General features: G+C 46.9%; 1 protein-coding gene across 1 annotated transcript; it reads left to right on the forward strand.

The window, feature by feature from the left end:
- Positions 1-46688: 46688 nt before the first annotated feature.
- On the forward strand, positions 46689-51959 carry LOC133903452 (uncharacterized). The gene has a single exon (XM_062344838.1). It carries the CDS (start codon positions 46895-46897, stop codon positions 51614-51616), a length of 4722 nt encoding a protein of 1573 aa, XP_062200822.1. The 5' UTR covers positions 46689-46894; the 3' UTR covers positions 51617-51959.
- Positions 51960-72089: the final 20130 nt, after the last annotated feature.

Consider the following 72089-nt stretch of genomic DNA (forward strand, 5'->3'; position numbering starts at 1 on the left):
CTCATGCTTCAGCGAATCATTCACCAAATCAGTTTCATTGACCATCTTGGTGATGATACTTGTAGTTGTTAATGGTACTTCTATTTGCAATTATGGTTGTAGATGATGGAGCACTTGGATTACTTGTGAACTTATTTGTGATATATTGTGAGACATGTGATGTTTGTGATATATATGTGGTGTTGGTGATATGTATGTGCTGTTGATGATATATATGTGATGTTGGTGATGTTTGTTATATATATATATATCTGTTTGTTTGGATGGGATGTCAAAAACAAATAAAAAAGGCTGTTTTCAGTCACTTTGCCGAGTGCAATGGCCATGACACTCGGCAAAGAGGCCTCCGCTTTGCCGAGAGCCATGGTCCAGGCACTCGGCAAAGATGGCCTGTTTGCCGAGTGTCCTCCAGGTGGCACTCGGCACAGACGCCACCTTTGCCGAGTGTTTGATTCATTGGCGCTCGGCAAAGAGGAAGCCTTTGCCGAGTGTCAGATTAGCACTCGGCAAACTCTTTGCCGAGTGCCCGATAAAGTGCACTCGGCAAAGAGGTCTTTGCCGACAAATTTTTTACCGAGCGCCCTTTGCCGAGTGTAGCACTCGGCAAAGCCGTTGCCGAGTGTATATCGTCCTTTGCCGAGTGCCAAGAAGCTGTCTCCGGTAGTGATTGTACCCTAAGATATTACACTCTACTTGCACGCTTCAGCAACGAACAACATCATCGCTACTCTGAAGTAGATTGGGCTGGATTCTCGGACACTCATACTCTACGTCGGGTACTGCATCTACTTCGACAGTTCATTAGTTTCTTGGTCTTCCAAACGGCAGACAATGATCTCATGTTCAAGCGCCAAGAGGAGTACAAGGCGGTCGCCGATGCAGCCGTCGAATGCTGTTGGCTACGGAAACATTTGCAAGAGCTTCATGTCGGCATTCGCAAGGCTACGACTGTCTATCCTGACAACGTATCGGCTGTGTACATGGCAGCAAATCCAGTGCATCCTCAATGGACGAAACAAATTGACTTTGACATATTCTAGTTCTGATTCGTCGAGGGATTCGAGCCCCCACCACGTTTGGAGCCACGTAGCCTGCGGCAGCTGGCGACGCGTGTACGGCACCCCGGCGGTGGGCGCGCTCCGCTCCCTCGGGTTCCTTTGGGCTGACTCGGCTCTTTGGCCTTGCGCTGTTCGTCCAGGCCAGCCTGCCTTGTGTGGCTTTCAGTCGTTGAATTTTTTTTATACTAGTTGAGTGCACGCGTTGCAACGGAAATACAAATATTTACGGCGGCGTGAGTGCTTGCTCTTCGCTCATCCATGCGGTACGTGGTCGTCGCCCTCATTGTGAAGCTCGATCAAAGGCCATGTATGCAAGTTTAGGTATACTTCATAATCCATTTGTTGTTTTAGTACACGAGTACAACAATGCATAGAAGAACAAGGAAGGTTATCAATGACCCCTACAACGATGGAAGAACCTTTGGAAGACTTTTTGAGCGGTGCTGACAATAAATAGCAATAAAATAGGGACATATCAACAAAGTTCCTCTTGTCCTGACGCATGTAATTGCTTTTTTGCTGCTCCACAACACTGGACCAAGAAGCACCAGCTTGAACAGAAAAAAATGACTAAAAACCTACTATAATCGACCACAACAAACCCACATAATCGCTATGCTATTCCTGCTGGTCAAAGTGTCAAACATAAAGTACCCACACCAATTAAAATATATTTATCTTCCAAAATCTCACACAAATTAGATAAAAACATGAAAAAAACAATAATGCATTGAATCAATAACGGATCAGAGCTAGGAAGGCACCAAGGCCCATGTATGGAAGTACCCAAGCTACTTCGGCCCATCAAACCTGGACGTCCGATGTGGGCTTTGGCGCCAAGACGCGTGAATATTATTCCTTCCTGCTTGAACAAAGACGGGTGTGTTTGGTTGTCCGCATGAGATTTTGTAGAGCTGTATCGTATATTCTGGATGAGAGGAAGCAGGCTGAGGGGATCCGTATTCTAGAAAAGAAGTGTGTTTGGTTGGTTGGATGAGCGGATGCAGGTTAAATTTGAGTTTGTGTTTGGTAGGCTGAATCTGAAGCTGCATGAAGGAGCTTGCTGTCGCTGACGAGTGGACCCAGCTGCATCCGGCGAGCCAGGACGGCAGCTACGGCCGAATCGGACGCACGCACGGATGCAGCATCCGACCGTATGCCTGCACCCGCGCGTGCATAGCTGCTCTGGTCATTCACCCATCCAAACGTCCGTCTCTATCATCCTATACGCTGAACGTTGCACCCGCGGATGCATGCACGCGCGGAAGCACGCATCCAAACACCCCCAAAGTGATGCACGGGCACTCAGGTAGGACAGTATGACATGTAGGACAGTATGCGCGGGCACTCAGTTATTCTTTTATAAAAGGTATGCGAAGAACAGTTTTTCATTTACCAGCTATTTGAAATGTGTTGCAAATTTTTCTTGAGTGAAATATACTAAGAAGCTTTCCATTGCTGTAAATATATTAAAAAAATAGAATACTCACAAGCTTTCTCTGCAGGATCTACAAGAACAACACATTATGACCGCTAAATGTTAACAATAGAAGTGTAGAAATCTAAGAAAAGCAGCTGTGATGAATAACAAAATATTATATTTCACCATGGGCCATGGCATGAAAAAATAGCAATATCACTGTACCATACACCATAGTACTATAACTGACATCAAATTCTGATAATCTGATATCAAATAATTAATGTTCCAGATATAACATTGGCATATCAGTATCAATGAACAACCGAGTACAAATGAACAGTAGCATATTTCCGATAATGTATGGTATTGCACATCTCAGCAGAGGATTCCTCAGAGTTTAATAGGCTACTCATTGAGACCATTTTTTTACGCACAAGGGGGGGGGGGTGTTGTTGTACTCATTTGAACCTTCACATTATTCAAGCATGTGCTGATATCACAATGATGAGGGGACTGAAAAATCATGTTTCTGACCAGGACTGAAAATCAGAAAAAAGAGCGGGAGAGAGAGAAAGAGCTTTTCTTTCCCTCTTCAGGCTTTTGAAATCTTCTTATGTCAAATGACATTTTCTATTCTTTCTTGTTTAAGATCAGAACACATGCCTTTACAACATATACATCACAACATAGCTTAAGAAAGAACGAGTAATTAAAGATCATATTACAAGTTCTTAAGTATGCAACCATTTGCAATAGTTTACACAAAGAGAAACTACGCAGCGTAAGATTAAAACCTTAACAACAACAAAAGGAGAGTGGAGATATATGCCCTTAGGCTCCACCTCAAAAGCTACGTCTCACCAGAGTAGGATAAACTACTCTTGCCCACCATCTGCATCGGTGGGCACAAAGTAGTCAAACACCACCTCACCCTCACCAGCATAACCTGAAAGTGCACGCATGAGTACGAAGGTACTCGCAAGACTTAATCCATATAGAGCACATATACATAGCTCGACTCCAAGGATTATGCATTGAGCTGTTAGCAAGAGTAGGCCACAGGGTTAAGTAAAGTATATGCGGTAAGCAACTAAGACACATATGTGTGAGCACCTACACTTAACCAACTTGAACATAGAGTAAATAGATCCAACATAAACATATGCGAAATGAACCGTCTCATAAAAAAACCCACCATCCATACCATCATCCACAATCGTGACTCTACGACCGATACAAATGAAACAATAGCATGCTCATCACCGAGAGTGCGGCATTTTGAAATGTTTTTACACCCTGCAGGAGGTACAACTTTACCCACACGACTTGAGGACCATTCGGTTTGTGCTACTCGCGAAAGTACACACAAGGGGTACTCGTGTCAACCTTTCTCATACACGGAACCACCCACTTGTAATGCCCTTATGGCATCAGGGTTACCGTGAGCGTGTCCCAGACACCTCTGGCTCCCCGCCACCTTGCTTCTCCTTTTCTTTTTATCTTACGCGTCATAGAGCCGCAAGGCAAGTGTCGGCACGGCATATGATAATCGGCTTACCTTACTATTAGATCAGCATGTGGTGAGTACGAAAAGTGCTAGAGTCAACTGCACCGACAGACGGCCTTAAACGATGCAAGCGGTCTATGGCATTCGAGCTCATCTCCCGAACTACCCAGAGGACTCCTCCTGGGCAGAAGATACCCCTAACACCGCCCACATCTCGCCTCAATCTCACATCTCAACCATCCATCTCAACCTCATCTTTGTATCTGTGAACAGTGATTAAGCCCTAGGCTCACGAACAACGGCAGCACCGTCGCTCGACTTCTACCGAGGACCTAAGCATTGCTAAGTGTTGGGGATGATCTCCCCCCCCCTCTTCGGAGGGTAGCTCGAAGTCTACTGGAAAGATCACATGCTTGTCATTGCAATTTCGTTTCAGGGACTTCATCTGAAGGTGGCGAAGATTACGAAGCCCCATCAGCCGAAGGGTGTAGGCGCGCCCGCATCCTCGATTTCCCGTGCCGGCGAAGACATAGGCGAGCCTTCGACCGAAGGATGAAGTCCGTGCCAGCGGTCCTGAGTGATCGCGGCGGGCGAAGGTAGAAGCCGACCTTCACTCAGGGGCCAAAGGCCATCTGATGAACGTCGGAGTGGAGAAGACTTCGGCAGATCTTCGAAGACGAAGATCACTGCGGGACAGTGGGGCCCGTTTTGGTCATTCGGGGCAGAGTTGTAATTATGTAATTATGCTCACTTGTACCATAATGCCCCCAGATAATCTGAGAATATAGCAGGTAAAGGGGTAGGACTAAACCATGCCTGGGGTGGTTCGGTTCTTGATGTTTTTGTGTTCGATGCTTGGATTGTTGCCCTCTTGTTTTTCGATTGTCTATTGACGGCTTGTTGGGTCCATGCTTTCTTCTGTGCCGCCGGCTCTTTTAAGCACTCGCCGGCCGTGACATGCCCCGAACGGGAAGGAGGGGGGCACAAGTTCCAAGACGTCATGACTGGGAAAGGCGTCATCATGTCTTCTGGGTGAAGTGACCGGGGGTGGAAAAAATGCCGCACGCCCGGTCACCTGTCACCATTAACGCCCTGGCAACGGGCGCTGTGGAGAGGGCCCACCGGGCAGCCGCAGAGCGACCCGGCGTGCCCGCCCTGTCTTGTTCCTCTGCCACAGTAGGGCGGCAGACGGAACGCCTTAATCCTTGCGATGTTATCCCGAGACAAGCCGGGTGATACGGGACGGGACCCGTGCAATTAATGGCCCCACACCTCTCTGCCAAAACATGGCAGGAACTGACACTGCGGCGGGAGCAGTAGAAGATGTCAGGCCACGCACGCTCATTAAATGCGGCCTCGGACCTCTGACTGATGGACACCTCATCGGCGGGCCCCTCGGGGGTCTTTCTGGGTCGTCGGGGCACCGAGTGCTCGGGGGTACTGTTCACCTCCCCGAGCACTCTCTCCCGAGAATGCCTACCCTTGTCCTCGGGGTCCGGGTGCTCGGGGGTACTGTTCACCTCCCCGGGCACTCTCTCCCGAGCACTCTCGCACGATCCTTCGGGGAACCGAGTGCTCGGGGGCTGCCACGTGCAGCCCCGAGCACTCTCTCTCGAGCACTCTTACGCGGACCCTCGGGAACCGAGCGCTCGGGAGCTGCCACATGCAGCCCCGAGCACTCTCTCCCGGAACTTAGCTCTTCTGATCGTCGGGGCACTAGGGCGCTCGGGGGTGACCGGGCACGTCCCCGAGCACTTTCTTCCCGGTACTTAGACTCCGTGGATCATCGGGGAACTGGGGTGCTCGGGGACCAGTGACTGTGGCCCCGAGCACCTTCTCCCGGGACTTGAACTTTTCTCACCCACAGGAGGGACCTCGCGGGATGGCACCGTGTGGCGGATGGCCGACCTGGCCTCGAGACTCAGGGACCCCCGGTTCTTGATACACCGACAGGCCCCGACGCCATTCAAGCGGTGCCTATTCGATAGGCGCCCCCGATGGACGCATCCAAAGTGTTCGCCCCTTGGCCAAAACGCGCAAAGACCACGGCCAGACTCGACTTTTCCCCCCTCCTTATTGAAAGTGAAGACGAGGGCGAAGCACGAGAGAGGGAGGTGGAGCTACGACATGACACACAGACTGAAAAGGCCATTCCTAAAGACTCTGACAGTGAGTCAAAAAGCTCATCTTCCTCCAGATTAGACTCTCACTCCTCCAAAGGCGGCCGGACTACGAAGACTGAAGAAAGGGGAAGAGCTTCGTCATCACCTTGCCACCATGGTGGCAAAGGCCTCATGAGTGGGGGCATATCGCGCAATGCTAGAGTTATCAAGGCCCAAGCGCTTCGGCCGACCTCATTTGAACCCAACACTGGGGAAGTGAAGGATGCCAAGAACATATTCAATAGCTTCGTCCTCCTTGAACTCGAGATCCAGTTGGTGCAAAAACCAACTTTTGAAGTTATGGATGCCTTCAACGTCATTGTGACGAAGGTACCTTCGATTTCTAATATCCTTTCTATCATACATTTGTACTTATAATCTTGTTACAGGGCATACTTCTTATGCGCGCTATGCGCAAACATGTGGAACAAGCAGAGGCTCATTTGATAGGGTCGGAGGAGATGAAAAAACTTCTGCTCCAAAGAGCAGAGAAGGCCGAAAGCATGCTCTAATTAGCAAACAAACCCGACAGGCAAAAGCGTCCACCTTGCGCGTGTAGGAACTAGAGAAGGAGGTGGACACCCTTCGCCAGCATGCAGAAGCATCCGAATCAAGCGCGTTGGAGCTGGGCAACCTTGAAATGGAAATTCAGGAACTCCGAACCGCCTTCACGGTAGAGAAAGCTGAAAAGGAATGCCTAGCTAAGGAGGTACTTGAGGCGAAGCAACTGACCCAAGTTACTATTCAAGAACGTGTCGAAGCTCTTGAGTCCAATGCACTAAGGGCCAGTAAAGCGATTGGCAAGAGTCTACAAGAGCTAGGCACTTCAGCCTCTTCTCCCAAACTTGATCATGGCAACCTCGATGGCCTACTTGAGTGGATTGCAGAATCGTTCGAAGGCCTACGTCAAGTAGTGCATTTGTATGACGACTTCTATGCCATGATTTCTGGGCAAAGCCTCATACAATCCTTGGAGATGACAGGCTGCGACCATCACAAGGAGCTACAGAGCCCTACGTTCTGCTACCCCCCGGACATATCGATGGGGTAGTGTCGAAGGTGTCAAAGGCCGCCGCCAAAGCCTTCATGCGCCACTACTGGTGTAAACATGGGTGCGACCTCACCCTTCGGGAGGCAGAGAACAACCACCAATGAGTAAGTACCTTTTCTCTTCGCTATGCCTTGGCATTGTTTCGGTATTCTCTCTTTCACTTATTTGTAACAACTTTTGTTGTAGGTTGCCGCGAATACCAGGGATGATTCGGCCGCTGCAGGAACCTTTGCCCTATCTTCTTCGCCACCTGTGCACTCCAAAGGTGCCAACACAGCACCAAAGATGCCTGAAGACCCAGAGCAGGTGTGAGCGACGGGCAATTTGCTATATTATTTTTTGTAAACAAGACACTTGATGTTTTTTGAGGGTTTTATAATATGATGTGTGATCAAAACACTCAACATTGTTCGAAGGATTTGTAACATGATGTGATTTCTCGTTAAGTATTCTTATGATATCTGCTTCCTATGCAGGTCCCTTCTCCAGACTCTGCGCAGGGAGCCGAAGGTGTTGCTAAAATAATTATGATGTGGGATAACTTTTTCATGTCACAAGCTTGCTGGGATTCCTTCCATCACCGTCGCCCTAATATAGCATTTCATAAATTTTGGTGAGCGAAGGCCAGGCTCTATGCCACTAGGAACGCTAAGACGAAAGCATTTTGGAACTCGTTCCACCCTTCGGACTTAGAGATCCGAAGGGTCGAGCGAGAGACCTGTAGGATAGAATGTGGAGACTTTGAGCCTCAGTTAGGATTATTCGAGCCGAAGCCTGAACCGATTTATGAAGAGGATAATTCTGCTTCGCCTGTGCAATTTTGCTATCAGCGGCAAACGCAGCCACCGGTTACAGCACCAAGTGCCGAAGGTCAGGGCGCTGCAACTGTGCCTTCGCTCGGTATATCTTTGGATAGTTATGCCGGGTCTCCGATGGACCCTGCAGAACCTTTTCCCGCTAATCCGTTGTATAAAAATTCTGTAAATCCTGATATTGACGAGTCAGATTAATAAAGTTTTCACTTTTGTTGCACTTTGTTTATGCCTTCAGCAGCAACGCGCCCAGAGCATTGACTAAAAACTCCGTTCCCTCTAACTTTTTAGCTGTAGGGACCTTCGGCAGCAACATGCATAAAGCGTAAATTAAAAATGTCACCCCCCCCCTCACAACTTTTTTGCCGTAAGGACCTTCGGCAGCAACGTGCATGAAGCGTAAATTAAAAACGCCCCCCCCCCCCTCAAACTTTTTAGCCGTAGGGACCTTCGGCAACAACGTGTAAATTAAAAACGCCATCCTCCACAACTTTTTAGCCATAAGAACCTTCGGCAGTAACGTGTGTGAAACATAAATTAAAAACACAGTTCCCTCAACTTTTTAGCCGTAACCACCTTCGGCAAGTGGAGTGTTGCTTCGACAGATTCAAAGGGCTTTTACTTATGTCTTTGTATTCGAAGACCAGGTGTGTACTGGACGAAGGGCTTGTTTGCTTCGTAATCATAGTTTTGACTTTTCCCGTCATGCACAGTTTCGTCTAAGTGACCGAGATATACTATGTATTGTTAAACTATTCATGTTCAGGGCTTCAATAATTTGGAAAAGATTCTAATATATGCTATCGGATGGATCGGGTCGGTTTTTTTTTTTTTGATAAAGCTGTAATTGTGATATAACAGGGGCCATCCAATAGGCAATGCAGAGCATGTGGACAAATTGTACCTCTTGAAAAGAGCAGAGCACGTCGACAAATTGGATCAAGGATTTGCAGTTTTGCTCACAAATAACACATACATGGAACAACTACTCTATTTGCGATATACCAAATCAATTGTAGGTTAGCTGCTTTCACTCTGAAAGTGCAAGTGGACAAGCAAGTCAATAATAGGCTACCCAGCATTTACAAAAACATGATCAGATCTGATGATATTTGTGATCATTTTTTCTCCTTTACTATTAAAATTTGTGTGTCCATAAATTATGGAAAACTGAGCTACCTGTATTGAAATTGTCCCTGATATTTCATCTTAGATGTAAGTTCGAATCTAAATAAATAAGTATAAAAATAAATATATCAGGCTGACGGATTCTTGAGACAAATATAGTGTTTTATTGATTCCTACACCGCGTTAGTTCGAGAAGCTTCTAGGTCACAAGATGCACCTTCCTGCCGTGCGGGCCCAGCTATCGATGTATTTTGATTTGAGTGAGACAAATATATGTATATGAGCACAGCTTGGTAGTTTTACGTCTATGCATGTGCATGCATGCCGCAGCCAAGCACCCAAGTAACTGTAGGATCAATTCACTCTAAATATAGCAATCAGAGATGTGAAGGATTGCGGAAGCTAAATTCAAATTTTATAATGAACAATTCACCCTTATCAAAAATCCTACTTAAGTTACTTATTTATTCCCCATAAAGCATATTTGAAGACACACATAAATTCTACGTCCAAAACATCCTCCAACAGCTGTGACCTAGCAAGCTAGATACTTAACTGTACACCTCACACTGACAAGCGCCTAACCCTACATAAGGCCTTATGCAAATTCATGAAACTCTAAACCTAAAAATACATACCGCAGACCATTCTACAATAGGGTCAGACTTCGTAGAGTAAAAAAAAATCAAAATCGGAGTCCGTGTGTAAAAGTTATACCCGTTTTACTGAGACTGAGAGTTTTGGCAAAAAAAAAACATGAATATGTCTATATATATCATACTTGAAATGATCATACATGAATACGTCTATGTAGAACCTTGAAATGATGAAAACCACTCTTTGGTTTGTATAAAATTAGAAAATATGATTTGTGCCTCTTTTGGTTTGAATCTTTAAATAGCCAATCATAAGTTTTCCATACAATATCTTCTCACTTAGGCTGAGTCATAAGTGACGGTTCATAACATCATCTGTCACTTATGACTTATCATTAGTGACAGATCGTAAAATCTCCTGTCACTTATTACTGGTCCAGGGAGACCCATCACTGATGACAAGTCATAAGTGATGGATTATAACATGACCCGTCACTGATGACTAGCCTAGGCTGACCGTCACTGATGAGTTGATCATTAGTGACAGGTCACAACCTGATTCATCACTAATGTCATCAGTGATAGATAACTTTATGACTCATCACTGATGACCTGTCATAAGTGATGGGTTATGATTCGATTCCGGCTCGATGTTACATAAGTGACGGGTAGTAACAGGACCTGTCACTTATGTAGTATCTCTTTTGAAAAATTAAGGTGCCTTTCAAGGAGATCATTGAAAAATTAAGTATTCGTAAAGAAAATCAAGGGTTCCGAAACAAAAAATTAATTTTAAATTACATTTAACAAGCTAAAGAAAAAAGGGCCGGCTACATGGTTACTTAATTTTTGCCCCCTAAAGTTTATTTGAAGGTACACAAATATTCTACGTCTAAGCCACGTCCTCCAACAGTTGTGACTCAGCAAGCTAGACACTTAACTGTACACCTCGCAATGAGAACTGCCTGACCCTATCAACCAGTCCATGCCCCGAACCAAACCCCATGGGCCAACCAAATTCCCCTGCCTCAATATAATAATCGGGCATGATCGAGACAACCTAGCGCACGGCCAAAGTAATAGGGACCTTTGAGCCAAGAATATTCCAGTTCATAATTATTATGTTTCACAATTATCCCATCGTGTAATACAACTATGATATTTCTTCATTTTTAAAAAGATTGACGCATGCATTGCAGCAGGTTTGTTACATCCGGACACTAGTATGGTTTGCTTTTTCCGAACCTTTCTGATTCCATCCAACGACGGTAGGTTTTTTACGAACTCATCGAAGTGAAGATGTAGTAGGGGATTGCCTCCAGCATATGGGGCCTTTTATTTGTCAAAAACTTCCATAGGCTTCAAAATTATATTGATGAAAATCGTGGAGAGGATTTTGTGCGTCAATAACTAGCCAACCAATGTTCATCTGTCGCACTCAATAGGTTATAATATCATTAGCTATGTTTAGTAGTTAGGACCGGCCACCTGCCAAGTTAAGCCATGGTATTCATATTATCGGTTAAAAATAGGAGACAGCCTTGGTGCCAAGCATTAATAGTTGATACTAACGAATACTGGTATTAATTATTTCCGCCCTATATATACTGGACATAGCAAGCACCAGACTCTAGTACACTCATCTGTCACAAATTCATACCAACAGAAAAACTTAACTACTCATAACGATACTCATGAAGCGCACCAGCAATGGCAGTCTGCTACTGTCCTTGGTTCTTCTTGTGTCTTCAGCAATTCTTGCATGCATAAGTGGTAACACATGAACCAAAGCTCTACTTCTTCAAAATTCATACATCAGGTACCATTTTCTTTATTATGTTGAAAGGACATGTGTCCCTTTTGATCTTGAGGTCAAGGAATAGACGGCATCAGCACCAGGACGGCTGGGGCAAACAACATTGTCATCAGCGGAGACACCAAAGCTTGTTTTCCAGACTCATCCCGCCGTAAGGGAGCATTCTGTTGTAACAAGGATCACATGTGCTGGCCATGTCTCCAAGACTGCTTGCCGAATTGCCCCTGTTGTGCAAAGGACATAGAGCCTAAGCGTTCTCCAGTTTATGGTTGATCGTCCGTTCAGATGGAGATAGAAATCATGGAGTTCTTTTGCAAAGCTGGTGTGGAGGTTTTTTGTTTGCATTTACTTTCGAGCCGATGGCTGACACTTCGTAATAACGAATGGTTGAATACGTGCCTATAGGGTGGAATAAAGATATCCCTTCACCTAAAAATGTTTTTTTCTCTCAAGCTCATAAATCTTGCATAATAAATTCTCTAATCATCTTTAGATTTTCCCCAATGTGTGCTAGCCCTTGCGCCAAACTGACATTGGTCCATGAGCTCCGTGAGGTTGAGGATTTTAGACACCAGAATGTGGTCGATGTTCTTACGCGAAGTGTGTGTCAGGAGACATTGTCTATTGTTCGGTTGTAGCATTCTCCTTCTTCTATACTCGCACATCTTGTTACCACACACTGTTCCATGTTTGTGGGCTAATAAATCTCACCTCAGGTCGCAAAAAAGAAAGAAACTAACAATGGTCCAATGCACCTAGCAGTCTATCCATGGGTCGTAGAAAGTTGTGGTGTCTCCAAGAAGATCATTTAAAAATGAAGTATACCTAGAGAAAATCCAGGGTTCAGCAAAAAAAATTATGGCTGTTATTATTTTTCGTTGCTCGTATTATACGATGAATATAACAATGAGAAGTAACCTTTTCTCAGGGGATAACGAGTAGGAATTAAGCGCGTATACGTTGTCCGCCGTACGCATGCTTTAAACACTACACTGAGTTATAGGCCTCGGTAAATTTTCGGGCCCCTACTCATGCTCAGGTACAGGCGTATAACAAATCCCAAAGATCATCACATGCACAGGCTAGTTCATGACCTTATCACGTGCATGTGTTGCTTATCTCATTTTCAAAACTTGAACGAGGTTTGTTACTTGGGGAGATACTTGGCTGCCGCTGCTTACCGGGTGGTTCACGATCTGGGTGTCTCCAAATCGACTGAACCCTGCATGGCTTGTGTCTCCGAATCGATCCGGCCGGTTCACTGGTAATTAGCCGGCCGTATGCAATTCGGACCTACCCAGCTGGAGCGTTAACTGCAGCCTTCTTGCTCAATGCTGTTCCGTCGAGGACCGCGTTAGTTCGAGAAGCTTCTAGGTCACAAGATGCACCTTCCTGCCGGGCAGGCCCAGCAGTCAATGTATTTTGATTTGAGTGAGGCAAATATATGTATATGAGCACAGTTTGGTAGTTTTACGTCTATGCATGTGCATGCATGCCGCAGCCAAGTACCCAAGTAACTGTAGAATCAATGTATTTTGATTTAAGACTAACGCAGGGCACCTCTCGACTTAAAACAAAAGACGGGGACTAAAAGTGTTTGCCCTCGCACCGAAGGCAAAAGAGATATTTGGGAATAAAAAACCGAAGTGCTGCTTGACCTTAAGACAAAGGCAGCGCACCTCTCGACTTAAAACGAAAGACGGGGGCTAAAAGTGCCCGCACCGAAGACAAACCATGTCTTCATGTTACATCAATGAATTTAAGTATTTATTCTTCATGTTCACACACTGAACATACATTGATTATAATGTGTTTTTTCGTTTCCAAATAGGATGCGAAGCAACTATTGTCCTACAGGACAGGAAGTAGAAGTGCCACTAGTCATTAGGTAAAGGCAGTGCACCAATCGATTAAAAGGCGGATGAAGGCCCACCAAAGAGGACCGAGGACCTTCATCGACATCAGCTACTCCTTCGGCTACGTCGGCACCTTCGACATTGACTCAAGACAGAGTCACCATCACCTTTGGATCGGCATCGACTCAGAGGGAGTTTGTCCTCGCTTTCAGCTTTGGCACCAACCCAGAGAGGGTCATTGTCACCCTCGCCTTCGGTGTCGGCTCAAATAGAGTCGTCCTAGCCTTCAACTTCGGCATGGACTCACAGAGAGTCATCCTCACCTTCGGTTTCGGCTACATCGACAAAGCTCTAGTCAGTCTTTCATCGCCTTCGACTTCAGCATCGACTTCAGCCACAACGGCTTCACCTTCGTCGACTTCAGCTTCGATAAAGGGGCTTCGGCTGCGACAATCTCGCCTTCATCGACTCCGACTACATCGACCAGCGGGACTCCAGCCACGACGGTTTCACCTTCATTGACTTCAGCTTCGATAGAAGGGGCTTTAGCCACAGTGGCTTCACCTTTGTCGGCTTCAGCTTTGACAGAGGGGCTTCGGCCGTGACAACCTCGTCTTCATTGACCTTGACGTCGACCAGAGGGCCTTTAGCCACGACGACTTCATCTTCGTCGACTCTGACATAGAGCGGATTTGCCTTCATCGACCTTGACGTCGACCAAAGGGGCTTCAGCCACGACGACTTCTCCCATGCCGACATCGACCACATCAACCACGCGTCATCATTCACCACTCATGAACACCGTTCAGGAGGGGCTACGGGGGGGACCCAGATTAAAATCTCGTCCTGGGTCCCAAGAGTTTGGCTAGCGCACGTGAGCGGAGACAGAGATATCATTTACTTTGGTGAGCCACGGCAGCAGCCTTCAACCTCTGCTACGTCGACTATGAATGTCGAAGCCAACCGAAGCCTTGGCAATAGCATTCCCCTAGCACTTCACCGAAGACCCCTACGCTAAGCATGACGATGATGTTCCTTCGACTTCGGCTATGGAGGAAGAAGTGCCCTCGCCAAGCACCAAAGTCTTCAGCCTTCGCCAAAGACCCCTTCATGCGGGCAGGATGAAGCGTAGTTATAAGAGTGTATCTAGCTACAACAAACATGTAAAGAAAGAATCTATGCCATGTACGTGCTCTTTTCTCCATGCCCTTTTTTCCCACTAGGTTTTTAGGATGGAGTTTTTAGCGAGGCATACATGTCAGCAATAAACCTGGGCCCTTTCCTAGTTGTAGTTGTTTGCCCCGCTGTCCCATCATAGCTTACAGCTGAGGGGCTACTGTTGGGGGAAAGGCCTAGGCAAAGCCCATGTTATAGAGCAGCCCATATAAAGGCCCAAGGGCCTCTATGTAGTATTTGTATCCCACCAAGAGTTGGAGAGAAAGTTTCACCGCTCCCCCTCACCTATATAAAGGACCCAATAGGTTAAGAGGGGGACTGATTCCTCCCACCTTCACTCCTCTCTCTTTACTGGGAATGAGCCCCTTCAGTACTGTTGCGGGAAATAGTTCCAACAGGGTGGCCCTCCGCTGGTTTTGGATGATGGAGCCGGGGTCCATCTACACTTAGACCCAGCTCTGGGACGCCTTTTGCAACAACTTCCAGGGCACCTTTGTCGAGGCTGTGACCTCCAGGAGCCTGTTCGCCATCAAGCAACAGCCGGGTGAGACCCTCTTGGATTACTTTCGAAGGTTCTCCCAAACCAAGGCCCAGATAAAGGGTATGTCAGAATCGTTGGTCATTGATGCAGTGACCCAAGGACTAGCCTCCGGGCCCCTCTTTGATTGACTGCACCAGCGCCCAGTGTGCATGGTGGACGCCCTCATGTCCAAGTTTGAGGAATATGCTCGTGTGGAGGAGGAGCTACTCTGCCGAGGGGCCGGTGATGCTATCGTGGCCCCCTCTGTCGGTCTCGCTAGGCTAACCCCGCAGGTGGGGGCCTCTCAGGCCTCGCCGTCTTCCACAGCAAAAAGGGGGTTTGAAGTGACCGGGGGCTCCGGAGGGCGCGGATCCTGATAGCAACAGCACCGAGACATCCACAACATTGTCCACACACGGGGGACTACGAACCCGCCCCAGTCCTGGGAGAAGTGACAGGGCATTCCGGAGCCCTTCCCAAGCAACAACGCACCCCCGGTCGACACCCTAAACATGGGAGTTAGTGCACTCTCCACGGGGCTGAATGTGACCACAACTCTGCGCGTGACAATTGGTAGGGCCGGAGGCGAGTAGCCTGGAGGCACCGAGCCAGCCGTGGGCCGTCAGGTGGACCACTTGGCATCGCCGAACCCTCTCCAGCTAGCTCTGCCCCCTCTGCCTCCACCACCTAGGGTGCAGCACATCATAGAGGTGGATCATGGCAAAAATGTGGTCCTCGACATTACCAGAGGGGGGGGGGGGACCTCCAGAGGCTCCTCGAAGTGGTAGCGATGACACCATGCACGTGGGGTCTACCATGTCGGGGTCACCAACATCCACTACCGTGTCACTGGTTGGGCCGAAGCTCCCATGACCTTCACCTTCGACAATGCCGTGGGGGAGAACTTCCCTCACACTGATGCCATGGTCTTCACAGTCGACATCGCCAATGTTGAGGTCTAGAGAGTGCTGGTCGATGGAGGGAGCTCTGCGGACCTCCTCTTCGTCCATGCTTTTGACCAACTCCGCATCTCGCGAAACCAACTCTCTCCAGCCTAGAGGCCTCTCCAAGGGTTCAACGGGGACCCCTCGATGCCCTGAGCCAAATAGAGTTTCCGGTCACGTTCAGCGTGGGCTCCATCATGCGAACCGGTGCAATCACCTTCGATGTTGTATCTGTGCCTCACGCGTACAACATCATCCTGGGCTGGGGCACTCTGAACAAATTTGGAGTGATCCTCCATCACAACTACCTCTGCATGAAGATGCTTGGACCCCAGGGGCTGATCTCCGTCCATGGCAATCAAGGCATGGCTAGGTGCATCGAGTATGAGCACTCTGGGTACCACCAAGTGTGGATGGTTGTGAAGGACAAGGACAAAACAAGCTTCATTACCCCCTTCGGGGCATACTGCTATGTCCAAATGCTTTTTGGCCTCCGGAATGCCAGAGCCACCTAATCGTGCTTGGTACGCAAAATCCTGGAGCAACAGATAGGTTGCAATGTGGAAGCCTATGTCGACAATATCGTCGTAAAAAGCAAGTGTGCAGCCGACCACGTCACCGACCTTCTAGAGACCTTCGATAGCCTTCGAGCCATAGGCGTGCGACTAAACCCAGAGAAGTGTCTTCAGTGCCGGGGCCGGGAAGCTACTGGGGTACCTTGTCTCCAAGAGAGGCATCAAGGCCAACCCCGACAAGATCTGTGCCATCACGAAAAAGGCACCCCCACCAATGCAAAGGGGATCCAGTGACTGGCCGGTCGCCTCGCAGCCCTCACCCGATTCCTCTTCAGGTCCGCTAATCACAACCTTCCATTCTTCAAAATGCTGAGGGGCTCCGAGCCCTTCCAGTGGACGGCAGAGTGCCAACATGCCTTCGAGGCCCTCAAGGCTCACCTATCCAACCTCAGGATGCTCACGATATCGTAGCCCGGCGACGGGCTCCTCCTGTACTTATCCACCTCTACCTCCACTGTGAGTGTCATGCTCATGCGGGAGGAGGAGATAGATGGCCACCACATTCAAAGGGTAGTCTACTACGTCTTAAAGGCTTTGTCTAGAGCCAAAACACGCTACACCGAGCTTGAGAAGATGGCGTATGCACTCCTGATGGCCTCAGACAAGCTCCGACACTAATTCCTCACCCACGGCATCACAGTACCAACTTTGTACCCACTAGGCGACATGTTTCAATATCGGGAGGCGACGGGACGAATAGGCAAATGGGCCATGGAACTGGCACCCTTCACGGTGAAGTTTGTGGCCCACTTGGTCATCAAGTCAGAGGTCCTGGCCGACTTTGTCACTGAGTTGACTCCCCCCTTCACAGGGCTCCCAACAACTCCTCCCGAAGGTGTGTGGACAATATACACCGATAGAGCCTATGGATCCACCAGCACGGGGGCCAGGGCCATCCTCATCTCCACGGCTGGGCAGTGGGCTGCATTCGCCATTCACCTCAAGTTCAAGACAACCAACAACATCGCCGAATACGAAGCTGTCCCCTTGGGGCTCCGAAAGGCTCGAGCCTTGGGAGCCGCTAGACTCGTCATGAAGACGAACTCTCAGGTAATCACTGGGCACATTGACAAGAGCTTCCAGGCTCAGAGTCTGGACCTGGTGAAGTACCTCGAGGCTATCTGGACGACCGAGGGGTCCTTCCGTGGCATTTCGGTGCGGAGCATACCACGCACAGAAAACCAAGAGGTCGATGCCTTAGCCAAAGCTGTCGTTGGGAGCAGGGACCTTCCACCGGGGGCCTTCTTCGAAGTCCTCCACAAGATGGCATCAGGAAACTCTGGTGGGGCTGCACCGCCATCCTCCCCATCATGCTCCTGGATTGGAGGACCCCCCTCGCCTCCTTCCTGGATGGAACGGAGGAGCCTAACGACCTTGTCGAGCTCCGTCGCATGGAGCAGCACGCTAGGAGCTACCTCTTGGTGGACGGAGCCCTCTACAAAGCTAGAGTCTGTGCCCCCTCCTCCACTATGTGTCCAAGGAGTAGGGAGCCGACCTCCTTTGGGAGATCCATGAGGGGCTCTGCAGTAGCCACCTCGCACCTCGCACCCTTGCAGGCAAAGCACTCCGCTAAGGGCTATATTGGCCCACAATTAAGTCTGATACAAAGGGGCTCGTCCGCACCTGCCAGGGATGTCAGTGGATGGGTCTGTGAAGCCACCAGCCTCTGACTCCACTACAACCAATAACTCCCATTTAGCCCCTGGCATGTTGGGGAATGGACTTGATCGAACCATTTCCCTGAGCCACGGGAAACCTCCGGTACATAGTGGTGGCCTTGGAGTACTTCTCCTAGTGGATTGAGGCCGAACCCCTCACGGTGATCATGTCCAAGAACGTCCAGAGATTCTTCTGGAAAAGTATCATATGTCACTTTGGCGTCCCCCGCCAACTCACCATTGACAACGGGAAGCAGTTCAATTCTAGCCCATTCTGGGAGTTCAGCACCGAGCTTGGCGTCGAGCTATGCTTTGTCGTAGTTCGTCACGCACATTCCAATTGAGCTGTCGACCATGCCAACAGCAGCATCCTCTCTGGCCTCAATCGACACTTCATTGGCCTAGCCAAAGGCATGTGAGTTGAAGAGCTTCCAAAAGTGTTGTGGTCCCTCCGCACAATAGTCACACGCCCCACTGGATTTACTCCCTTCCACTTCCTGTTCAGCGACGAGGCTATGACGCCAACAGAAGTCAAGGGACACTCCCTCCGGATCCAGCTCCTGAACCCCCCCCCCCCCCAAAAAAAAGAGAGCTCTCTCTCGACCTTGTTGATGGCACGAGACTCCATGCTGTCTAGAACCTTGACCGCTACATCGCCAAAACCAAGGCTTGGTATAATCCCAAGGTCGCACCGCGAATCTTCCGCCCCAGTGACTTCGTCCTCCGGTCCATCCTGGCTCCAGGAAAACTGCATAACAAATGGGAAGGCCCCTACCTGGTCCTCGAATCCAACAGGCATGTCTCCTACCGCTTGACAGACATGGAGGGTCTCCCCTCGAGCACACTTGGCATGAGGAGGAACTCCACAAATATTATGTGTAAAAGCTCCCCTCCTCACAGTGTAGACAGAAAGCTGCTATGTATAAGCACCAAACCCTTGGCCACCTTTTTCAATAAATGGCTGAAAAGTATCACCCAAGTGTATTCTATCCCTGCACCTCAAAGGCCATAGGCCTCAGTTGCATCGAGCACAAACCACTCCGCACCTCGAATGCCATAGGCCTCGGTTGCGTCGAGCACAAACCACTCCGCATCTTGAAGGCCATAGGCCTCGGTCGCGTCGAGCAACTAATACTCCGCACATCAAAGGCCATAGGCCTCGATCGCATCGAGCACAAACCACTCTGCACCTATGCCATAGGCCTCGGTAGCATCGAGCAACGAATACTCCGTACCTCGAAGGCCATAGGCCTCGGTCGCGTCGAGCACAAACCACTCCGCACCTAGAAGTCCATAAGCCTCGGTTGTGTCGAACATAAACCACCTCGCACCTCTAAGGCCGTAGGCCTCAGTAGCGTCAAGCAACTAATATTCCGCACCATGAAGGCCATAGGCCTCAGTCACGTCAAGCACAAACCACTTCACACCCCAAAGGCCATAGGCCTCAGTCGCATCGAGCATAAACCACTCCGAACCTCGAAGGCCATAGGCCTTGGTAGCTTCAAGCAACGAATACTCCGCACCTTTCCCTGCACTACAAGAGCAATGTGCTACGATCGCGTTGACTCCCCAGCAAGTATATTGCTTCCTGGCTGGTTCAATTCCCCTCTCCTCTAGCCGTGACCTAAGGGTCCCTTCAATCACACCCTTCGGCCGCAAGCGGCCGCAGCATGCGAGGGGGCTGGGAAGGGGGAGGCTTCCAGAGCATAGGCATGAGCAAAAGATAAAAAAGGAAGCGAAGTTGATGTATCACAACATTTCACAACTTTACATATGGCAAGTACAAAAATAGTACTTGGTGTTAGGCCTTACAATCAATCCAGTCCTAACAGGTAAAATAGGCCGTGACGTCTTCCTGAACAATGGAGAGGTGCAGAGGACTTCCTCCGCCCGCTAGGGGCCACCTACCCCGCAACCGGAGCGGTGCGTGAGGCGACAGCGTGGGTGCTCCCAGTGCAAAGACCTCTTGCTGAAAATGGAATCTCCCTGAGCCCGAGGAGGTAAGGATTCTGACTCGAAGGGGTAGGAGTGGTAGGCCAAAAAGTCCAACTCCTCTGATGATGACGAGTCCCGCACGCCCTCTGCATCCTCCGTCTTGATCTGGGCCATGACATCCTCGAGGACATCTAATGGCACCATTCTATCGGGGTCCCATGGAAGAACAAAATGTTGAGAGTCACGCGGACCAGCAGCCTCAAAGGCACTACACAACTCTACCATCCCTACAAAACCTGGGTCAGCCTCCAAAGTAGAAGCGGAAGGGTTCTCTTGCTCCTCCTTAACCAAGATAAAGTACTCCTATCATGGGAGGGGTAGGTAAGGACTAGATGACTGAGGTGTGCAGGACCCGCCTCTGGAAGTAGCAATCTGAGTGCTTGGAAAGGTTCCTCTAGCATCAAGTTGTCAAACCTCTATGCGCAACCCTCTAAAAGGGTTAGCCGCATGGCACATATGTCTCAACACGATGCACGAATAGATGAACAAGGTACAAAAGGGACATAGCTCCATAAAAGTTGGCAAACAAGCCAATGTACATGAAGCAGAAGGGCCGAGTAAGCACACTAGGTCTCCTCAGAAATTATAAAATAAAATAAGGCCTGCTCAGAGCTACACCTCCACCGAAGGCCGATAATTGGAGTCGTTGTTGGTTGATAGAGCCAGCTCCCCCAGAGTGACATCCAGATGAGAAGGCAGCCCGACCGAAGGGATGTCTTGTGGCAGTGGTCTGCGGGGGGAAACCTCCAGAGGCATGGCTTGACCCCACACATGGGAGTTCGGGTGGGGAGCTCCACAGACACTTGACTTCATGTGATCTGCTATGAAGCGCAGAATCATGGGTTGGCCATGCTTCGCCCATACCCCCAGGCGGAAGCCATCCAAGGCTGCACGGATTTTACCGAAAGTGCCTCGGGCTGGAGGTCCTCAACCATGATGTCCAGGGCTGGCTGCTCCAGTCCTCTGAACTGGATGCACCCCATGTGGTGCAGCATCGTCAGCTGAAGCGCTGAAGCCACATGGACGCTCAAGCTAGCATAGGCCTCAGCGGCCCTGACTGTCACCCCTACTGTGGACCGGAGCCAGCAGAGCATCAGTCCCAGGATCTCCAGGCCAAAGGGAAATGGGGGGCCCTTCTCCCCGAGGCCACCTAGAGCCTTCTCGATGGTGTGGGCCTCCTCCGTCGCGCGCTCGGCTAGCCCTTGGCGCTCTGCATGCAACGCTTCCTCCGCTGCCGTGGCTTCCCTCAGCTCTTGCTGGGCCAAGGCTAATGAGGTCCGAAGGTCCGGGGCATTTCCTTCCACAGTGACGCGACCTGTGATGGCTGTGTCAATGGCCACCTCCACAACCCGGTGGGCTTCGGCGTCTTCCCGAGCTGTAGCCTCCGCGCACTCTCAACACGTTGTCTCTTCCTGCAGCTGGCCCTCCATAGACTTCGCTCGATTCTTGGCCTCCTCTAGGGTGCCACGAAGACCATTCGCCTCTTCATGAGCCAAGCCCTGGGCCTCCATGAGGGCCTAGCATTCGAGCAACCTAGCACCTTTGCCAAGAGCAATTGTTGCGAAGCATAGCAGATGAGGGATAAGGTTAGCGGCCCAAGGGCCAAAATCAAGAAGGATTCATACAAGCATGTACCTGCAAAGCTATGGCCTCTAGGAGCAATGCCACCTCCTCCAGAGGCCTCTGAGCTAGGGATAACTCGATCTCCCCGCTCCTGAGAAAAGATGAGGCAGAGGCAAAGGCATTCGACGCCTCGCGGTGGAGTGCGAAGTCATCGAGGGTCAAGGCCTCGAAGCTCAAGCCTCGCTCTAGGGGTGCTGAGGTGGCCACCATGGAGGGTACGGCTCTTACGACCCCGGCCATGAGAGCCATGCCGTGACCGAGTGAGATGCCCCGCAGCGGCGAAGTTGTCACCTCCGGAGCGGCTGCCTTTGATTCCTCCCGAGGAGTTGTCGGCTCCTCTCGGGGAGCCATGATCTCCGAGGTGGAGGTTGGAGCCAGCTAGCCTCAGTGTTCCCTGGAAACAAGAAAAACATAGAGGTTAGGATCCTTCGGTGAAAACTGGGCAGTGAAGGATGGGAGACTGTGCCTTACCTATGCCGATGGTCACAGCAGCAGTGTGGCCCATGATATCATCATCATCAGAGAGGTTGACGATGCCCCAGGTTGCATAGTCATCGAGGGAGGCCTTGCGCTCCCCTCCACCTTGGCCTTGCCTGGCTGGGTTTGGGATGGCCGGAGTGCTACTGGGGTCATCGTCTCTGGCCCAGACCTCCTACGACGTCTCACCCCTCGCTGCCCCAGCGCCCTTGACAAGCCTCCAACGCTTCGGCCCCTCCAGCTCCGCCACGGAGGACTCAACCTTCGAGCTAGCACATGAAGCCATAGGAGCAAACAGGGGCTGAGACTAGAGCGGGATTGCGAGGATTGCAGAGGCTGAGGCACCGGAGACCATGCACCCTCGCTTTTTGGTGGCCCGTTGCTCCTCCGGATCTGGCCATGCCGGAGCCGCCATTCCGAGGCAGGAACATACATGGTTGCGTTGCTCCTAGCTCCTAATGAGCTCCAAACGCTGGTCCTGCTCTATAATGAAGGCTGATCAAGAAATTTATCCACGATCTTGCCCACTAGCTCCAGCGTTAGGTAGGGCTCTGAAAGTAAAAGGTGTCTCACATATGTGGATTCGATGCTAGATGATGAGGACCAAAGTTGTGGTTTGTGTGTTGGCCCGATCTTTCGGTGAGTTTGACAAACGACGTCCGATGAGGAGCGATGTTGAAGTATCCGACTACAACTGTACAAGATGTTGCGCCTTAGTTATCGCTACACCATGCCTCGAGTGTTATCAACCTTGCCACGACATGGTTGACCTAACCAGGAAGGTTAATTCCTACAATGCGACGAAGAACAATGCAAGAACAAGATAAAGAGCAATCTAAAATTGTAGGTATGAATTGAAGCTTCAAATTGATAAACTCAACAAGATGGGGTTCCGAAGATGGTAGAATAGGCGGTCTAGCCGACACGCGCGTCTATGTAGCAAAGTAGCAATGACTAAACTTTAATCTAAACAAAACTCGAGTTCTTAATCGGCGGCTACTGAGTATATATATGAGAGGAAGAGAGCTAGGAGAACATGATGGAGTCAGCCTAGGGTTGTGCACAACTAGGTGGGGCGCATACAACTTGGGCCTGGGCTTTGACACGCTTACAAGGCCCCCTGGTTCGGCCCATCTGGTGATGCAGCACCTCTCTCAGACTGTTATGACATTTAGACAATGAATCTGCTACTGAGGATGGATCCGTTGGAAAGTAGACTTAATAAGCCTTCCAGGAAGTCCAAGAACATCCAAAACGGACTCCGTATGAATAAATTATGGCCATTTGAATCCAGTTTTATTTCTGTAGTCCAAATCCGAATCCAGAACGTGTTCAACTCAAACTCTTGCTTCCCTTGATCCATAAACGATGTGGTGGATTTTAAGAATAGTTGGAGAAGGTTCAGACTCAGTCTCCAATCAATTTCATTTATTCTCCTTGCATTCCACGCACATCCTCCTTTCTTTAACTTAATCTATGCCAACACTTCTGAAAAAGAAAACACATGGAACTCATGGTGCAACACCCTTTGCTCAAATATATAAAAAGAAAATCTAACATAGAATGCATGAACCTTTGGTTCGCTCTTGTATAACATAGGCATGGTCATATGTGATCTGGTGATGTCCTCATCACTAGACAGAGGACTCACCAGAATTGACAGTGGGCCTGGTGTACACGCTCAGCTCGCCCTCCTCACCTTGCTCGAAGGCATGGTTCTAATCCACCCGGAGGGGCCGGACCGGCAGCATGGTGAAGTCCTCCATGAGATCACGCATGCTCATCCTCCATGCCACCTGTAACACCCTGATTTTCAAATTTTTAAAATTTTCCAAGATTATTGAATAGCTTCACCAGTAGAATAGGTTTAACACCTATTTTCATAAACAAACAATCAATATAGGTTATTATTTTGTGTGCATTGCATGCTAAGTTTTGTTAGGAGTCAAGTAAATGCATTAGAGTTCTTTTTCTTTTCTTTCTGTTTGGTGTTTTGAGTGAAAAAGATTTTGAAAAGGTTTTTACAAAACTCAGTAGTGAATAAGTTAAGGATCTTAATGGTTGGAATTCAAAATATTTGAATTCATCATCTATTCAATTCTTGATCATACCTGATCCTTCTCCAGCTCAATTCAAATCTTATCTAAATCCTTATTTAAAGTCAATCTCTCATCTTTCTCAAATTCTACCCAAATCCAAATTCAAATTCCTTATCTACTCCTATTCTTGTTCAACCCTATTTTTCATTTCTCTTAAATTCACTCTAAACTCAATTCAAATTCAAACCCTATTCAATTTTCTTTGTAAATGTTTCTTTTCTAAACCCTAGATATATCTAAAGTGTCTTTGGGCTCAATCTTGCTCAAGTCCAAACCCTTAACCAAGTCATCTAGAAGGCCCAACACAAAGGATCCACGAAATCTGCAAATTTTCGCGGAGTCCTGGACAGCCTCATCTTTCCATGACGTTTCGGAGTTCAAACCGGCCTCAAATGCAAATCTTGACAATACCAAAGTTATAGGTCTCGTCGAGAGCTTTGATATGAACCTATGGAAGTCCCCTTTTGGATAATGGATCTGGGAGTTATGGCCCCCGAAATCAGTGCTGCGCAGATAAGTCCAAGTTCAAATAGTTTATCTCGTGGTGCATTTTTTGAAATCAAGGTGACTTTATCAGAAGTTCCAATGACTACCAAAGTTGTATATCGTTTCGAGTACTACAATTTAGAATCAAGAAACGTCCAATTTGGAGTCCGGATGATGGAGATATCATCATCGGAATACAGAGCTACGAAAAAGGAAACCGTAACCGACTCGAACTCGAATTCGATTTGTGTTCGGTTTGGACTCCACCTCAACCAGCCGCCCCTAGCCCTATAAATATGAGTTGCACGCCATCTCCTACCCCTATTCCATGCCCCCAAGCCCTAGAAGTCGCTGCTGCCCTGTCCGTGCATCGCTGGAGTGCCGCCGTTCGCCGGAGCCGCCGCCGCCCGTGATGCGCTATGTCGTCTTCTCCGCAAATCCTCCTTCCTCGACCATCAAAGCAAGGTGAAGACTCCTTATTCTCCTCTCTTACTACTATTTTAGCATCATACTAAGTCCCTAGCCAAACCCTAGCCCCGACCAATGCCCGATCTACGCCGCCACGGTCATTGCCGTCGCGGACAGCCAAGGAACAACCGCGCTGTAGCGGATTGGCATCGACGTTCCCAGCCAACTATTGCACCGTTTGCCATGCCCTTTCACCAGCACATGTCCCATGATGTTTCCCACACTGTCACCAACCGGTTCGACCAGTAGAGCAGCCAAACCACCGCAATCAAGGTCAACATACCCGTTGTCCGGTTTCTGGACGCGTTCTGCGCTCGCACCGGATTTGCATTCGTGTTCCCCGTCAATCCGAAAGCAGTATGGATGCACCAACCACGTCACAGTGTGTCCCATTGAGTCTTCTACGTGACCCTAGGAGCCCATCCCTGTTTGTGCAGCGACACGACCAGGATGCCATTGCCAACCACAGTACATCACGGCCATCACCCGTCTCATCTTCGTTGATTGTTCTTACTCTCAGTGGATGATCTACCCAAAACTGTGCCATAGAATTGTGTTCCCGGGATATATGAAGATCTCTATTTAAATGGTTTCTCAAATTTTATAGCCAATCTCCTAGAACGTGAGCGTCTTCGTTCTTGCATCTGGTCGCGGTCACCACGAAACCTAGAAGAAGTCATCGTTATTTTGCTGCTACCTCGGATGACCCCTTCCAAAACCAACCATACTGCTGAGTTAGTCTTTCCGCATTCTACACCATGCTTCCCTCATTTCACCAAAACACCACTGAAGCTGACATCGATATTTATGGCCATGCGCCCGATCGCTGTCTTCAACGAAACCTGAACCACCATCGCTATATAGAGTCACCAGTAGTATCCTTAACCTAAAAGTGCAACCTTCGGCCTTTTTGATCCATCACAGGTGGTCGAAACTAGATCTCCACGTATCCCTGCTTTAATCCAAGATGGTACTTGCATAACATACCAAGTCAACCCCACATCATTCTCCTTAGCCTAGTCAGTGAAGTCTAGTCTGCCCTACACTTCTTGAAAAGCCTTTCCCATAGGGAGATAGTTTCCTTTTCAGTCTAATTCATCTCTCAAAAGCTGTTCTATTTTCATCTTAACTCTGATTTAGGCGATTCTTACGTCTAAATATTTCTAAAATCATCCCTATCCAACCGTAGTGTTTTTAAAGTGTTTTAATGATATTTGGTATGTTTTTCTTAGTGTTTTCTTTGTGTTGTTTGTCGGTAGTTCTTGCGATTAGTCGATAACGTTTCGAAGCAGTTCGAGGGACTTCAAGACCAAGATTTCGACAACACTGAGCAGCATTGGGTAAAAGGCAAGTGTCCTTGATCATCTTGAACCTATAAATGTTTTGTTTTACAAAATTGCATGCAGTGCCAATATGATGGGTAGTCACCTATGTTAGGGTTTTTCCTAGATTTTCCCTTATCATCCTTTCAAACTTAGATGGTTTATGGTTAGGTGTCTTTTATGGGTAGATTGCTTAGTCATGCTTTTGGGGTACTGGGAAGTGTCATAAGCTTGACTAATGAACATATGCAACAATGGTGGATAAATTGTTAATGGTCTAGCAACATGGATCCTTAGGCCTTGAGCATAGGGATGTTGGTGATAGTGGTCATGGTTATGATTTTGGTTTAGTGTTTGCTCAAGTAACCTAAGTAAGGACCGGTTCGTGGAGCGACAACCCAAGATGTTCCGTACAAACACGAGACTGATATGGGTAGGCTTAGCCGATTAATTAGGGTTCTTCCAGTGTTGTGTGGGCCAGATGGGAGGCGTGGATGAGGGAAGGTAATTCTTAGAAACCACATTGCATAAGAGGGGGCTTCTAGGTGGTGGCACCTAGCAGTGAAACCTGGAGTGTTGGTGACACATACTGGGAGGCTTCGTAGTGATCTCCTGCCAACACACCACTAGCGTGTGTATAGTGCTTGGTCGGCATTGCAACATGGAGACTTTAGTCATCTGCTTGCAGGTGATGAAATCACGACTCATGGGAAAGTTGTATAACCTCTGCAGAGTGTAAAATCTGATATATCAGCTGTGCTCATGGTCATGAGAGACTTGGATCCTCACATGATTAGATGGTTGTGGTTATGGTTCTGGTACAGGGAGTAATAGATGGTTGTGGTTTTGGTTATAAGACGATTATGGTATGCAAGGTGGGGAGCCTTGTATGCTGCGTGTTGGACCGTATGGGTTACATTCACTTAATAATTGCTTAATACTTTTGAGTCCAAATATGTTTTCCTTACTCACATTTACGCAAATATACCATGTGTTAGCCTATTCTTGATATAAGCCTGCATATCATTACTTTCCCCCACTTGCTGAGTACTCTATGTGCTCACACTTGCTATTTTCCCTACACCATGCGACATGTATGCTGCTGCTCAGTGAGTGAAGATGTTGAAGACTATCAATACGAGGTTGTGACGTTCTAGGCGCGTGTCTCCCGGTCAGTTGCCTGCGGTGTTGTTAGGCACTAGTGCTTCTGTTCCGCTACAGATATCTTCATAGAAGACAATATATGTCAATTGATGTAAGAGTTTAATGTTTATTTAATAAAAGTATTACTATTGTTGCTTCACCTGTGACGTCCTTATGTGTGTTGAACATCCTGGGCACACATAAGAAGCATCTAGTTTTGTCCGTTAAAACTGGGTGTGACACCACCCTCTGGAGGAGCGACACCCTCAAGGCAAGTTGGGCCCCGGGTATGTCCACCACCGGGGTTCGAACATAGTTGACATCCTAGTTGGTGGAGCAGAGAGGGGACCCAGATCCCACGTCGTAGTAGAACCATCCCTTCGGTCACCAAGTGTACCACCAGTCGTTGATGACATTTGCCGAGAATGCATCCCGGTACTCCTGTCGGAGCTCGAAGTTCACGCTACCGAAGTTGAGGGCCTTCTTCTCCCCGCCCTCCGTCCGGGTCTTCGGTTGGCAGCTGACTTCATTGATGGCAGCGAAGAGCTCCACTCGCCCCTCGCAGCCCTCTGCCCGCATGGCCCATTCGAAGATGGCCAAGCGGGCAATGGCGTTGGCCGAGAGTTGTGGGAGCTCCACGTAAAAGTGGCAGAACACTGCTTCGAGGAGTGGCACGGCTGGGAAACCAAGGCCCGCATCGAAGAAGGCCTCGTTGACCACGGTCTCATGGCCCCGCGTTGCCGGTACCACCTCCCCTCGCGGGGCACGAGCGATGGATCTGGAGGGGATCTTCCCTTCCCCAACCATCTGGCTGTGCTTGGCCTTGGTGACGGTAGATACCCCCAACGCATTGGTTTGCTGTAGTACTTCTTGCTAGGGTAGGGAAGCATCACGCCTGGCGGTGGCCCGGGCAGCAGTAGAGGAGCCACTGTAGCCATGGATTCCGCCAGCATGCTTGCGTCAGTGGACCCACCCGCCATCGACACACCCGTTGTGCTGGCGGTAGGGGCTGGCTCCATGGGACGGGCTACGACGGCTGAAGTTGCTGACACTGCCGCGGGATCTACGGATGTCGTGCGGCCACCAGCCAGGGAACCGGCTCTGCCGTGGGTACTCGAGCGGGCCATAGAGGTTGTAGGGAGGAGACGAGGAGAGCTCGTCGGCGATGGAGGCTTGGATCACTAGAGCTGGTGGAGCACGCGCACAAGAGCAAGGGTAGATAGGAATCACGAATCCAAATGAGGTCACCGTTCAACCGAGACCCCCTTTTTATAAACCCAGGAGGACAGTATTTCCTCCTCGGGGCACGCGTGCTCCCCGTCTCTTCTCCCACTATTATGGGGGAGCGAAACCGCTCCCCACGACCCTCCAATGCTGAGATGCCACATGTCCCACTACTACTTGGTGTGACGTGACAACACCACTAACCACAAGTTGCATTTAAAGCGTCCTCTTGCATGCGACGTTTGATATTTGGCTCCACTGTTGGACCGGCACTTGAATCGGCTCATGGCCATCGGAAGCTGCGGGCGCCCAACACCCAGAGCCAAGGATCGCTAGAGACCCTACTCCGAAGGCCGCGGGGCCGACCGCTCCATTGGGTTGCCCTCGCAAGGGGCTGCTATTGGGGAGTCACCACCAAGGGCCCCCGACGCCCTTGCTTCGCTTGCCGATGCCTGAAGATCTCCGGGCTCCGAGCCTAGGGACCCCCGAAGCTAGAGTCAAGAGGGGGGCCCGCCTCATCTAGCCCACCAGACTGTTGTGGTCTCCGAAGAATCACCGGGGGCCCTGAGCTTCCCGTCTCCTCGAAGGCCCTGGCCTCCGGAGCCTCTCCGGAGGCCCCAACCTCGGAGTCGCCTCGGGGGATTGACCTCTGGGGCCCCTGGGCTCCGGAGGCCGCTAACCTCTCGGAGCCCCGGGAAAGTACGGGGCTCCTAGCCAAGGGCTAATAGTGAGGGGGGGGGCATTGGCTACCCGCTACTTGCTACGAAGTGATCGGCATTTAATGTTGGAGTTGCTGGAGGCCCACCACTCGAACTAGACGGGGCTATCACTATAGAGGACGGACCGGCCAAGCACTGTGGCCACCTGCCGCCATAATCTCTACCTTGGTTAGGTGATGTTATCAGAGTAGTTGAAGGTTGACCTAAGCCTGGGCAATGTTTTACCAGGCTAGCCCTAAGGCCCAGTTGTATAGTAATGACTTGTATCTCTACCAACCCCGCAGGGGTATGTATGTACACCTGCACTCTGAATGGTAATATAAATACAGACCCATGGCCACCGTGCCAAGGGATCGGAACTTTTCATCACTCTTGGCTTCTCTTTCTCTCCATTTCTTCTTCAAGCTTGAGCCACTCCAGTGGGTTGGCTCTCACCACATTCTGTTCGTGGAAGACATTTCTTCCTCAACATTGACCATTAATACATTAAAAGCTATCGAGATTGTCTATATGAAGATTATAAGACTAGATTTATTTTTGAGAAAGCTTTCATAAAAGTGAAGTTTTATTAGTATTTGTTGAGATAAAGTTATAGCAAATAGTGGTCAAAATCGCGTATTAGAGACCACAAATGGCCAAAAACATCAAATAAAAAAAATAGAGGGAGTTATGAAAAACACCAGTTGCTTTATTTGTTACGTCACCTTATTTACTGTACACATATTACTCAGCACACTCTGATAAATTCGATCCAATAGCTCATATTTGTTTGATGATCCGCTAACGCCTAACAGCCTTCTGATAGTCTTTCTGTGTCTCCCGCCTCCCTCTCTCTTGTGCATCGCCACACATAGAAACAAATAATCAGTGATAAATTTGAAACCCCCAATAAATTATAAACTAATTCCACTAATCAATATATCTATTACCTTAGTAAAATACGTGCCAAATATAGTCCAGAAATGAGTAAAATTTGGAATAAAAATAAAATATAATTAACAGTTTCAATTTTATACAACTTCCAAAGTGCGCGTGTACCCGAACTAGCCATGCAAATCGCGAGTGTTACCTTGCACCATCAACAAATTTGGATGGCCATGCAGTTAACAAGTGAGTTAACATAGCACATAGTCGGTGGGTGTGCTCCTGCAAATGGGCGGGGAAAGTCGTCGGTACGATTGTGTTACACGGAGATGAGCGTCAAGATCATAACACGTAGTTTAGAAGCCCAAGTCGTGATATACATAGAAATAACTAGGCAACAGTAAGAATAAAAAAGTCTATGAAAAACAATGAGACATCAAAGAAACTCAAGTAACCGTGAAAAAAATATTATGGCGAGCCTAACTAGCCGCACTATTTGTGTCTATCATCTTGCTAGTTTGGAATTATTCTATTGTTTGGATAGCGCCCCACATGACACTTACGTGTTCGTTCAAAAAGACCAAAGATCAAATGAACGGGGGAGAATTATGCGTGACGTGTACGTGGAGTAGAAGCTCCCTATGGCAAAATCATAACACGTGCGGAGGTATCAAATGCTGTCTCCTTCCATAAACCAATGATCAAATGTATCAGGGAGAATAATACGTGACTTGTGCGTGGATTAGAAGTTTCCATGGAAAAGTGAAGAGCACTCAAATGGTGTCTCTTTCCAAAAGACCAAAGATCAAACGAACCAGATGCGACTTGTGCGTGGAATACAAGTTCCCAAGACAAAATCGTAACACAGGAGGACTCAATTGTTGTCTCTTTTCAAAGGACCTAAGATCAAATCAACCCAAGAATAATGACTGTCTCTAACCAGATTTTTGCCGGATCGATAAAGAATTAAAGACGGAGAAAGACTGTGACTGCACGCGTATGGTAATTTAGCACTACTTGTTCTTTAAGAAGACTCAGGGTCCCCTATACTGTTACATCATCATCAAGGCTCTGCGGCCTGCCACAGAATTAAAGATAAAAAAAGAGAGAATACAAGAACATGAGAAATCAAGTGGATATGTATTTTGGTTTAATTATCATGAGTCATTGACAAAGTTTAAGTTGAGTTAAGTTTGGTTTGTATGAGTATATCTATGTATTCCCTTTGATTGTAAATGTAGGTCGTTTTAGATTTGTGCACAGAGATTAAAAAAGTAGATCAAATGACTTTGTTGTTCTTTATTTATTCTGCATTGGAAAAGATAACTCATTCATTATGAGAGTGGTAGCATTTATTAAATAAGGATAGAAAGAAAAACAAAGAAAAAAGTGTATATAAGTTCGAGAATGACTTATATTTAGAGAATATTTGATGAGACTAAAACAACCTACATTTACAATCAGATGGAGTATTACAATGCATGATTATGATTATAGCTAACCGGAGTTGGAGAGAAATGAGCTATTTTTGTAATTTTGTTTTTCTGACTATTATTTTATAATTTTCCAATAAAATAATATTATTAAAAAAATTTGGGGCGGGGAAAGTATGTGTTACACGGAGATGAGCGTCAAGGTCATAACACGTAGTTTAGAAGCCCACGTCGTGATACATAGAAATAACTAGGCAACAGTAAGAATAAAAAAGTCCATGAAAAACAATGAGACATCAAAGAAACTCAAGTAACCGTGAAAAAAATATTATAGCGGGCCTAACTAGCCGCACTATTTGTGTCTGGCATCTTGCTAGTTTGGAATTATTCTATTGTTTGGATAGCGCCCCCCCCCCCCCACACATGACACTTAGGTTCAAAAACACGGTAGGATCGAGAATGGTGACTAGAGAAAGTGAATATGTGTCTTAATAAATTTCTTTGATGGTGTTTCCAATTTTCACCTAACGCACTTCAAGAGAGAATCACAACAAAGCGCAATACAAAACACAGCGGAAAACAGTTTTGAGGCCAAACTGCAAAACCCCTTGCACATTTCTCAAAGAGTGACTCACGGTCACTTGCTTACACTTTAAGCAAGCGATCCGATGTCGACACGTGTATTCCTTCTTGCGATCTTGACCGTGGGCAAGTCTCTCCTGCTCCCGATCCCTCAGGCCGCCTTGTCATTTGCACCGGCATCCCCTTCAATTGACTTTGTCGACACGCCATCTCCATCCATCTTCTCATGCTTTGCTTTACCTCTATGTACACAGTTAGGATCACACTTGATTTCGCCCCGCCTCCTTGATCGTCCAGCACCAAGCACCCCGCTTGACCCCGATCATCCCGCCGTCAACCGCCAAGTCGCATCCGTCACCTGCACATCATAGGACAAGCAACCATATATCTCCAACTCCATTGCAAGTTAGTCCATAATCAAATGCTCAAAAGAAACCCCAACTTAGTTCAAAGCACATCCCAGAAAGTTTCAAAGTGTAAAAGAAATTTAGTGCTGAAAACACGGTTCATTTGTGCTGAAAATACTGTTCACCAAAAGTTTCGGTTTTGAACTGAAAGTTCCGACCATCGGAAGTTCCGGGTTCAACTCGGAATGAGGCTCTCAGTTTTTGTTTTCCTATTGGCAACGTGGAAGTTTCGGTTTTGGACCGGAAGCTCTGGGTTCACTTAACCTTCCGGAAGTTCCAGTTTTAACCTGGAATGAGGCTCTCGGTTCTGGTATTCCTTTGACACCGGAAGTTTCGGTTTTGGACTGGAAATTCTGGGTTCATTGAGTCTTCATGCAAACTAAACTCAACTCAAATAAAACTTTGTCAATGACTCATCACAAGCAAACCAAGACACATATCCACTTGGTTTCTCAATCTCCCCCTTGATGAGTGCATTGACAACCCTCAAAACACAAAGATTTTGGTTTGAAGAAATTCAATAAGAGAAGCTCATCTAAGTGATAAAAAAATCAAGAAAGAGCAAAAGTAAATCACTTGGCATAGGAAAGATTGCAGAGCCCCGAAGAGAAGTAAAGAAAACCCAAAAACCACAAGAGCGCAATAGAAGCTCAAAATGCTCCCCCTTGATGAATGCACATTTTTCACAAATTTTCTCCCCCTTTTATCATACAAGATTCTTCTTTGCGGCTTAGTGCGTATTTTTCACCCCTTTGTCAATGCAAATATTAAGGACACAAACCAATGCAATGCATAATCATGCAAACCTAATGAGGTTTCACAAGTATACCGCAAAGCATTTGCAAGAGCTAGAAACATCAAAATCAAAGGGCTATGGAGAGTAGAAAGCGGAGCTCACAATCGCACAAAGGCTCAAAAAGAGACAGTGACACAAGAGTATAAAGCTACACAAGCTAAACTCGAAGAATTGGTTGGCGCATTTAATTTCATATAGCTGAATCGTGTTAAAAGAGATCACCACATAAGCATCCACTCATGCTGAGGCAATACAAGTATTAAGAACTAGCCAACTTTAATCTCAAACTAGGCAAATAAGCATTCATGACAGTAGACTTTGCAAAACGCTCACATATAAAACCAAGACTTAGTTAGATCAAGTTATTAAGAATTTAGCAATTAGGCACATTTCTTTCATTTCATCCTCAAGTTGTCTCTTATCCAAGCGAAGTGTCGCGTAACTGGGTACGGCAAACACCTCAAGGCTTCAAGACAACCGTATTGGATCACGTTTGAGCTCAAGAAACTTGATTTTTCAAGATTATTCAATTTTTCACAAATTATCAAGTTTTCACATGATCAAGTCATGTAGTGTCTTTGCGACACAAGGAACATATGTTCCCCCAAGGTTCTATTATGAGCTAAACATTTGACAAAGATAGAAAATATAGTGCAATTTTCTCCAATCAACTATCTTGAACCAAGAAACCTAGAGCAAGATATTCATCAAACTAGCCTTAACACAAGCATTGACTAAGCCAAAGCAATTACGAACATGGTGTCTATGAATGTAGCATTTCATAGTCTACATGATTCATAAAATTGCCAAATTTTATCTTAAGAAAAGCTAGCTTGCTTGGAATGTTTCATGTCAAAGCATCAAGAAGAGACTAAAATTAAAAGCTTGCTTCGCACAACTACTCAACTTAGTCCAAATTCAAGTCTAGCAATCAAAAATACTAAAGACATACAAGTCAAAGCTCAACTACCATGATTATCTTATAAAATGAGATGCAATGCAAATGCAACAAAAATAAGATAGAGTATGTACAAAGGCAACCCCCCTGACTCAATGCCATAGGGATGGAACACACCAAGCTCTTTCCTTAGAAAAGCAAACCTTGTTGCATCTAGAGGCTTGTTAAAGATATCGGTAAGCTAGTTTTGGGTATCTATGTATCTCAAAACAATGTCTCCCTTCTCATTGTGGTCTCTCAAGAAGTAAAATCTTACATCTATGTGTTTAGTTCTAGAGTGTTGGACTGGGTTATTGGCTAAGCTTATAGCACTGGTGTTATCACATAAAAGTGGCACACTCCTGAAATCTAACCCATAGTCCCTCAAGGTAGAAACAATCCACAAAATCTAAGAACAACAGGTAGCGGTAGCAACATATTCATCTTCAGCAGTTGACTGGGCAACACTAGACTGTTTGTGAGAAGACCAACACACAAGAGAAGTACCTAAGAAATGACAAGTACCGAAGGTACTCTTCCTATCAATTCTAAGCGAAGAGGATGCAAAAAACCACAGACCATACTCGAGAGTGTGCTTGATATACCTCAGAATGCGTTTCACTGCTTGGAGGTGAGACGTGCTCAGTGATGCTTGGAAGCGAGCACACAAGCAGACAGCGAATTGGATGTTGGGCCTTGTCACCATCAGGTACAACAGGGAGCCAATCAAGCACAGTTTAGGTAGCCATCGGTGTCACCAAGGGCTTCGCGTCACTCATGTCGAACTTCTTCAGCATATCCTTGGTGTACTTCGTCTGGTGGACGAATGTACCTTGCTTGCATTGCTTGATTTGTAGTCCAAGGAAGAAGTTGAGCTCGCCCATCATCGACATCTCAAACTCCCTGCTCATAGTTTCTGCAAACTTGGCCACAAGTGCATGAGAAGAGCCACCAAAAATGATATCATCCATGTAAATCTGAATAAGTAGGAAATCATCGCCATGCCTGAGAGTGAACAAAGTTTTGTTAGCTGACCCCCATCACATACCCCTGCCCTAGCAAAAAAGACTTAAACCTATCATACCAAGCCCTAGGTGCCTGCTTAAGCCCATACAAAGTTTTCTGAAGATTGTATACTCTATGCGGGTACTTGGGGTGCTCAAAGCCTGGAGGTTATTCGATATAGACCGCTTCCTACATGAACCATTTAGGAAATCACTCTTGACATCCATTTGATACAACTTGAAACCCTGGGATACCGAGAATGCAGGAAGGATCCTAATGGCTTCAAGTCTAGCTAGTGGTGCAAAGGTCTGTCCAAAGTCTATCCTCTCAACCTGAGTGAAACCCTGGGCCACAAGTCTAGCTTTGTTTCTCACTACAGACCCATCCTCCGCCTGTTTATTTTTGAAAACTCATTTTGTGCCTATGGTGTGAACATTTGGAGGTGGCTCTACAAGGACCCAAACTTGGTTTCTCTCAAAATTTTCAAGCTCTTCATGCATGGCATTGACTCAACTCGAATCAGAAAGTGCATGTCCAACATCATGGGGCTTAAAAGAAGCAACAAATGCAGAATCAGTGAAATGAGCATGAGAAGCAGATTTGGACCTCGTTACCCTCTCACCAAGATCGCCGATCATCTGCTGTGGGGGCTGTCACCGCTGAATGTGTTGAGGGGCTTCACGCCGTGAGATGATCTCCCCCTCAACCATTGTTGGTGCAGGTTCGAGAGCAGCCAAAGTGGAAGTAGAGGCTGCAGGACCCTCTACTGGTGTAGAAGAAGCAGGAGCCAGTTGGGGTGCATGGATGATAGGAAGTAGTGGATCATCCTCGTCATCACCAAGAGCTGAAAGATCGCCATCTACAAAGCTACTCTTGCTCATCTCTTGATCACCTGCACACTCAAAAGCAGTACTAGCACAAGGGGTTGATTCATCAAAAGTCACATCACAGGATTCCATAATGGTGTTAGTGTGAAGATTATAAACCGTGTAAGCATGACTTTGAAGAGAATAACCCAAGAAAATACCATCAGAAGAACGAGACTCGAACTTGTCAAGATTGCCACGAACCTTCTAGGAGTCCTATCCTCATCAAGCATCATCCTAGCCATCTCAACCAAGGTTCTATTCTTCCTTTTAACCACGCCATTCTGCTGAGGAACACATGGGGTAGAAAATTGATGCTCAATACCATGATCAAGGCAGAAAGCATCAAAGAGAGAGTTCTTGAACTCGGTGCCATTATCACTGCGAATTGCTGTCAATGCACTAGGAAGTTCCTTGAACAATCTCAAAGCTAAGCTCCAAAAGTGTGAGAACACTTCATCCTTGCTCACAAGAAAGAAGACCCAAGAGTAGTGAGAGTAATCGTCAACAATGACAAGTACATACCACTTCACACCCGCCGAACAAACCCGAGAGGGACCAACAATGTTCATATGGAGAAGTTCTCCCGGTCGCTTAGTCATCAACAGATTAACTGGTGAGTGAGGAGCGGCAACCATCTTGCCATGCCGACAAGGAGCACAAACAAGGTTCTTCTCAAACTTGAGCTTCGGCAATCCTCGGATCAAGCCTAGGGTACTAAAACGAGAAAGCAAATCAAAGCTCATGTGCCCTGGCCTCCTATGCCACATCCAAAGCTTAGAAGAAGGTTGAGAAATCAAACATCGAGAAGAACCAAAAGATTTAGAAAAATCAGCTCAAAAACTCTCTCAACTCGAGAAATCTTACAAACCAAAGCACCTAAAGAATCAAGAATTCGAGAAGTATTGCGCTTGAAGTGCACTTCCAACTCCTCATCCAACAACTGAGATACAGAAAGCAAATTGTATCCCAGATGCTCCACCAAGGCCACATCCTTGAGAGTGAAACTCCCACTCACCCTTATCGTACCATTGGCCTTCACTTTACCTTTTCTGTCATCCTCGAAAGTAATGTACTCGTGATGATTCATTGGGGTGAAGCTGGAGAACCATGATGCATCTCCGGTCATATGGCGTGAACAACCGAAGTCGATAAGCCACTTGTTCTCCAAGCCTCGACCTGCCACCTACATCAAGTAAGACATGCTCGAGTGCTCAGTGCTGGGGTGAGTAAGAAACTTCTTGGGAATCCAGCACTGAGACACTCGAGGAGTAGAGGTAAAAGCAGGTGTATGCAAATCAACACTAGCATGCTGGGGGGTGAGAACCACGACGAGGAATGCGTGGTCCACCAAAGCGCTGTGACTCAAAGCCTATGGCATGTGGATCAAAACCATATGAGCCATGGTATGATCGACGACGAGCACCGCCTCTAGGAGGGAACTGAAGAGTGTTAGAACCTCATGAGTAAGAGCGAGGAAAAGGCTCATGTACACCAAAAGAGGGGTGTACATGTCCTGGGTACTCCACTTCCACTCACGCCGCTCATCTCTCCTACAACGAAAGCAAAACCCAACAAGTGATGACCCTCTCTCTGGCAGTAGGTGCAGTGGTAGCATCTCTCGGGAACTCGACTGCTGGTCACTCTGGGCTCTCTCACAGGGGCTCTCACCTTAGGTTATGAAGCTTTCTTGGGTTGTGGTGCGGTTTTCTTCTTAATGAGTTATGGTGTGAGTTTCTTCTTGATGGGTGGTGGTGTGGCATTAATCTTGGATTTCTCAGCTTCTAGGGTTGTAGGTGTGGTGAACACAGTCTTACTATCCCCATTGTAAGCCACCCTCTCAAACCCCAACCCAAGAGCCAAACCTGTCTTGTCAGCATACATCTTGATCTTGGCCAAGATCAAATTAATTTTTCCCTTGCCCTCTGAGCACTTCTCCACTAGAGAAAGGAGGTAATCATTCTCAGTCAAGAGTTTCTGAACTTTCCCTCTAACTCAGCTGAGTTTGTCCTGAAAGACTATGCAGGTGGAATAGTTCGGCTGCACATCCTTCGAACACCCAGCACTCACCAATCTAGATTCTAGCTCCTTAAGGCGCTTGTCTTTCAGTTCAACATCCTCTGCAAGCAAAGGGCAATCCTTGCAAGCGACTAAATGAGTAGACCTAGACTCCTCCTTAAGGAGCTTCTTCTCAGCACTCTCAAGCCGACTGACGATTTGAGCATGCACATTCTAAAGCTGGGCAAGTTCAGCCATTAACCACAAAAAAAACTCTCACACTCCTTATCACCAGGCCTAGACCTAAGCAATACAAGTTCAGTAGACACAAACTCATACTTAGGCCTAAGCTCCTTCAACTCACACACACCTTTCTTAAGTAATCTATCCTAGGTAACAAGAGTATCATTCAAGGTATCGACTTAGACAGAAAGCTGGTTGTAGGAAGGCAATACCTTGGAGGGATCAAGCTCGGGGTCGCTCTCGTTATCGTTGTCGTTCACCATGAAGCAGAGGCTGGTGAAGTCCTTGTTCTTCTTCTTCTTGTCCTTCACTGGCATCTCCTCCTCCTCTGAGCTCTCCTCCTCGCTTGATAATGTGTCGATGTCGCTGAGAGCTGCCATGAATGCCCTTGAAGCCGCCTTAGCCGCCTTCTTGGCCATCTTGTTGCGGTTCTTCTTGAAGAAGGGCTTCTTGTTCTTCTTCTTGTGCTTGTCATGGTCATGGTCACGGTCTTCCCTCTTCTTGAGCTTGGGGCAATCCACCTTGAAGTGAGTGGTATCACCACACTCAAAATAAGCACAGGATCCCTCTCTCCTCTGGTCTCTTCTATTGTTGTAGAAGCGGGTGAACTTCTTCACAATGAGCGTAAGGTCCTCATCATCAAGTGCGTCCATCTGCTCCTCTGTGATAGAAACCAAGGAAGACTAAGCAAATCCACTTAGTGAAGTGTTAGCACAAGAAAACCTAGCTCCAACCTGATAGCCACCACTAGGTCCGGAAACTAACACCATTTTCTGAGACAGGGGGTTTCCGAGACCTATCTGAGCCACCTTGGCTATCTTGATGGACTTAAGCTTGCTGAAGAGTTCATCACAAGACAATGTGTCATAACTGGATGACTCTTCAATACTCGAGATCTTAACTTCTCATATGCTACGATCAAGAGCATAGAGAAGTTTGATCGCTCTCTCGTGGTCAGAATAGGGCAAAACACCAATGGATCTAAGGTTGCTAACAATTCTATCAAATCTAGCAAACATAGCATCCAAGGATTCACCGGGTCCTTACACAAACATTTGATATTCTTAGTTGTATGTGCTCTGACGCCTAGCCTTGATTTGGTTGGTATCCTCATGAAAGACACTAAGGGTAGTCCAAATCTCACGGGCAGTACGGAGGTGCTGAACACTGTCAAACTCATTCTGACTCAGACTTGTAAACAAAATATTTCTAACCTTGTTGTTGGCCTCATACTGCTCGATTTGAACCTGAGTCGTGTGAGCAACAGAGATCTTATAGTTGGAATCAACTATTTCCTATATTGCACTTCCTTGGCTTAGAAGATAAGTCTCCATGCGCACCTTCCAGTACGAAAAATCACGACCATCAAACAGCAAAATCTTCCCACTTCTTTCCATTGTCGCCTACAGATAACAAAGCCGGTTAAGATCAACAGTGATCAAACCAGCTCTGATACCAATTGTAGGACCGAGAATGGTGACTAGAGGGCGGGGGGGTAAATAGGCGCCTTAATAAATTTCTTTGATGGCCTTTCCAATTTTCACCCAACGCACCTCAAGAGAGAATCACAACAAAGCGCAATACAAAACATAGCGGAAAATAGTTCTGAGTGCCTGGCAGTCAGACCAGGGGATCCTAGCGGTCAGATCGTTACCCTTGGCGGTCAAACCGCGACCTATGGTGGTCAAACCGCTAGCACAAGAACTCTGTGTTCACTAGTGGTCAGACCGGGGGGGGGGGGACTGGCGGTCAGACCGCCACCATTGGTGGTCAGACCGCGGATCCGGTAGTCTGACTCTTGACAAACCGAAATCAAAACTTGAGAAGAAAATCCAAAGAGCAAAGTGATGAACACCGGGTAAAGAGATTCTCCAAGTTGATGATTTAGAGGCAAGAGATTTTAAGATCCAATTGTGTACATTTGTACGTGAATTTTATGCCTCTAGCAACAAGAAGAATGACTCTAACAAGGTTGAAAATTTCAGCTCAAGCACAAAAACGAAAATCACAAATGAAAAAGTAAAACTTGCAAACAAAGCAAGGGAACCAATAGAGGGAAACTAGAAGGAGGTGAATCTAAGCATGAGAAGAAAAATAAACTTCATTACTTCCAAAGGTCAGCCCTATTTTCGGCAGATTACAATGATTTTCCTCTCAAAAGCTCTCACCTAATACATCGACTAAACACTCATCTTCCTCTTCTCTAAAACCCTAGCACAAGGCTCTCATATGGATGGCTAAAGGGGCTTAAGTGGCCGGTTCACCCTCTCCCCTATCCCTACCCTTCTATTTATAGGCTCAAGGAGCTTCCTTTGAAGCCAAGTTTCCTTGTTTCCAAAGTATCCCTCCTACATATCACCCTCCAATACACTCCTACCTACCACCGAGGGTATTTTTGTTTATTTTCTCCTCCAACTATCGAATGGCCGTAGCGCCTTCATGACTTAACTTCGTCTCGACACAAGCTTTATGATGATGCCACATATTCATCAAGGTCTTCCCACGGTTTTGAGGCCAAACCGCGAAACCCCTTACACGCTTTTCAAAACGTGACTCACGATCACTTGCTTACACCTTAAGCAAGCGATCCGATATCGACACGTGTATTTTGTCTTGCGATCTTGACCGCCAGCAAGTATCTCCCGCTCCCGATCCCTCAGACCGTCTTGTCACTTGCACTGGTATCCCTTTCGCTTACACAGGAGGAGGTATCAAATGCTGTCTCCTTCCATAAACCAGTGATCAAATGTATCAGGGAGAATAATGCGCGACTTGTGCGTGGATTAGATGTCCACATGCAAAAGTGAAGAGCACTCAAATGTTGTCTCTTTCCAAAAGGCCAAAGATCAAACGAACCATATGCCACTTGTGCGTGGAATACAAGTTCCCAGGACAACAATCGTAACACTGGAGGAGGAATCAATTGTTGTCTCTTTTCGAAGGACCTAAGATCAAATCAACCCAGGAATAAAGACTGTCCCTAACCAGATTTTTGCGGGATCGATAAAGAACTAAAGATGGAGAAAGAGTGTGACTGCATGCGTATGGTAATTTAGCACTACTTTTTGTTTAAGAAAGACCCAGGGTCCCCTACACTGTTACATCATCATCAAGGCTCTGCGGCCTGCCACCGAATTAAAGATACAAAAAAAAATAGAAGAACCTTCCTGAGCTTCCCTCTGAAATTCTCACTAATTTTCTCCACTAAAACTAATTCTAAAATGGTAAACACGTAGTGAAGAGTAGTGTGTTGTGTGCGTGTGTCCAGCCGGCCAGCCTTAGGTCGGTGGCCAGATGGCCTCAAGGTGGGGCCGCCGGCCTCAACCGACTCTCAGTCGGCTATTACTATCTTGAAGCGGTGGATTGGGCGGCCTTCATTTTCTTGCGATTACTTGGCGATCGGGCGGCCCGACTGCTTCTCTCAGGTGGCCACGTCCTATGTCGATTCGTAGAGGCAGTGGAGACTCAGGCCGGCCCACCGAGGTCATGGGGTTGGGCGGCCTAGGACATGGGGTTGGGCAGCCTAGGGCATGGGGCCAGGCGGCCTCCCCTCGGGCCTCTCTCTCGGGCGAGAGCGCATAGGGGCCGGCCAGCCTAGGTCATGGGGCCGGGCAGCCAAGACCCTGAGGATGGGCGGCGTGCCCTCGGGCCCCTCTCTCAGCCATGCGGATTAAGGAGAAAAATACTTAAATAAAAAGACCATGTCAACTATATCTAATAAATGCTTCATCTTATAAATGATGGTATCTTTATTCTACAATATATCGATGACACGATATTCTTTATGGATAATGATCTGGAGAAAGCTCGTAATATGAAGCTATTGCTTTGTGCTTTTGATCAACTATCGGATCTTAAGATCAATTTTCATAAAAGTGAGCTGTTTTGCTTTCATAAGATCAATTCTTCAGGAGTTTGAAGAGCGGGAGCCCTCGCTCCCCGAGCTTGGAGATGAAGCGTCCCAGGGCCGCCATGCAGCCAGCGAGACGCTGGACCTCCTTGAGGCGAGCCGGGGGACGCATCTGCTCGATGGCCCGGATCTTCTCCGGATTGGCCTCGATTCCTCGGCTGGAAACCAAGAAACCGAGGAGTTTGCCCGCGGGTACCCCGAAGACGCATTTCTCGGGGTTGAGCTTCAGGTGGGTAGTTCGGAGACTATTGAAAGTCTCGGCTAAGTCCTCCAGTAGGGTGGCACGCTCTCGGGATTTGACCACGAGGTCGTTGATGTAAGCTTCGACGTTGCGGTCAACCTGCGAATCAAGGATAATGCGCACGGCCCGCTGGAATGACGACCCAGTGCTGCGCAAACCAAAAGGCATTGAGACATAGCAATAGGTCCCCACCAGGGTAGTAAAAGATGTTTTTTCCACGTCCTGTGTGGCCATGCGGATTTGGTAATAACCTGAATTTGCATCTAAAAAACACAAAAGATCGCATCCCGCAGTGAAATCTACAATTTAATCTATGCGGGGTAAAAGAAAAGGATCTTTCGGACAAGCCTTGTTCAGGTCAGTGTAGTCGACACACATCCGCAGCTTGCCATTGGCCTTCGGGACGATGACTGGGTTTGCCAGCCACTCTGGATGGAGGACCTCTCGGATAAAGCCGGCGTCAAGGAGCTTGCTGACTTGCTCCCGGATAAACTCCTGACGCTTGGGCGCCTGCCGCTGGACCTTCTGCCTCTTCAGACCTCATAATGTATCTCATATGTTCGGTACTTGGTTACGGGGTATTAAGAGGGACTTAAAACCAAAAGTTCTGTTAGGGGCAGTTGCTACTGGTTGGTCACTTTGGTTATGCAGGAATGATATGGTGTTTGATAAAAAATATATCTCATCTCCTTTGCAGGTTTTCTACCTTTGTACTCACTGGCTCCGTATCTGGGCTATTTTACAGAAGCCGGATTCCCGGGATACGGTTACAGTGGTATGTCAGTATTTGGAGAGGGTGGTCAGGGAGTGTTTTACCCAGGTGTATGGGTGGCGGCCTAGTCGGAGGATCGGAGCGCCTTAGCATCTCCCGCTTTCACCTTTGCTTTTATCTACTGGTTTTCTGTTTTTTCTTTTTTGGTTGTGTGCATCTTGGTTATACACAGGTCGGGAGTGTTCTTAGTGCGATTGTATAACTTTGATGTAATTGTCTGAGTTCAATAAAAACTTCCTTTATCGAAAAAAAACTATATCTAATAAATAAATAAAATTCATATTAAAAATCCATGCCAAATGTAGTCCTGAAATGAGAAGTAAAAATTAAATATCATTAGCAGTTTGAATTTTATACTACTTTCAAAGTGCGCGTGTAAGCGAACTAGCCATGCAAATCGCGAGCATTACCTTGCACCGTCAACAAATTTGGATGGCCATGCAGTGATGAAGTGAGTTAACATAGCAACAACGAACGTCAAGCGTAGGTGTCCACCGCCGTGGGTGTGCTCCAGCAAATGGGCGGGCAACGTACTCGACACGATAGTGTTACACGGACATGAGCGTCAAGGTCATAATACGTAGTTCAGAAGGTCACGCCATGACACATAGAAATAACTTGGCAATAGTAAGAATAAAAAAGTCTATGAAAAATCACGAGTCCTAAAAAAGAGAAACACTATTTATCTGTGGATAAAAAAAAGGAAGAAATCTGTCAAATTTCTTACCGTAGGATCCGCACCAAGATCCGCGCGACCTTCTTCCCCGGTGACTTTTCTGGCGAGCTCAAGTCTTCTTCAATGAGGGCTAGGGTTAGGATTAGAGGTTGGGTTTATGGTTCGGATTTTTGGGGGAGCGATTCGTGGCTGCCGACGGTAGAGGAAGGCCCAGAGAGGTTGGTGGCCAATGGTGGTGGCGGGCGGCAGGCCGGATGGTGAGGCGGTGGGGGTACCGTCTTTCGCGGGTGGTGGTTTTCATGGAGAAAATTTTGCAACAGATAAAATAAAAACGCTATTTAACCGCGTTATTTGTACCGGCCATCTTGCTAGTTTGGAATTATTCTAATGTTTGGATAGCCCCCACATGACACTTACGTGCTCCTGGACCACACGTAGTGCTGTTCACATGCTACGTAGATACTTGACGGTTTGGCTTGCGTGCGTTCACGTAGAATATGTTTCGAAGAATAAAATATCCTTTGTCGTTTGCCCGCGGACCCACGCACACAGACACATGCATACGTGCAGAATGCATGACGCGGCAAATTTTGCAGCCCCTGATCCTGCCGAACTAAGGGCCATCTCAGTTTTTGGATGCTTTTGAAATATGCTCAGGTCTGATCACCAATCTCAACAAAACGGAAATCTATCCCATCCACTGCCATGATCTACATATGCAGCAAATCATTCAGGACTTCCTGAACAGGACCGAGCAATCCCCAACCAAGTATTTGGATCTTCCACTACATACCAGAAAGCTGAGGAGGAGTGAGGTCCAACCGTTTGCTTGATAGAATGGGGGTAGATTATATGGATGGAAAGAGAAGATGTTGAACTCTGCTGGAAGAGGAACTCTAGTAAAAATGGTCTTATCCTCATAGCCAACCTACCACATAACTATGTTTCCATTCCAAAAATAGCTCACTAAGAAGATTGACAAAATAGGATGAAGTTTTCTATGGAAGGGTCATGAATCTGAAAATGTAAGCGGCGGCCCTTGCTTAGTAAACTGGAGCAAGGTATGCAGACCAAAAGAGTTAGGGGTCTAGGGATCTTGAACTTAGCGAAGTTCGCAAGAGCTTTAAGACTAAGGTGGATGTGGTACCAATGTAGAGAGGAGGATCGGCCATGGAAAGACATGCAGCTCCCTTGTGATCAAGGGGATAAAGATCTCTTTCATGCTATCACAGTACTGGCAGTAGGGAATGGTAAGACCTCCTTTTGGCTCTCTAACTGGGTACAGGGACAGGCACCAAGAAACATTGCACCAGATCTTTATATGAAATCAAAGAGAAAAAAATATGACGGTAAGCAAAGGACTCTCAGACCTCAATTGGATTAGGTACTTAGGTCAACTAACCACGCAAAAACAGCTAGAGTGGCTGGTTACTTTATGGGAGGACATCAACCAATTCACACTCATTGAAGATCAGTCTGATCAAATTAGATGAAGATGGACAGATGAGGGGAGTATACCACCAAAAGTGCTTACCTGGTCCAATTTGTTGGCAGCAGCAAACATATCAATATGAAGCCAATATGGGCGGCAAAAACTGAACCAAAGTGCAAATTCTTCACCTAGCTCCTCATCCAAAACAAGATCCGAACTGCTAACAATCTGGCAAGAATGGGGTGACCCAATAATCAAACCTGCAAAATTTGTGCAACATATGATGAAACGCCAAGTCACCTTTGCAAGGAATGCATTTTTACAAAACTAGTTTGGAGTGAACTTGCTCACTGTTATGGCACCACAAATCTGCCTACTCTAAATAAATGCTCCACGATTAAAGAATGGTGGAGGAAGTGCTGGATCAAAATCGACAAAAAACAGAGAAAATATTTTGATGGAGCAGTGATTTATTTTTAGTGAAATATCTGGAAAGAACGTAATAGAAGAATATTTCAGGTACAACGATCCTTTCTCCAAGTGGCTGGCTTGATTATAGACGACAGCGACCAAAGAAAACAGGCCTATGCGACCCAGCCCTGATCTTTCTAAGGTGTTACCTCGACCAAGCTCAGTAATTCCGTTATCATGTTCATATTTGTATGTTTTTTCCTTTCGATTTTCTGCCTTTCGTCGGCCTTCCTTTCCGTGCCCCAATAATTCGGGCCGTTGAACCTTTTGTTTTTATTACCTTTTATTTCTCCTAATATAACAACGGCAACGCTCGTGCCGTTCCTTCGAAAAAATGTTAGCTAGCCGAGCCTGCCCGCGCTAGACCAATTGAACTAGAAACTAGTACCGGCCGGCCGGCCGGCGGAGGGAGAAGGGTGGAAGATGGCCGAGCTCGCGACGGGAGCCGTGAGCTCGCTGCTGGGCGTCATCCGCAACGAGATGCTGCTGCTGGGCCGCGTCCGGGGCGACGTGCAGTTCATCAAGGAGGAGATGGAGAGCATGAACAGCTTCCTGTTGCACCTGGCCCGTACAGCGCCCCCTGGCGGCGAGAACGACGAGCAGGTCCGGACGTGGATGAACCAGGTCCGGCTTCTGGCCCACGACTGCAACAACTGCATCGACTTCTACCTGTACCGCCCCGACATCCACCTCGCCAGGGGCTGCCTCCGGCGCTACCTCCTGTGGGCTCCCTGCTTCGTGCAGAAGATGGTCGCGCAGCACCGCGCGGCCGTCCAGCTGCGCTCGCTGAGGGACCGCGCGCGCGACGTCGGGGAGCGGCGGTTGCGGTACGGCGTGGAGGTGCCGGCGACGAAGACGACCTCGGCCGCATCAGCCGACGGTGCTGGAGACAAGGAACACGACGGTGACAATCAGCTCGTTGTGGCAACGCCGGCCACCCTGGACGACTACTTTGAGGCGAAGCTCGTTGACTGGATAACACAGCAAGCCAAAACCAGAAAGGCGGGATCGTCGATACCATCCGTCGCTGTTGTGGCACCGGATGCAGATCAGGACGCCGGCGCCATCGCACGTGAAGCTTTGGCCGTGGTGCGCTCATATAACCATTTAACGCACAGTGTCTTGGTCGACATCCCGGCAGTGCACTTTGCAAATCACCTGCTACAACCCAAGGAGATTCTCTACTACATCCTCCGGGAGCTCAAGCTCGAGGATGCCAAATCCCTATCCCACCAGCAGCAGCAGCAGCAGCAGCAGGAGGAAGGCACAGGTCAAGACGAAAGGGAGCGGCAATATATAGAATGGAAAAGAAAAGATCGTATTTACAGGGAGAAAAAGAATGTGTTTTATGAAGTCAAGAGAACTATCCGAGAAATGAAGGTCGGCGACAAGATTGAAGAGATCAAGAGTGAATTTGGGCAAAGCAAGAATGACGAGCTGCTGCAGTGGAACCTGAAGAAACTAATGAAGGAGAAGGGCGACGACAAGAATATATGGAAAAGCGAAATCTCCAAAAAACCCTTACAAGTACTCCTGCTGCTGCTGGTCAAGTCAGCTGCCGCGGATGAACAAGACCAAGTAAGGAAGAAAGCCATGCCTACACTGGCAGTATGGTACGACGACATCATCAAGGAAACGGCCAAGAAGCTTCAAGACTGTATGGACTATAAAGAAGAAGAATACGATGAGCACGATGATGATGAAGAGGAAGAAGAAGACGACGATGATGAAGAAGAAGAAGACGACGACGAAGAAGAAGAAGAAGGAGGAGAAGGAAGAGGACAAGCAGGGTGCAGCCTGATTCACCTCAATGCTGCCCAATATGAACAAATCCTGCGGGAGGTGTTCCCAAAGACCATGCCCCTGCAGGAGCAGGAGCAAGGCACCCCGATCAGCCCCACCACTCCATTGGGCGAGGACAAAAAAAAAGTAATTATCGAAAAGGTTAAACCAGAAATCGTGCGGGAGGTGTTATCGGGGACCAGCAACAGCAAATCCCCGCAAGCCCAAGAGCAAGAAAGTTCAGTGGCGAGGCAAGTCACAAAGGCCACAACAACTGCATTGGACGAGGATCCAACCACAGAAAAATCTAACAAGAAACAAGCAGCAGGTAAATCGGATGGTCATGATGAAGACCTGGATGCAACTGTTCAAGAAAACACGAAGACGGAAAAAGCGGGGACCAGCAACAGCAAGTCCCTGCGGTCTCAGGAGCAAGACAGTTTGGCGGACAAGCAAGCCACGAAGGCCACAGTGACTGCAGTGGGCGATGATCCAATCAAAAAGAAATCTAACAAGAAACAGCGAGCAGGTAAATCGGATGGCCATGATCAAAAGCTGGATGCAATTGTTCAAGAAACCATGCAGAAGATGGAAAAGGTCAAGCAGGTGATTAATGAGCAACTGAAGATCAAAGGGATCATGGACATGATTGAAAAACTTTTGAAGGATCAAAGAATCATAATTATTCTCAAATTTGATGATCAGATGATCCACGGGTTCCGATGGGAGGAGACCAGAAATGCTTTGAGCTTTCTTGATTGCATTGCTGGTGCTGTGATCGTGATCAACTCAAGGGACACCCAACAGATCAAGGAAGAATATTGCTATCCACAGCAGCAGGAGCCTATAAACTATTCTCTTGTTGGCCTCTACCACGATACTCTGTTCGATCTAACAAGACAACAATACAGCAACTGCGATCCCCAGATTTTTCACAATATCTTGGACAAGTGTAAGCTAAATGAATTCTGCATGAAGATCTTCGCTCATGCTTTGTACGCAAATCCTAAGAGAAGCAATGAAGAGCTGAACAAGCTGCATAGCATCCTGCAGCCAGTTTCACCAGAACCATTAGTCAGTATTGCTAAAACGATGTTCATGTTCTGCTACAACGATCTGCCTAAAGAATACAAGTCCTGCCTGCTGTACCTAGCCATCTTCCCTCAAGGATACAAAATCAGGAGGTCAACCTTGATAGGACGATGGGTTGCGGAAGGAGTAATAACTACAGAAGATTGGCGCTGGTCCAGTTCAGTGCGGGAAGCCGAAAAATGTTTTGTCAAGCTCATTGACAGGTGGCTTGTTTATCCTGTTGATATTGGTGCTACAGGAGAGGTCAAAAGCTGCATGGTGGACAATCTAGTTCATGGATTCATTACCAAGATTGCTGAGAAACAACGCATCTTGGAGACACGCCTGTCACATCACTTGGCTCGCCACTTCTCAATTTCCAACGATCTCCGACTCCGTGGATCTGATACAATCGAGAATTTCTTGGAAAATCTCTCGAAGTCATCTCAATTTCACCTGCTCAAGGTGCTAGATCTGGAAGATTGTCAATGCTTTGGTGGGAAGAAGAAACGCTACCTCAAGGACATCTGCAGCAAGATCTTACTGCTCAAGTATCTGAGCCTAAGAAGAACAAATGTTACCCACCTGCCCAGTGAAATCAACAACCTTCATGAGCTGGAGGTGTTGGATATCCGGCAGACCAAGGTGCCTGCGTTTGAAACAAGAAATATCCGGCTTCTAAAGCTGAAGCGTCTGCTGGCTGGTGACACTGCTCCAAGTCTAAACAGTACTGATTTCGACAGTGTTCAGGTTCCTGAAAAGATCGAAAAAATGGAAGCTATGGAGGTACTGTCCAACGTTAAGCCACAGGATATTCAACATTTAAAAGACATTGGAAGGTTATGGCAACTAAGCAAGCTTGGTGTGGTTATCAAGGACAAGGATAGTCACCTCAAGAATTTGCTTCAAGCAATCAGTAACTTGCATAAGTGCCTCCGGTCTCTGTCAATCACTCTTGTTCCCATAACCGAACGCATGGGCACTTCTTGCAGCAGAGGTTTTTCTATTTTGCAGAACGCTTACAGCAGCAGGTTACCAGTTGATGCTATTGACTCTTACTTGAAAGACCATCCCAAGGATCTTGAGACACTAAGCATAAGTGGAAGCACACGAAAGGTGCAGCTTCTTCAATTGTTGGCTCAAGATGGTGAAGAACTGGCCAAGGTAACTATAAGTAAAATCTCGCTGAACCAGAACGATCTTAATGTCCTTGCCAATCTGCCCAAGTTGCGCTGTTTCAGACTACGACACATTGTCTGCGCCGAGGGAAAGCTCACTTTCAGCAAGGATAAGTTTGAAAATCTCAAGTACTTTCTTTCCGAGGGCTCCAACATGACTGACATCAGCTTTGAAGCTGGAGCAACTCCTGGGCTCGAGGAGATCGTATTGTCCTTCCCAACCACCAACACCATTGGAGTCGACGGCACACCAGATCTGGAGGAGCGCAAGTTGAACAACAGCACCAGCACCAACACTGCCACCGCCGCCGCCGCCACCACCGCCAATACCACTAGAGACGATGCCCTTCCAAAACTTGAGGAGCGCAAGTTGAGTAGCAACACCACCACCGCTGCCGCCGTCACCACAGGAGATGATGGCCTTCCAAAACTGGAAGAGCATGAATTGAGCAGCAACACCGCCGCCGCCGCCGCCGCCGCCGCCAACACCGCCACCACCGCCCCTGCCGCCACCAGTATTTCCACTGCCGCCGCCGCCACCACCACCAGAGTCAATGTCCTTCCAAAACCGCAGGAGCAAAAGTTGAACTCGAACACCACCAGCAGCAACATGTTCCTTTCATTGTTTCAGAATAATGCCAAACAAATATCCAAGGTGACTCTTGGTGGTACATTGCTGAAGCAAGGTGATCTACAAATCCTGGCCAAGAAACGAAGCATGCGCTGCCTAGAGCTCTTGGAAAAGTCTTATGTCGATGGCAAGCTTACCTTCAACAATGATGAGTTCCCAAAGCTCAACCTTCTTACTGTCCAATGCTGTGACATTTCCGAGATAAGCTTCACTGGCGGATCTGCTCCTAAGCTCGAGAAGATCATCTGGTCATTCTCTTCTCTTTCTGGCATCGACAACCTTCCGAGATTGAAGGAGCTCGAGTTTAATGGTGAGTTAGTTCCTAATGAGGTGCAAGTGAAAGAATCCATTAAGAATCATAGAAACAAACTTGTTCTTAAATACAACATACCAAAAAATCAAGAGCAAGAAAAAGGAAGAGCACCAAAAGAGGGCGATGTTGCAAACAGATCCCACTTATGCTTCTGGATGAAGAAGGCTTAACACTGGAGGAAGGCATCTCCTTTCATCAACCGATTCATCATCGAGTCCCATGATGTGGTATGCCATCTCTTCTGCTTGTATGTTTCTGTTTGCCGTGTGTTTATATTCTGCGTGTGTATCTACCGAGTGTGTCCGGCTTCCAATTTGTTCTACATGTGTGGCCTGTGATTGTGATTGAGCATAAGGGTTGTGTCTATGCTCGCGGATTTGGACTTGTGTGGCTTTCCTCTGGACCATCATGCTGCATGCATGGTTTCATGTAATAAGTGCGGTGCTTGTGCGCACATTTTTGTTAATGTACTGTGTGCTACTATATATGTGATTTGATTGGTTTCTGCAACGATGAAGTGGTGTGTCAATATAAGTTGCTTATTTCCTGCAGTTTTATGTTACGCTAGCTAGCTGTTGCATGCATCCAAGCCAGTGTAGGTCCTTGCATTGAAGCAGAGTTATATGCATATCATAATCCGTTGACAAGCATAGATGCATGTTCTGGAATCGCTCTTCAGCTTCACAATGCATTGCACTTAATTGCTCTGCATCATTTGCACAATATCGGGTTTGTAAAAGGAAAATCTTTCCCACAATCGAGTTATCCAGGCAGAATTGACTCGATGCTCTGAAGAAGGGGTCTCGGCTGTAGGATGGTGCGCACTTGATTTGCCAGTGTGGTTCATATACACACCAAAACACCCCTCAAGATGGGCAAATACATCGAATAGACCCATCTTGCCACAAAAAGCATAAAAGATTTTCATAGGCAGCCCTTTTGTAAGTACATCAGCCACTTGACTTGCTGAGTTAACATATGGATCCACGGCCTGTGATAGGAACCGTGATCCATCAGCTACACGCACCTTATCCTTACCTGAAGGATGTGTGTGGAAAGCAAAAAGGTTAGATGCTCCTGTTATGTGGTTAGTGGCTCCAGAATCAATAATCTAGGGTTTGGGCTGAGATGTAAGGGCATGGGTTTGATGGCGTTTCATACCTTGGGATGTGGCATGTAAACTGGAATCAGCAATAGTGGAATCTAGGTTGGAAGATGAGCCTTCAGAGAGTTTGAGCTTGGATTTGTACTCCTCAAGGGCTTGCACATCTACCACTGGAAGCTCCCCTTTAGGTTCAGTATGATTTGCTTGATTCCATTTACTACCTTGGGCTCCCTCTGGCCGAGATCTCCTCTTTTTCCACCCAGGTCGATAGCCATGCAACTTAAAGCACTTCTCTATGCATGGTGTGGCCATCATGCTTGCACTGTTCACAAAATAATTTTTTCGTGCCTTGGTCCTTTTGGAAATTAGGTGTGCGATTGTTCTGAATAGATGGAGCAGCACGAGCATCAACTCCTCTTTGATCACCCGCCTTAAGATAAGCTAGTCTGGTTTCTTCCTCTATAATACTAGAAATTGTATCATCCAGGCTAGGCCATTTAGACTTAGAGAAAATGAGCTGGCGACGAAGATCAAATTCTTGATTTAAGCCATCAAGGAAAAGCTTGCTCACAAATGATTGGAACCAAGTATGATGAATAGCTATATCTCTTTTCTCAACCGGCTCAAATGGATGGTAATAATATAAATCCCTATATAGCTTCTTCATCTCACCTGCATACTCTGTCACAGATTTTCAGCCTTGCTTCAAGTGCAATACCTCATGCATTATTCGGGTAGCTTGCATCTTATTTGATTTCCCTGCAAATTGCTTCTCCAATGCTGACCGCACTTCTCCAACCGTGGTCATAATTTCAACCTGCTCCCGAATTGTTGGTTCCATGCTACTCAACAACCACACAAGCACTCTGTCATTGAGTTGCTTGTCGCCACCTTTTTCTTCTCCACCATCAACAACGGCAAGCAAACTGTCATATCCATGAGAGCCCAAAATTAATTTGGTCTGACGAGCCCAACTCACATAGTTCTCTGGTCCTGAAAATTTCACCAGATTAGGTTCAAGTATTTGCTTCATGACTTCTGGAGCTGCTCTTAATTGCTGCTGTTCTAGCACTTTGCTAAATATTTCACAGAGCTTCGCAACAGTAGAGTCACCTGACTGCTGTTCACTTGTCTCTTCCATGATTCTCAATCAAAGCAGTACCAGCTTGCAGCAGTGAACAAGTGACAGAAGTGATCGAAGATCCAAGACGTACAGGAGCACTACAGCTCAAATGCCAAGAAGCAATTGCCAATATTATTCAAAAAGGAGGCAGCAGGACGACCTTTTTATCTTGCCGCAAACCAAGTAATCTGGCCTCAAATCAGCCTCGGCTTCTTCCTTCGCTTGGTGACGACAACAGCGTCTCCACTTCAACAGAGCATATCTTAGCTCCGCACTAAATCACACAGGATCAAGACGTAGACAGGCAGCTTTAGCGAAGCCAAATCCGAGCTGTATGAGCTCTGGAAACAAGCACAAAGAAGTGACGACGGTGACTCCCCCCGCGCAGAACCACAGGCTCCACCATAGCTACTCGAGACAACCAGGAAACAGCATGATTCCAACCAAATCGCAGCGATACAGTGGATTGATGGATGGGATGCAGTAAGATCACGCCGAATCGACCTGCTCTGGTACCGTATTGAAGATCAATTGGTGGATTTAGGAGTATTTGGGAATTTAGGGTTGAGAGGTGGAGAAGCCATGAACACAGAGAATGGGGAAAACTCTGTAACGATTTCTCACCTATTCTTCCTCTGTTCCTCTCTCTATATTTCAGTTATATTTACATTTATACAATCATATACGCACCAACAATGGAGAAGCTACTAGTACAAACTAAAGTTGATAAACAAGATCATGTGTTGGCCTTCCGCATGCCTTAATCGATGCTGAGGCCGGTTCTTGCAGACACACTTACGAATATTGGTTCTTGCAGACACACTTAAAAATATTGATTCTTGCAGATAGACAGCTTCAGCCGAGTTTGATCTCATTGGACATTGATTATTGTCTTAGTGCTATATCACGAAGAGACGAGTCGTCTCGGCTTCCAAACGAATTTAATGAACAAGATATGCAGAAAGACTAGAGAGTTTGAGCGAAACTGTCGGAAATTCATTTAACCGACGGACAGCAGGCGAAACTGCCGGCTATGAAACGTACAAAACACGGTTTAACAAATATTACAGACCATTTGTCCTTATTCCCAACGGTTACTCATTGAACGGCTCTACGTTCTTGTAGCATCTACATAATGAAATTCTAAACAAGCTTGAGATATTCATTATCACAATACAAAAGCATCGTAAATCAATAGATGAAGCTTTCCCGTGAAGAGTGTCTCGAATGTGTGACTTAGGTATAGATGAGCAAATGGATCAGGGAATTGGTCTGTCGATACATCTTCCACTTCCATACATATAACTACAAACCAATAAATCTTGCTTATTACCTCAACAAAACCTTACTATTAGAATAAGATTTGCATACTTGTAGAATAATTGGTGTGCAAAATAAAAAAATCATCCCCATAAACAACCACAAAGAAATTATATACCACGATTACAAACAGTTTTGGCAAAACCATCCAAATAGAGTTTTTGGCCAATGGCGATGGCTAGAAACCGTCGGTAAAAGCAATAATTCAGACAGTTCTATTTGAATTGCAGACAGTGTATACCATATTAGAGACGGTTGTTGTTTCAATGTCTGGAATTTGCATTTGCAGCTTGTTATTGCATCAAGCCAATATACCTTATCATAGATTCAGAAACTCATAAATCTCAATTGATGAAACTTTTCCGTGAAGATCTATCTCAAATATGTAACTTAGTGTAGATGAGCAACTGATGAGTTGTTGAGGCTCGAAAAATGCCTCAAACAGAGCACAGCAAGAGCCCCTCTCACCAAAAGGGGCTCAAGCTTGGAGATGAGCCCAGTACTTGGATGAGAGGAAGAGAGAGGGGAAGAGAGTCTGTGGAATGAGTAAAAAACTAGAGTGAAGGAAGAAGTTGAGCAAAAAAAAAAAGGGTCCCCCTCTTTGCCCCTTAGGGACTTGTTTTATAGAGAAAATGGGCGGAAGAAATTTCTTCCTGGCCCCCTAAAATCTTGGTACAATACATTCATATGGAGGTATTTTGGTCCTTTGCCCCTTCTACCTAAGCAATATTAGACTAGGGATTATAACCGCCTAAATAGTCTTGTCATACATCATTTAAATATCCAAAAGCTGGAGCTATTTCCCCAACAGCACCCCACCATTCGCTGGCTTGAGATCTCGAGAGGCGAGCGCCCCATTGCAGTCAGGATATCTCGGATATTTCCCTGTCCAACGCCTTAGGCCAAGAGCAAAGGGTGTGAGGCTCGTAGGGGTCACATGCCAAGGGTTTGGAGCTTCGTGGTAGGTATAAAAAATGGAGTCGATAACAATGGAGACTTGACAGAAGTGACACCATCCGGAACCCATGGCAGTGGACGCAAGCGGCGGTAGCGAGGCCTGACAAAGATGGCGTGGTCCGGAGCCCCATGGCGGTGGCCGCAAGCAGTGGTTGCGAGACTCAACAGAGACAACCTGGTTTGGAGCCCCGCAGCGGTGTCTGCAAGTGGCGGCGGCGAGACTCGATGGAGTCTGTATGGTTCGGAGCCGCGGGACGGCGTGGCACCACAACCCCCTCGGTGGTGATCACACATGGCGACGACAAGGCTCAACAAAGATGGCATGGTTCGGAGCCCCACGGCGGTGGCCAGAGGCGAAGTTGACGATGGAGCCGAGGGACGGTGTGGAGACACGACCCCCTCGACAGTTGATGCAAGTGGCGATGACAAGATTCAACGGAGACGATGTTGTCCGGAGCCTCACAGCGGTGGCCGCAAGCGGCGGTGGTGAGGCTCGATGGAGAAAGCATGGTCCGGAACCCCGCGGCAGTGGCCGCAAGTGTTGACGATGAGGCAAACGGAGATAGCATGGTCCGGGGTCCCACAACGATGGCCGCAAGTGGTGACGGCGAGGCTTGACAGAGTTAGTGTGGTCCCGAGCTCCTCAGCGGCCGCGAGGCCCGACGTTGACACCATGTTCCAGAGCCATGTGGCGGTAGCCACAATTGGCGACGGAGTCGATGTGGTTAGGAGCCGAGGGGTGGCACGGCACCGCGACCCCCTTGACGGTAGCCGCACACAGCAGCAACGAGGCTCAATGGAGACGGCGTGGTCTGAAGCTCTACGGCACTGGCCGCAAGTGATAGCGGTCAGGCTCGACGGAGTTGGCGTGATCCGAAGCTCGCGACAGTGGCCGCAAGCAGTGGCGACAAGGCCCGATAGAGACATCATGGATTGGAGCCCTGCGGAGCTGGCCAGAGGCGGAGTCGATAGCGGAGCCGAGGGGCATTGTGGTGCCGCGACCTCTGTGGCAGTGGCTGCACGTGGTGGTAACAAGGCTTGACGGAGATAACAAGGTCTGAAGCCCCGCGGTGGTGGCCGCAAGCGGTGGCAGCGAGGCCCAACAGAGACGGTGTGGTCCGGAGCCTCGCGGTAGTGGCCGTATTTGGCAGCGATGAGGCTTGACGAAGTCAGCGTGGTCTGGAGCCACACGACTGTGGCTGGAGGCAAAGTCGATGGCGGAGCCAAGGGACGGTGTGGCACCGCAACCCCCCTCGGCGATGGCCGCAGAGAGTAGCGACGAGGCTCAAAGAAGATGCGCATGGTCCAGATCCTTGTGGTGGTGGCCACCAACAGTGGCGGCAAGGCCAGACAGAGATGGCATTGTCCAGAGCCTTGTGACGGTGGCCACAAGTGGTGACGGCGAGGCTCGACAAAGTCGGTGTGGTCTGGATCCCCACGGACGTGGCTGCATGCTACGGCGATGAGCCTCATCAGCGATGGCGTGGTTCAGAGCTCCGTGGCGATGGCCGCAGGTGACGACGGTGTGGTCTGGAGCCCCACAACTGTGATCGGAGGCAAAGTCAACGGCGGAGCCGAGGGGCATCGTGGTGTCGTAACCCCCTCGGTGGTGCCCGCACGTGGAGAAGTCGACGGTGGAGCCGAGGGTCAGCGTGACGCTGCGACCTCCCTGGTAGTGGTTGCACGTGGCTATGACGAGGCTCGACGGAGATGACATGGTCCAAAGCCCTGCAGTGATGGCCGCAAGTGGCACCAGCGAGGCCCGATAGAGACGACATGGTCTGGAGCCCCACGACGGTGGTCGCAAGCGGTAGGGGTGAGGCTCAACAGAGTTAGCGTGGTCCGAAGCCATGTGACTGTGGCCAGAGGCGAAGTCGACGGCAGAGCCGAGTGGCGGTGTGGCACTGTGACCACCCTCTGTGGTGGCTGCACAAGGTGGCGATGAGGCTCGACGGAGATGACATCGTCCAGAGCCTCACGACGGTGGCCGCAAGCAACATCGATGAGGCCCATCAGAGACAACGTCGTCCGAAACCCCGTGGCGGTGGTTGCAAGTAGTGGCGGTGGTGAGGCCCAATGGAGTTGTCATGGTTTGGAGCCGCGCAACGGTGGCCACAAGCGGCGACAGCGAGGCCCAATGGATTCAGCGTGATGGTGGCCGCAAGCGGTGGGTGCATGGTCCGGAGACTTGCGGCGTTGGCTAGAGCCAAAGTCGACGGTGGCACCAAGGAGTTTTGTGGCGTTATATCCCCTTGGTAGTACATGCACATGATGAAGTCAACGGCAGAGCTGACAGGCGGCATGGTGCTGTAACCCCCTTGGTGATGGCTGCACGTGGTCGAGACAAGGCTCGATGGAGACGACGTGGTCCGAAGCCCCGTGGTGGTGGCCGTAAGTGGCGGCGGCAAGGCCCAACGGAGATGGTGTGGTCCAGAGCCCTGCAGCAGTGGCCAAATGCGAATTCAACACGGCGGCAAGGCCCAACGGAGATGGTGTGGTCCGGAGCCCTGCGGTAGTGGCCAAATGCGAATTCAACACGGCAGCGAGGCCCATCGAAGATGGCATGGTCCAGAGCCCCACGGCGGTGGCAACATTCTCCCGAGTCCCATTCAAATTTATTGGGTTCTCAATTCTTTAATTGGTCCTATAATTGCTTTGAAAATGATGCGTTTTTTACAGAGTTATTGAAATCCTATGACCGTGTAGGATTAGTCAAACTTTTGACCTTTAATAATTAAAGATGGCGAGCTATTATTCACTGGCCTAGCTTGCGGTTCGATTCAGCGTTGCATGGTGCCCACCATCTTGACTTCCTAACCCCCTAGTCCCCCTAACACCTTTCGACCGTGAGCGAGTGGAGGGTGCGTCCCACATCTTATGTGTACGTTATATCACATGGAGATTCATCCCCCAACTCCCTCGCGTCTTTCGATCACGAGCGGTGGAGGGTGCATCTTATTTATGCCATTGTTGTGGGCTTTTGCTAAGGTAGGGAAGTTTTCGAGGTGGGTATGTCACGCGACTGAGGCTTGGTGCCTTCGAGGTGCAGAGTTTTGCTATGGGGGTGGGCTTACTAATGCCACTGTTGTGGGCTTTGCCGAGGTGCGGGTCCGTCGAGGCAATATATCACACGACCGACAATAGGAGCCTGCAAGGTGCAAAGTTGTACCGCATGGTGGGCTTACTGAGGCCACCGTTGTGGGCTTTTGTCGAGGTGTGGGGGCATCGAGGTAGTGCGTCATGAGATCGAGGCTTATATCATGCAAGGTGCGGAGCAAGTGCCGATGTGATGGGCTTATTTACGCCATCGTCGTGGGCTTTTGTCGAGACATGGGGCCGTCGAGGCAGTGCGTCGTGTGACCAAGACATATAGCCTACGAGGTGCAGAGCTAGTTTCACTGTGATGAGCTTATTCATGCCATAATCGTGGGTTTTTGCTAAGGGGCAGAGAGCTATCAAGGCAGTGTGTGTTTGGTGCAACAATCACCAAAAAAGAAAATACGGATGCGGCTGCACTGAATTGCACATAGGTGACTAAGGGAAAACATGTGAATGAACTAGTTCCATGTATATATGCGAGCTAATTTTGTCTGAGACTTAATCAAGTATTATTAGAAAGAAGAGCAGCTGGTGAAGAGTTGGTATAGTGTGATCATACACCTGGTGGTTAGTGGGAGCACGCTAACTCATGTGAGCAAGGTTGGGCGTTTGACACCCCATCCAAAAAGCATTTTGCGCCATTTACCAATGCACGCAGGGCCAGAGCAAGGGCAAGGAAGGCCCGAGGCGCGCGCCAGGCCGGAGGTGCACCAGGCCGAAGGTGTGTGCTGGGCCGAAGACCCTTGAGGCCGAAGGCACGTCCGGGGCTAGAGCCGCGAGGCCGCGGCCTCGCCTGGCCAGAGATGAGCGTGGGGCTCGAGCTGATGAGGGCGGAGGCCCACCTGTCCAGAGCCGATGAGACCGAAGGTCCTCCACGAGCCAGGGCTAGTGAGGCTTGGGGCTGACTAGGTCGGAAGAACATGCGTGGGGCCAGAGCCTGGGCTAGTGAGGCCGGAGGCCGACCAAGTCGGAAGAGGACAGAGGCGTGCGCGGGCCGGAGCTGGGGCCATTGAGGCCAGAGGCATGCGCAGGTTCCGACTGGGCTCGATAGGAACACTCCAGGGAGCGTAGGCGCATGCATGATTAGAGCGAAAAAATGACAAAATTGCAATAATTTTTAGTAATGTTCTACTGTGGCCATGCTGCTTCTGATGCATCATGCGTGCTAGTGGATAGCTAGCCGATGGGAGACAGGATGATTGAACCACACCTAATAAATAGGGTAGACCTTTGCGCGCTAAGCCCGCATGACGCTATATTGATGTATGTGTGTCGTACTCCTGAAGAGGGGACAGGTGAGTAGTAGGTAGCTATCTTGATCCAAAGGTACAGAGATCCCACGCGCTAGCTGTGTGGCATACGTGCATATGGGTGCCCTACTACCTGTGATGCAACATCGCACAGGGAGTGCGTGGGTACACATCAAGTGCTAACAGGAACAACCAACATTCCTACCCCTTTTTTCTTCTTGTTGTTTAGCCCGGAGTGAATGAGCGACAGAGCAGGAAAATAAAGATAACCTGCATATAGTGCACCTCATGCCAGGCATGACACGCTGGTGGACTGCCTTTTGACGTACCCACACGGCTACACGTAACTGTTACCGGGGATGCGTCAATGCCCAGAAGGGACTCCTTGGTCCGGAGTCATGTGATAATGACATCCTCGTAGAACCGAAGCGAGCGCCTCGTGAGCCCGGGAGCAAAAGCCCACGGTGACTCCCCAGCACGATGAGCAGCGAGCTCGTGCGCACTGCGCAGCGCAACAGTGGCCCGCGCATGAAGTCGTGGCCGTGACTCCCCTGCGCGACGAGCGCACGCTATGAGTGGCACGACGACAACTGGCGCAGACAGGCACAACGCAACTCCCTCTCATGGCAACCTCGCACACGTTTTATGGCTCTGTAGCCGGTGAGGCAGGTGGAGGAGCCACGAGGAGCCTGGTCACACGGTTAGTTCCACAACGCCAGAGGAGCTGCAGTGGCGACTCTCGTGCATGGCGAGTGGTGAACTCGCATGAGGGAGAGGTGAGTCCACACGCAGACATCATGGCAGCGGTTCAGCATGCTTTCGAACGGCGGCAAGACTTCAACATTGGGTGCTTGGTGCCCTTGCAGGCCGAGAGCTCTTGATACAATCCAAAAGGCATTGTGTAAGAACAGAGATTTGCTACATTAAAGAAAGTTTGTAGTGAGAAGGAGATCAGCAAGAACACTGTAACCCCCTAATCTTCAATTTTTGTTATTAGAATTAGAGGCGTTAAGTTTAGTGTTGGAAAATCCTAGGAGAAAGTTTAATTTCTAAATAAAATAATCAATCTAGGTTATATTGTTTTCATGCATTCATGCTGAAGTAGATGCATTAGAGTTTTATGTGTGGAAATGAATTTTTAAAAACCATGAGATGCGTCGTTTAATTTTTGAAAGAATTTGAAAAGGATTTGCAAAAGAAAAACCAATTTTCTCTCCTTGGGCCCTAACCCTCTCATTTCCTTTCTTTCTCTTTTTCCAGCCCATCTCTCTCTCCCAGGCTGAGCCCGCTCTGCCCCTCCCTTCCTTCTCCCGCCTCCCGGCATGCTTGGGTTGAAGCTGCCCCTAGCCCATCTCTGCACTTGGCCGAAGGCAGCCCGCTCCTGCGCGCGCCTGCTGCCTCAGTGCTGCTGACACTCGGGCCCCGCGCAGTCTTCCTCCTTCGACCCGGACTGGATCCCACGCCGCGCCGCCCAGAGACCGAGCCGGCCACGACACCGTCGCCCTCCCCGAGCCCGAATCTCAACGAACTCGTGCTAATCCAACTCGCCCGCGTGATCTCCCGTCTATATAAAGGACCCCCTTTTTCCAACTGTTTTTGCCCCGCATCGAGTCGCCACCGCCATCACCATTACCGAACTCGCCGAGCTCGTGCCGCCACCGCTCTGGAGCTTCCCTGCCCGCATCGACCGGCCCTTCAGCGTCGCAAGCTCGAGGGCAAGGCCACCGACCCCTCCTTGTCGCCCAACAACCGCCGGAAGACCTCCCTCGCTGCTCACCGAGCTCCTCCGCCGCCCCGCGTCATCGCCAAGCCTCGGTGAGTCTCCCCATCGTCTGAATCTGCCTCAATCGAGTTTGCCTTTGCCTCCTCATGCTCCTCCGCCGCTCGTTATCGTGAACCGTGGCCGGCGAGAGTTCCGCCGCACCTGAGCTCCTGTTGTCATGTCCGCTTCGCCGCTGGCCGTTTACTCCCTTCCCCCATCTCCGAGCCGTCGAATCCGAGATGGAAGGCCAAGATTAGAACCGGATACCCCTTCGCCAATCCAATCCCGTGGTGCCACCTGTCGGCACCTTAATCCTAGTCAGCCCCTGTGCCACCTTATTGCCAAGTCAGTCGGCCACCTCAGCATCAGGGCCAAGGTGTCAAGCCCAGTCACATCCACGCCATCAAAGCCTTTATCCAGTCATTTTCTATTTACTTTAATTTGGGAAAATGTCAATTTTGCAAACAAACCCCTGTACTTTCCTGTAATTACCAAAAGCCCTGTCTTTTTACAGTTAGACCCTAAAATTTTCCATAATTAGAATTAGGTCCCTCTATTTTTACAAATAGGCCCCTAAACTTTCTATTTGATTCAAAATAGGTCCTTTTCTTTTTCAGATTTTAACCCAAACCTTGTTTTCAGCGTAACTTTCTTGTTTTAGCTACGATTTAGATGATTTTCACGCTCTCATGTTCGTAGTAGCGTGTACTATCTTTTAGTACCCTTTTTATAGATGTTAGCTGTTGTTTGGTGTACAATGTTTAGTTAGTTATGTTGCGTGCTTTTTTGATGTGTTCCAAGAGCAGATGAGGAGCAGTTCGAGAATCTCCAGGACTAAGTATTCGAAGAGTCTGAGCAGCAAGTTAGAAGAGGCAAGTGTCCTTGAATATTCTGATCCGAGTTTTTCAAATGCATTCTTTATTTCAGCTAATCATAGCCTCAACCCCGTGGACTAGCTGTTTTCCTAACGGCTCACATATTCTGTGAACATCGGATGATCCAGCGTTAACAGAGGTACAAGCACCGGAACATCTGGTGTGTACATTCTCAGAAACTAGCAGTTGGAACTCCACTCAAAGTTCTTCTCAACACCGGATTGTCCGGTTTAATCTTCAATCCATCATCGGACTACCCGATGAGTACACTTGAGCCTTCTCATCTTCGAAAGTCTCTCTGTGTAAATTGCTCCGGCGTTTATTGTCTTCATCGCGGGACCTTCCAGTGTGTTGAACTTCTCCTTTTCTGGATTTTCCACACCTTCTGTTAAATGCTCCGGTGAAGCCTCTGGTGTACATCACTTCATCACCGGACTATCCGGTGATTAGATCTTCGATCTTCTGCGCTTGGATTCTTCTCTTGAAGAATTAGTCCGGTGTACATCTCTTCTGATCATCGGACTTTCCGGTGAGTGCAATCCACTCTGACTCCTTCTGATAGAATTGCTCCGGCGTGTACACTCTTTATCATCGGATCATCCGGTGAGGCAAACTACCTCTAGACATAAAGCTCCGATGAGTGCAATTCTTCTAGCGCTGGACCTTCCGGTAGGAACAATTTCTCTGGGACTTTCTCCAATTCTATCAAACTTTGTCCTGGCTGCGGTGGCTTCTTGATGTATTGCATCCATAAGACCCACTAACATATATTCTTGACAAACATGTTAGTATCAATGACTATGTTGTCATTAATCATCAAAATCACAATCATGGCCTAATAGGGCCATTTTTGCTATAATCTCTCCCTTTTTGGTGATTGATGACAACACAACCAAAGCAAGAGACAAATGATTCCAATTTAGATCAATTAAGAGAATACATAATTTCAAAAGTTCATAAGGCCATACCTCTTTGCTGAATGCATGGTAAGAACAAATTATGATACTAATTGTAAGACAATCATGTTCTTACCAATTTATATCTCCTGTTTTTGCTACAATCTCCCTTGTTTTTATATCTCCCTTGATCGACCCATGCAAGAGTTTCTTCATCTCCTTTGTCAACTCAAGATGCATCCCCCTTTGTCAATAATCTACTCGAGATAGTTCTTGCATCTTGCTTTCTCTTGCTTCTTGCTTTGGTCTCAAAATTCTCCCCCTTTGTCAATAATCTCAAAAAGGCTACAAACACATGTTGAACTCAAGGGAAAGCTTTAGAGCATTTGGGAGAGAGTTTCATAAAATATGATCCATATGAATGATACTACTTAAGATATGAGGTAGTGATACCAATTGAAAAGATATACCAATTGAAAGAATAGGAGGCATTGATACCAATGACAAAAGACAAACAAGGATCACAACTCATGAAACTCACATGATATAATCTAAACTCCCCCTATATGTGTGCATTCATATGATGAGAGTAAAACATATGCATAACTAGACAATATGACAAGATATGAAGTTTAAGACATATCATGCATGGAGGTAGCTTAAATGTACAAAATAAATTGACAATGATACCAATTGAATCTTTTAAGCATTGCATACCTCCGAGGACATGTTGATCACTTCATGAGACTACAAAAGATATCACTTGAAACACATCTTAGTCTCAAAGTCACAACTCATAAGATATACTCCCCCTAAAAGTGTGCATACAAGTGTTGAATACTTGTAAGAGATATGCACTTGTTAATGATAACAATGAGAAATTTTTCCTATGGATTGGTTCATGGCATATAAGGAATACTAATTGAGGAGCTAGTGATTACCAATTGAAGGACTTGTGCCATGAAAGAAACATACAACTAATAAACCATGACGTGGACTCCCATCGTGTCAAAACCAGTGAAAGGGCTTCCATAGTTGCAATACCATTTCAAAAATGGAGCTAAAGGGGGTAAAAGGTTTGAAATATAGTTTGGAGGGTAAAATAGAGAACATCTCATTGGTAGGAACACCATGCGTCAAATAGGAATACATATTAATACTTGAGTAGTTGAATATTCGTCTGTTTTGGGATGCTTATGTGGTCGTTATCGTCCGATAGACCGTGGTTGCCGTTAACAGGTACGGATTCCAACCGCGTCCTTACTTAACATATACATGCAAACAATTAATGCTAACTGAACAAGATATGGCTTCTTCTGAGAATCATCTGTATCGATCACAGGTTGACAGACAACAAACAGGGGCAACGCCACGTTGTGGGAGGGCGGGGGCCGGGGGCCCGGGGGGGGGGGGCACAGGCACCCCAGTCCCATTCAAAATTACTTCTAAATATAGCTATAATGAACAGTAATTGGAAATGACACCTGTGTTATAGCACGTAAAAAGATTGACTCTTATGTGTGCGTCAGCATCAATAGCGAGTGCTTGGAATTGCCTAACGGACTAGGCTACTTTTGCAAGTCCTCCAAAGGGTTTAAGGGCAATCCTTATCTTCTGCATGACTGCCAAGGTGAATTTCTATCTAATCCTTCACAATCATAGTTATTAACACTAATACGAATTTTTTTGCATTTAGAAGCATCTTGGTTTCAGTATCAGCAACAGGATGGTACGCATGGAAATATACAAATTTCTCACAAATGACGATGTGATTCTTTTCCAGATATTGACGACAGTGTTTAGAAATATGTTTGGCCAGAGATCTGCATTAGCATTCCTGGAGGCTTCACATGTAAATGCCATGACAATGTAGAGTATGATCCGTTGAGGAAGCCGTGCATAAGAAATCATCAAACTGGTAAAAATATTATGTACTTGTTATTTGGTAGTATTTTTTAGGGCACTGCCAAACTGATTTCGACCATGTATTAAAGAAATATATCAAAGACACTCATGAAATAGGACAAAGTTGTAATGAATTAAATGAAAAAGATAAAAATACTCTTTCTACTTGTATGGAATATCAAACTTGTTCACTTTTCTTAAGAACTATTAGACGTACACACCGCAGCCCAAATCATAGTAGGTTAGTTGTAGCTAGTTTTGAGAAGGTTTTTAGACGCTAGGCTCCCTTTCAATAAAGAAATATCAACAACAAATAAGCGTAAGGAGCACATGTTGACGTGGACTTAAATCATGGCAAAACCAGTGACAGGGCTTCCATAGTTGCAGTACCATTCCAAAAATAGACCTAAGGGGGTAAAAGGTCTGAAATATAATTTGGAGGGTTGAATAGAGAACATCTCACTGGTAGGAACACCATGCGTCAAATTGGAGTACATATTAATACTTGACTAGTTGAATATTCGTCTCCTTCGGGATGCTTATGTGGTCGTTATGGTCCGACAGACTGTGGTTCTGTTAATAGTTATGGATTCCAGCCATGTCCTTACATACCATATCCATGCAAACAGTTAATGCTAACGGAACAAGTTGTGGGAGGGCGGAGGGGGGCACAGGCATTCCCATCTCATCTAAAATTACTACTAAATATAGCTATAATGAACAATAATTGGAAATGACGCATGTGGTATAGCATACAGAAAGATTGACTTTTATGTGTGCGTCAGCATCAATAGCGAGTGCTTGGACTCGCCTAACGGACCAGACTATTTCTACAAGTGCTTCAAAGGGTTTGAAGGCTATACTTATTATCTTCTATATGGCTGCCAATGAGAATTTCTATCTAATCATTCACAATCAGAGTTATAACAGTATAACAAAATGTGTTGCAATTAGAAGCATCTTGGTTTCACTATCAGCAACAGGAAGGTATGCGTAGATATATACAAATTTTTCACAAATCATGATGTGGTTATTTTCCAGATATTGATGAGTGTGTTCAGAAAGATGTTCGGCCAGAGATCTGCATTAGCATTCCGGCAGGCTTCACATGCAAATGCAAAGACAGTGCAGAGTATGATCCGTTGAGGAAGCAGTGCATAAGAAATCATTAAACTGGTAAATATATTCTATACCTGCTATTTTGTAGTATTTTTTTTTGGGGTACTGCCAAACAAATTTTGATCATGTATTAAAGAAATAAATCAAAATCACTCATCCAATAGGACAAAGTTGTAATGAATTAGATTAAAAAGATAAAAATGCCATTTCTACTTCTATGGAATATCATATTTGTCCACTTTGCTTAAGAATTATTAGATGTACACACAACAGTCCAAATCATAGTGGGTTAGTTGTAGCTGGTTTTGAGAAGGTTTTTAGTCGCTAGGATCCCTTTCAATAAAGAAATATCAACAATAAATAAGAGTAAAGAGCACATGGTGATGTGGACTTCCGTCATGGAAACCAGTGACAGGGCTTCCATAGTTGCAATACCATTCCAAAGATGAACCTAAGGGGATAAAAGGTCTGAAATATAGTTTGGAGGGTTATATAGAGAACGTCTTGTTGGTAGGAACACCATGTGTCAAATAGGACTACATATAAATACTTAACCAGTTGAATATCCATCTGCTTCAGGATGCGTATGTGGTCGTTATCGTCCGGCAGATCGTGAATGTCGTTAACAGGTATGGATTCCAGCCGCGTCCTTACTTACCGTATCCAAGAAAATAGTTAATGCTAACTGAAGAAGATATGACTTCTTCTGAGAATCATTAGTATCGATCGCTAGTTGATAGTCAACAAATAGGGGCAAGCCACGTTGTGAGAGGCCGGGAGGGGGGGGGGGCACAGGCACCCCCGTCCCATCCAGAATTAGTACTAAATATAGTTATAATGAACAGTAATTAGAAATGACATTTGTGATATAGCATGCAAAAAATGGACTCTTATGTGTGCGTCAGCATCAATAGCGAGTGTTTGAACTCGCCTAACGGACCAGGCTACTTCTGCAAGTCCTCCAAAGTGTTTTAGGGCAATCCTTATCTTCAGCATGGTTGCTAGTGTGAATTTCTATCTAATCCTTTACAATCAGAGTCATTAACAGTATAACATAATGTTTAACATTTAGAAGCATCTTGATTTCACTATTAGCAGTAGGAAGGTATGCGTGGAAATATACAAATTTCTCACAAATGATGATGTGGTTCTTTTCCAGATATTGATGAGTGTGTTTAGAAAGATGTTTGGCCAGAGATCTGCATTAGCATTCCGGCAGGCTTCACATGTAAATGCGATGACAGTGCAGAGTATGATCCGTTGAGGAAGTAGTGCTTAAAAAATCATTAAACTGGTAAATATATTCTATACCTGCTATTTGGTAGTATTTTTTTGGGGGTACTGCAAAACAAATTTTGACCATGTATTAAAGAAATAAATCAAACACACTCATCCAATAGGACAAAGTTGTAATGAATTAGATCAAAAAGATAAAAATACCCTTTCTACTTCTATGGAATATCATATTTGTCCACTATTCTTAAGAATTATTAGACGTACACACAGCAGTCCAAATCATAGTAGGTTAGTTGTAGCTGGTTTTGAGAAGGTTTTTAGTTGCTAGGATCCCTTTCAATAAAGAAATATCAACAATAAATAAGCGTAAAGAGCACATGGTGATGTGGACTTCCATCGTGGAAAAACCAATTACAGAGCTTCCATAGTTGCAATACCATTCCAAAGATGGACCTAAGGGGATAAAAGGTCTGAAATATAGTTTGGAGGTTTATATAGAGAACATCTCGTTGGTAGGAACACCACGTGTCAAATAGGAGTACATATAAATACTTAACCAGTTGAATATTCATCTACTTCGGGATGCGTATGTGGTCGTTAACGTCCGACAGATCGTGAATGGCATTAACAGGTATGGATTCCAGCCGCGTCCTTTCTTACCGTATCCAAGAAAATAGTTAATTCTAACTGAAGAAGATATGACTTATTCTTAGTATCATCAGTATCGATCGTTGGTTGATAGTCAACAAACAGTTGTAGCTGGTTTTGAGAAGGTTCTTAGGTGCTAGGCTAACTTTCAATAAAGAAATATCAACAATAAGTAAGCGCAAAGACCACATGGTGACATGGACTTCCATCGTGGCAAAACTATTTACAGGGCTTCCATAGTTGCAATACCATTCCAAAAATGGACCTAAGAGGGTAAAAGGTCTGAAATATAGTTTGGAGGGTTAAATAGAGAACATCTCATTGGTAGGAACACCATGTGTTAAATAGGAGTACATATTAATACTTGAGCAGTTGAATATTCGGTAGCTTCAGGATGCTTATAGTTTGGAGGGCTAAATAAAGAACATCTCATTGGTAGGAACACCGTGTGTCAAATAGGAGTACGTATTAATACTTGACCAGTTGAATATTCGTCTATTTTAGGATGCTTATGTGGTCGTTATCGTCTGACAGACTGTGATTGCCGTTAACAGGTACGTATTCCAGCCGCTCCCTTACTTACCATATCGATGCAAACAGTTGATGCTAACTGAACAAGATATGACTTTTTCTGCGAATTATCAATATCGATCGCAGGTTGATAGTCAACAAACAGGGGCGACACCACGATGTCGGAAGGGGGTGGGGGCATAGGCACCCCGTCCCATTCAAAATTACTACTAAATATAGCTATAATGAACAGTAATTGGAAATGACACCTGTGATATAGCACGCAAAAAGATTGACTCTTATGTGTGCATCAGTATCAATAGCGAGTGCTTGGATTCCCCTAACGGACTAGGCTACTTCTGCAAGTGCTCCAAAGGTTTTGAGGACAATCCTTATCTTCTGCATGGCTGCCATGGTGAATTTCTATCTAATCCTGCACAATCAGAGTTATTAACAATATAACAAAATGTTTTGCATTTAGAAGCATCTTGGTTTCACTAGCAGCAACAGGAAGGTATGCGTGGAAATATACAAATTTCTCACAAATGACGATGTGGTCCTTTTCCAGATATTGATGAGTGTGTTCAGAAAGATGTTTGCCCACAGATCTGCATTAACATTCCGGCAGGCTTCACATGTAAATGCGATGACAGTGCAAAGTATGATCCATTGAGGAAGCAGTGCATAAGAAATCATTAAACTGGTAAATATATTCTATACCTGCTATTTGGTAGTATTTTTTTTTTGGGTACTGCCAAACAAATTTTGACCATGTATTAAAGAAATAAATCAAAATCACTCATCCAATAGGACAAAGTTGTAATGAATTAGATCAAAAAAGATAAAAATGCACTTTTCACTTCTATGGAATATCATATTTGTCCACTTTGCTTAAGAATTATTAGATGTACACACAACAGTCCAAATCATAGTGGGTTAGTTGTAGCTGGTTTTGAGAAGGTTTTTAGGTGCTGGGCTCCCTTTCAATAAAGAAATATCAACAATAATAAGTGTAAAGAGCACATGCTGATGTGGAATTCCATCATGGAAAAACCAGTGACATGGCTTCCATAGTTGCATACCATTCCAAAAATGGACCTAAGGGGGTAAAAGGTCTGAAATATAGTTTCGAGGGTTATATAGAGAACATCTCATTGGTAGGAACACCATGTGTCAAAAAGGAGTACATATTAATACTTGAGCAGTGGAATATTCGATAGCTTCGGAATGCTTATGTGGTCGTTATCATCCGACAGAAAATGCTTGCCGTTAACGGGTATGGATTCTAGTCACGTTGTTACTTAGCATATCCATACAAGCAGTTAATGCTAACTGAACAAGATATGACATCTTCTGAGAATCATCACTATCGATCGTAGGTTGACAATCAACAAACAGGGGCGATGCCACGTTGTGGGAGGGGGGGCACATGCACCCCCGTCCCATCCAAAATTACTATTAAATATAGCTATAATGAACAGTAATTGGAAAACACACCTGTGATATAGCATGCAAAACGATTGACTCTTATGTGTGCGTCAGCATCAATAGCGATTGCTTGGACTCGTCTAATAGACCAAGCTACTTCTGCAAGTGCACCAAAGGGTTTGAGGGCAATCCTTATCTTCTCCATGGCTCTGAAGGTGAATTTCTATCTAATCCTTCACAATCAGAGTTAATAACAGTATAACAAAATGTTTTGCATTTAGAAGCATCGTGGTTTCACTATCAGCAATAGGAAGTATGCGTGGAAAGATACAAATTTCTCACAAATGACGATGTGGTACTTTTCCCGATATTGATGAGTGTGTTCAGAAAGATGTTTGGCCAGAGATCTGCATTAGCATTCCTTGATGCTTCACATGTAAATGCCATGATAATGCAGAGTATGATACTTTGAGAAAGCAGTGCATAAGAAATCATCAAACTGGTAAATATATTCTATACCTATTATTTGGTACTATTCTTTATTGCACTGCCAAACTAATTTTGACCATGTATTAAAGAAATAAATCAAAGACACTCATCCAATAGGACAAAGTTGTATTGAATTAGATCAAAAAGAGAAAAAAAAATGCCCTTTCTACTTCTATGGAATATCATATTTGTCCACTTTTCTTAAGAACTATTAGATGTACACACAGCAGTTCAAATCATAGTACGCTAGTTGTAGCTGGTTTTGAGAAGGTTTTTAGGCGCTAGGCTCCCGTTCAATAAAGAAATATCAAAAATAAATAAGTGTAAAGAGCACATGGTGACGTGGACTTCCATCGTGGCAAAACAAGTGAAAGGGATTCCATAGTTGCAATACCTTTCCAAAAATGGACCTAAGTGGGTAAAAGGTTTGAAATATAGTTTGGAGGGTAAAATAGAGAACATCTCATTGGTCGGACACAATGTGTCAAATAGGAGTACATATTAATACTTGAGCAGTTGAATATTCGTCTATTTCGGGATGCTTATGTGGTCGTTATCGTTCGATAGACCGTGGTTGCCATTAATAGGTACGGATTCCAACCGCATCCTTACTTACCACATACATGCAAACAGTTAATGCTAACTGAACAAGATATGGCTTCTTCTGAGGATCATCTGTATCGATCACAGGTGGACGGACAACAAACAGGGGCAACGCCACGTTGTGGGAGGGCGGGGGGCACAGGCACCCCCGTCCCATCCAAAATGACTTCTAAATATAGCTGTAATGAACAGTAATTGGAAATGACACTTGTGTTATAACACGTAAAAAGATTGACTCTTATGTGTGCGTCAGCATCAATAGCGAGTGCTTGGAATTGCCTAGCGGACTAGGCTACTTTTGCAAGTGCTCAAAAGGGT

Source organism: Phragmites australis, chromosome 21, assembly GCF_958298935.1.
Source record: "Phragmites australis chromosome 21, lpPhrAust1.1, whole genome shotgun sequence".
Classification (NCBI taxonomy): domain Eukaryota; kingdom Viridiplantae; phylum Streptophyta; class Magnoliopsida; order Poales; family Poaceae; genus Phragmites; species Phragmites australis.

Coding starts and splice junctions, on each gene's coding strand:
- LOC133903452 (XM_062344838.1), top strand. CDS start 46,895: ATGGCCGAGCTCGCGACGGGAGCCGTGAGCTCGCTGCTGGGCGTCATC.